General features: G+C 38.3%; 5 protein-coding genes across 9 annotated transcripts; 3 read left to right on the forward strand and 2 right to left on the reverse strand.

Moving 5' to 3' along the window:
• Window positions 1-6,060: 6,060 nt before the first annotated feature.
• Window positions 6,061-12,317, forward strand: LOC102708493 (WD repeat-containing protein 26 homolog). Of its 2 annotated transcripts, none has more exons than XM_006647124.3 (5): window positions 6,061-6,360; window positions 7,132-8,029; window positions 9,122-9,223; window positions 10,342-10,965; window positions 11,819-12,317. In XM_006647124.3, the coding sequence occupies exons 2-5, from the start codon at window positions 7,238-7,240 to the stop codon at window positions 12,077-12,079; spliced, it is 1,779 nt and encodes a 592-aa protein (XP_006647187.1). In that variant the 5' UTR covers window positions 6,061-6,360; window positions 7,132-7,237; the 3' UTR covers window positions 12,080-12,317. The 2 variants fall into 2 exon arrangements, with proteins under 2 accessions (XP_006647187.1, XP_015689419.1); XM_015833933.2 differs by having other exon boundaries at window positions 7,135-8,029.
• A 2,652-nt stretch (window positions 12,318-14,969) lies between these two features.
• On the reverse strand, window positions 14,970-23,053 carry LOC102708771 (protein PAT1 homolog). The gene is made up of 5 exons (XM_006647125.3): window positions 22,937-23,053; window positions 22,450-22,610; window positions 18,315-18,371; window positions 18,013-18,082; window positions 14,970-17,771 (listed from the first exon to the last, which is right to left on the reverse strand). Exons 1-5 carry the CDS (start codon window positions 22,968-22,970, stop codon window positions 15,610-15,612), a joined length of 2,484 nt encoding a protein of 827 aa, XP_006647188.1. The 5' UTR covers window positions 22,971-23,053; the 3' UTR covers window positions 14,970-15,609.
• Window positions 23,054-29,030: 5,977 nt separating this feature from the next.
• LOC102719273 (cell differentiation protein rcd1-like) lies at window positions 29,031-35,575 on the reverse strand. The gene is made up of 9 exons (XM_006648497.2): window positions 35,444-35,575; window positions 33,660-33,731; window positions 33,239-33,328; window positions 32,890-32,932; window positions 32,448-32,554; window positions 31,104-31,199; window positions 29,908-30,101; window positions 29,726-29,795; window positions 29,031-29,364 (listed from the first exon to the last, which is right to left on the reverse strand). The coding sequence occupies exons 1-9, from the start codon at window positions 35,552-35,554 to the stop codon at window positions 29,257-29,259; spliced, it is 891 nt and encodes a 296-aa protein (XP_006648560.1). The 5' UTR covers window positions 35,555-35,575; the 3' UTR covers window positions 29,031-29,256.
• Window positions 35,576-39,725: 4,150 nt separating this feature from the next.
• LOC102709053 (sirohydrochlorin ferrochelatase, chloroplastic) lies at window positions 39,726-45,146 on the forward strand. 3 transcript variants are annotated; one of them, XM_015833393.2, is made up of 7 exons: window positions 39,726-40,036; window positions 40,142-40,341; window positions 40,425-40,486; window positions 42,599-42,709; window positions 42,889-42,981; window positions 43,622-43,762; window positions 44,929-45,146. In XM_015833393.2, exons 1-6 carry the CDS (start codon window positions 39,966-39,968, stop codon window positions 43,724-43,726), a joined length of 642 nt encoding a protein of 213 aa, XP_015688879.1. In that variant the 5' UTR covers window positions 39,726-39,965; the 3' UTR covers window positions 43,727-43,762; window positions 44,929-45,146. The 3 variants fall into 3 exon arrangements, with proteins under 3 accessions (XP_015688879.1, XP_006647189.2, XP_015688880.1); XM_006647126.3 differs by lacking the exon at window positions 44,929-45,146 and having other exon boundaries at window positions 43,622-44,015; XM_015833394.2 differs by lacking the exon at window positions 44,929-45,146 and having other exon boundaries at window positions 40,148-40,341; window positions 43,622-44,010.
• Window positions 45,147-53,722: 8,576 nt separating this feature from the next.
• On the forward strand, window positions 53,723-58,262 carry LOC102709338. 2 transcript variants are annotated; one of them, XM_006647127.3, is made up of 15 exons: window positions 53,723-54,012; window positions 54,397-54,500; window positions 54,673-54,778; window positions 54,874-55,017; window positions 55,415-55,519; window positions 55,629-55,712; window positions 55,877-55,992; window positions 56,098-56,199; window positions 56,279-56,392; window positions 56,481-56,537; window positions 56,621-56,687; window positions 56,757-56,810; window positions 57,437-57,511; window positions 57,601-57,636; window positions 57,784-58,262. In XM_006647127.3, exons 2-15 carry the CDS (start codon window positions 54,469-54,471, stop codon window positions 57,895-57,897), a joined length of 1,206 nt encoding a protein of 401 aa, XP_006647190.1. In that variant the 5' UTR covers window positions 53,723-54,012; window positions 54,397-54,468; the 3' UTR covers window positions 57,898-58,262. The 2 variants fall into 2 exon arrangements, with proteins under 2 accessions (XP_006647190.1, XP_015689574.1); XM_015834088.1 differs by lacking the exon at window positions 53,723-54,012 and adding an exon at window positions 54,251-54,292.
• The last annotated feature ends 11,555 nt before the right edge of the window (window positions 58,263-69,817 follow it).

Genomic DNA, 69,817 nt, shown 5'->3' on the forward strand with positions numbered 1-69,817 from the left:
TTTATATTGTAAGAATTTTAGTTATGTCTAGATTTATTTATTGATGATGTATATTTTGTGTGTTTATATATAGTAGCAATGTGCACGTGCTAACGCTACGGTATCAACTATATCAATTGTTAAATTTATTTTTATATAAAATGCAATCAAGCTTAAAATTGATCAAAATTATATATTAAATATTATAGTCGTAAAGTGCAAATAGTATGATCTACATATATATGTTGAACATGGTCCATCAAATATAATATTTTTATATTGTGAACAAATATATACATATAGGAAAATAATATAATGTTGTAACATTAAATATCATGTTGCTGGCATAAAGAAGATCAACACGATGGCTAATACAATATAACAAATTAATTGAATCTATCATTTAGGATTAGCAATACACTTAACGTTATCTCGTGGGCCAACATGTACGTTGTTTTCACACTCATTCTCTTGGTATGCAAGTAGGTGTATCAATGAATGTCTCCTTAGCTCATAGCCATCCTACAAATACATTTATTTATAAATTAAAATATTATGGACTATTATAAATAATCAAAGGAAATGTTCTGATGCTAACCTTGAAAGTATGCAATTATACTTCATCATTTCTCCATGCATGCATGAAAAGAAGAACAAGACAACCAGATAGTTCACTGACAAGATTTAATAGTTAGTTACCTTTTGTTTATAAAAAATAAATTGGATGGTTCACTGACGAAATTTTGGAATAAAACATACCTGTTGTGAATTGGCACATTCAGAACATTTATTTAACTCCAAAGGTTTATATCTTCAATTCACGTAGATCTAGGACATTTATGTGCATGGCTTTTCTGAAGTGCTTGGCAAGGCATAACAACTTCATGAAATATCTTACATTCATGTTATTTTCGTAAATGAGATTAAGAGAATTAGGATCTAGTACGTAGAGTTTTCTTGTATTTTGACCTAATATAACTGGAATAAAGGTTCCACATTGTTCTATTGATATGAGAATCTGCAAAAGGTTATCCATTAAAATTAAAATAGATCAAAACATACATAAATACAAGAAAAGGTATATCAATTTTACCGATTTGCATCTTGCAATGTTGTAGTCAGTTTTGGATTAGCTACAAACTATCTTTGCCAGTTGTGCAGTATCAAGATTTTGATGATATTTTGGGTGTCAACTAAATACAGTACTATTAATACTATTATGTAGGATATAAACAACAATGGTTTTAAAAACATATGCAAAAGGGTGAATATAAGCTATTATAAAAATGTTACCCAAAATTGAACTATAGACAATGCTTTGATATTACTCCATTGGTTTTTTTATCATCTCGATGTCATCGTACATAAACTTTCATACGACCATGTTGAAGCAATCATGATCCATTGGTTTATTCTCGTTTAATACTGATTGAAGCTTGCTAGACTCAAGCTAATAAAATAAGGACTCGAACTTTGCACCCATACTTTTCTAGGAATCAATAAGAAAATATTAAAATAATCAGTGCAGACTCATGTAGACCCATATTTTAAAATGCTGACTTACTCCAATGATTTAACACAACTGTCCTTTGATGTAGTTGGAAATATCGCCTATCAACTCATATAAACACATCATAGAGATAACAGACAAAAGTGAATCATATTTATCTTTAGTAGATACGTTCTATCCTATAGTGCACAAACTTGGTTTACTCATTGGACAAATCTAACGACTCAAATATTCTACACCAACTTGATCAGTCCGCGTTCCATCAACACTCCTTCCCTTTACCTGTTCCCCAAATCCACGCGCGTTCCAGTAAACCCTCTTCTCATTCCTCCTCTCTAGATGACTTGTCGTTGCTGCCACCGCCATTCCCATTTGCCCACTCCCCTCACCTAGGCCATTGAACCTTCAATCCCCTTACCAACACCTGATTCGCAGCCCTAGTCGAGGTAGGGTTCACAGATTTCGGTGCTGAGCCTGCCGAGGCTCTCTGTTTTCGTTGTGTTTTTCAGTTTTTCGGGGGATTTTGATTTTTTTCTCTCTCCCACGGTGGGTATGGGGAATCGCGGAGCCGGAGGGAGGAGGAGAGGAACAAGAAGATCATCCGCGGGCTAATGAAGCTGCCGCCCAATCGCAAGTGCATTAATTGTAACAAATCTCTTCCGTTGCGTGCTTGAGTTGTTACTTAGCTTGATTGGCAGATCATTTCGTTCATGGATCGTTGCATGGGAGCGCATGAGATTTCTCTGCTGGGCTGTAGTGCTTGGCAGGCAGCACACATTTATGAAATCTATCGCCTCAGGTCATTATAGTGTTTAAGCTTCAACTTTTGGTTGGATGATGAATTGATGATAGGACTGGTAATTTGTTTCGATTAAGTTATTATATCAAAATAGTGAATCGGTCATTATTACGTGTGGTCATTTTGCTTCTGTATGTTATATACTTATATGGTTGATCAATACGGAGGTTAATTTGTCTAGCAGTTTTGTTAGGTCGTGAATTTTCATTACTTTGTCCGCAGTTGTTTGTATTTGATATCAAAGTTTCTAGGTTTGCTAAAATCTGAACTGTGGTACATTTAGTAATCTAAATGTTAGTAAGTGCAAATTGCTTTTCTCTTATGCAGTTTATTCACACAATAGAGATGTGTGATTAAATGAAGAATCGGCATTCTAATTAACGTTTTTATTCCCTTCTCTTGCAATGGTTCACAAAATATGGCCAGAAGTTCAGCACCATGTTTTTTTTAGTTTCACGTATATTGACCTTGTAATCATAGCCTTTATAAACAAAGAATATTGTGTATAAAGATATTCTCAACAAGAAAATATGAGAATGATTTTTAATTATTTATATGCAATGTAGAATACAAAGTCCATTGAAAGCACAAGAGTTTAAATTTTGTAATGCAAAAACTATTTGTTTATCAATTTAGATCCGAGCCAACATTGGATAATGTGTGATGATTGTTGACGTGTCGAATATGGTGCAAGGGCATTAGTTGTTGCATACCTAATTCTGGTGCCTCTTAGCATATCTTGTTTTGTAGCAAATAAACAATAGCTATCGTATTTTTCATTATCACGTTTAGATGGTTCTTTGTGTTACTCTTGCTAATAATCACTAATGTCCTACTTTGTAAGTTACTCGTGCTAAATTATATTTTATAACTGAGCACTTCATATTTGAAAATGATACTTTTAACGTTGTTATTCTATAATGTATTATCAGGTTATGGTTATGAGGACTTGATGTTGATACACAATAGGGTTATATAACACACACACACACACACATATATATATATATATATATATATATATATATATATCTGTGTGTGTGTATTTATAGATTGATTAGCATTCATATGAATCTAAATAATTGCTAGAAAGTCTTACATCGTCATACAGAGCTAGTAGCACTTTTTTTTTTTGAAAAATCTATAAAGACACACCTAAACAAGCAAGTACACACTTTCCTCATACCACATGTTAAAATACACATCCGCCTGATAATCACTACATTCTTTGAACTAATCGATGTTACTAAAAAAATTGGGAATACCTCATATCAACCATGTATCACCATTGAAATATGTTTTCTATTATTCAACAAAAGATTATCAACTTAAAATCGTTAAGAAGACAATGCGGAAAATCACCCTTCCGCAAAATTGCTTTATCAACGAAAGAGTCACATCATACAGCTCACATTATTTTCCTTTTGTGTGGTGCGAATGAGATCCATATTCTAATAACCATCTCTAACCAAATATTTAGTTAGTAACAGATGTGAGTATGCCTCTATTTCGAACACCGAAAGTTATGCCTATGCACACCTCGTGGTTTACATGAAAAGAAGAATACTGAGGCTTAATATAAGAATCAGTGGTCGTTATCCCTAAGCAATCTTACACACATTGCCATGAAAACTACATAAGAACATAAATTATAGCATAAAGCAAGTAGTAGTTAGATTAACACTAAGGTAAAACCAAATATTTGCCATAACTTTTTACATGGTTTGACCTTGGGATCCAACACACACCAAATGTTTGGCAAAATAACATATAGAATTAATTTGTTTGGAACAAAATAAATGGCCAAATTTAAAATTGTAGATTTTTTTTTGTCAAAGTTTGCAACCAAATAATTTGTTGCTACATTAGGGGAAGAAGTCGTCATCCATGCATGTGATATTTTTTTAATAGAGTATCATACGATATTTTGAGTCTACATTATATACAACAAATTGTAAAATATGTTATCTATATAATTATCATTCAATTGTATAGTCCATCTATACTTCTATATTTGAAACTCACTAGTAATTAATACTCTAAAGCTCAACATGCAAAGTTGTCAATTCATCTCCCGGTAGTAATTATTGTTCGAGGGTATTTTAAAACTCATGCAAGCATATCATCATTTAAAATTTATTTTATCATAGAGCTTCAATCTCTCTCTCTCTCACACACACAAGCATGTGAAATCATAAACCAACATTATTTTCAACATATTTCACAATATATTCTCCATCATTTATTCAATATTTAACATATATTCATTCGTATATTCTACCGTAAAGCATGGAATATCATGTAATGTTACATAATTTTAACCAATATATTAGACTGACTAGTGACTACCAATCAACATGATACTCTTTCTTGCACACCACCAACGGTCCTACTTGACATCTCATTTCAGACAATAGCACAATGCCTCAGGCCATTCACAGTGTGACGACGTGGTGAATGGTCTCACCACGTCACGTCCGTTGCCAGTTGTCCTGGCGGAGAGAGTGGGGGGACCGCGTAGCCTTTACCAAGCCGCTCGAGTCCTCACGAGGGCCTCAGCAAATGTTGGCACAGGGACAGGGGGGCATAATGCTATGGAGGTTACATCTCCGCCTTCGCTCGCCTCGGCATGGGCACTACCTTCTATGAGCAGAGAAAGGAGAGAGAAGGGCGGCGGCCAGAGAAGGAGCAGCACGCGGAGTTGGCGAGGCAAAGGATGAGCGCCTTGGAGCTCACCTGATCGGTGTCGTTGGAATCGTGTCGTGCCATTGAGATGCGTCGTGTTGCCCGAGCTCATCCCAACATTCGCGCCGTTAATGAAGCCTTGCCACCAGAGCTCTGCCTGGGCTGTGTTGCTGCCCCGAGCTCCTCCTGGCATCCGCACGGCCAAAGTTGCACCACCGGAGCTCCACCTTGGCTGCTCCACCTCCCCGAGCTCTGTGCCAAGAGAGAGGGAAGGGAAGAGAGGTGATGAGATTGGGTGGGATTTATTTTTTCTGGTTGGAAGGGTGTTAGTGTAAAACACTAAACTACTTCGTAAATTAAAAAACTATGAGGACTAAAGTATAATATGCTAGGGGTTGACATGAAAATTTGGAAACACTTTTAGAGCCACTTGCATTGTCAACAAACCAAATTTTGGTTTTGTGTTATTAGTTGACATGACACTCTAAGGTCATGTTTCTTTCAGTCTAAGATTATTATAATCTAGATTATTGAGTTAGTAGTCGAATAAATTGTGTGTTGTTTCTTTCCTAGATTATTAGAACATATACTATTGAGTTTGCAAGTCTAAAGAGGGAGTGGGATGTCACGGTTGATAATTTTTCATTCAATAATCCAGAAAAAGCTCACCTAAATGAGCTTACCAGATTATAATAAGCTAGACTTCAGATTATTATAAACTTCTTCAATAAGTTATTTATTTTTTTAATTTATTTCAAATAATTTGGATTATAATAATCCTAGCCTGAAACCAGTTTCAGACCACTCACGTAAGAGTCCTGCATTATGATTGCCGTCGGTGCTCATTCTTGTGTTATGACACCTATACGAGAAGTGACGCTACTTCATTCAACACAGGCCAATTTTAGGCCCATATCTAAGATTGCTTAGCCACAGCAGCTTCTGGTCCAATTCGAGAAATAACAGTAGTTTACTAGGGTTAGTAGAATTTATTCATTCTTTGCCCTTTATTTTATTTTTCCTTTTTTCCCATATTCTTTTCTCTCTTTTTTTTTTTCTCTCTTCTTCCAGTATCTCTCTCTTCCGAACTACCCCCAAGCCACTGCCTCGTTTGCCTTGCGCCCTTCTCTTTCCTCTTGCGTTTGCGTGAGGAAGGAAAGCATCATCCGCCTCGCCTCGCCGGAGCAGCCTCCGCCTCCCGCCCGCCCGCCGGCGGCAGCATCCGCTCCCCGCATAGCCATCTGACGCCGCTCCCCCTCCCCCTCCCCGCATCGAATCGATCGCTGTCGGTGCGCGAGCCGCCGCCGAGTTCGTTGGACGAGCGCGCGGAGGGAGGGAGGGAGGGAGGTGGGTGTGGGGGTGGAGAAGGGCGAGCGCGGCCGTGGAGGTGAGGATGGGGGTCGAAGCCCCTCGAGCCTCCTCGCTTTGTGTTGTGTGTGTGCGTGCGCCGTGAGTAGGAGAGAGGGGAGCCGATTTGGGGGGGAGAGGGGGCGATTGCTGCGCACACGGGGGACGCGCGATTCTGGGTGGATTGGTGTCGGCGTTGCTGGAATTTGTCACGGCGCGGTGGGATTTGGGATCAATCCGAGTTTCTTGCGTAGCACCAATCCTTTTTTGGTGTAAGGTTTGATAGGGATTGTTTGGGGGCCAAATTCCCCCAAATCTTCTGGGACTAGCGCTGCCGACAGTTGCTTCAGGGGTTCATCTGCACCGCAAGGATCCACCGCCACCGCTATCCGTGGCCAAGATCCGCTGCTGTCGCCGTAGATTCCATGCCAACAGCAGCCAAACTTCTTTTCCATGAGACCATGGATGCAGGGATCCATGCTCACCACACTTCATCGGTTCATCCAAACTTTGCCAAGGCGGCGATGATTGGTTTACCGGTTATTTAATGTGCTGTTGTGATGTGCAGTTTCTTTGCTAATGATATTCTTGCGCAGTTTTTGCCAACAAAGACTGATCAAATCATGTCCGGACTGCAGTTGTATTTCACACATTACGCACCTCGCTGGTTTTATTTGTTGTTTGTAACTTGCTATGCAAATTTGCCTGGTGGCACGCCCTGCAAATTGAACATAGGTTGATTACTTTGAGAAACACTTCTCTGCATTTGATCATCTAGAACTGACACTTTCCAACTGCTATTTCACTGCAGCAGCATCCTTTCATTATACAGCACTCATTGGAAGCACTCTACTCGGAGTTGCCTAACATCATCTCCCTAGAAGTCAAAAATATATATGGGCTGATTTTAACATTTCATGGGAGGTTTTGAAGACGATGAACCACCCTCAAAACGCGCAAGAGCATCCACAGTAGAACCAGCAAGTTTGTTAGATAGGTTTTCTTGCTTGAAATCTACCCCTCCTTTGGGAAGTACAATGGCTAGACCTTTGCCTTCCCAGGGGAAAGAAGTTATGGTTGGTTCTAAAGGTGTTATTAAGAGGGATGAATTTGTAAGGATAATCACCAAGGCTCTTTACAGTCTTGGATACGAAAAAAGTGGAGCAGTTCTGGAGGAAGAATCAGGAATAACTTTGCATTCCCCAACAGTGAATCTTTTCAGAAAGCAGGTGCTTGATGGGAATTGGGATAGTGCAGTGGTTACCTTGAACAAGGTTGGTCTTTTGGACGAAAGCATTGTGAAGTCTGCAACATTTCTGATACTGGAACAGAAATTTCTTGAACTTTTGAGAAATGACAATGTCATGGGTGCTATAAGGACTTTGCAAAGTGAAATTACACCCCTTGGTGTCAACAAAAAAAGAGTTCATGAACTGTCAGGGTGCATAATTTCTTCTCCACAGCATGTCTTACTTGGTTTTTCGAAGCTTGACATTGAATCTTCAAATTCTCGGCTGAAGCTCCTAGAGGAATTGCAAAAGGTGCTTCCCCCAACTGTTATGGTACCAGAGAAGAGGTTAGAGAATTTAGTTGAGCAAGCACTTACTGTTCAACGCGAAGCTTGTTATTTCCACAATTCTATTGATGGCTTGTCACTCTACACTGATCATCATTGTGGGAAGGATCAGATACCATCTTGCACGCTGCAGGTATAAACTGATATAGGTGCTTATTTCAGTTTATAGTGTTCTAAATGAAGATTGTATACCCACATGTGTGATCTGTTGGCCTAGTGCATTGTGAACCCACATATGTGTGATCTGTTGCCCTAGTGCTCTGCTGTGCTATTTAATCACTTAAACTTAATATCACCAGTGGTAATTCTTTAAAACATTCCTGAACAGAACTTTTTGTGCCTCCGACAACCATGAGGGCACTCTTGTAAGCAGTCCAATGGTCTGTTACTGTATCTTGTCGCCATAGGGACATACAATAGTATAGCTTGAATATTCTATTTATCACTCCTAATGGACCCTGTAATATAATACTTTATATAATAGTAAAGCTTGTCCATAGCTTGTTAATTCTGTCTTGGGAACTAGCGCTAGCTTTTACTCATGCAAGTGACAATTTCTTCCCCCTGTAACTCTCTTCCACCTAAACAGGTAAAATGCACTATTGTGAATGCCTTAAGTGTTCTGTGTTTTTTGTGGATAATTAAACAGAACAATTCTAATAGAAGCAAGAAAACTTGACCTTTCAAAAAATTCAACCTGCAGTCGTGTAAGATGTGGCCCAAATTTTCTTGCATATTCCTTTATATATTTAGGCAAAAAGTAACAATAGTTTGATGCAAAATGTTGATTTAATTCAGATTTGGTTTAATAGAAAGTAATGATTTGGCTTAAAATTTCTATATGAGATAGATAGATCAAACGAGAAATGTGTGCTACTCATCTTTATCTAATGTGCGCCACTTTTCTTAATCTTGTTACAAACAACATTTATATGAGCTTATGTTTCAGTATTAGTATGATTAAACTATTTAGAAACCTAGCTCGTTGTTGTGGGAAATTTACATGACTAAACAGTAAACAGAAGTGCAAAATGGATTCATATTGTAGCTAGGTGGCTTAACTTTGTGGCTTTGATGTGTCTATGGGAAATTTGCATGAAGAAATGCTAAATATGAGGTGCAAGGTGGATTTGCTTTGTGGTTTTCCAGAACTACGCTCTTGTCATATATTCATTGTCTTGCTCGTTGGGGGATTAATTACTTTTTCTTTTAATTCTTGTTGCAGGTTCTGCGTGCACACCATGATGAAGTATGGTTTCTTCAATTTTCAAACAGTGGAAAGTATTTAGCCTCAGCATCAAATGATAAATCTGCAATCATATGGAAGGTAAAATTACAAATCTATGCATACATAGCTGTTTGGCAACTTGTGTCAAGACATGATATTGCAAAAGTTCATTCAAGCTTGTTTGGATGGGAGAATTTTTGCCCTATCCTTGATCTAAATCCTAAACATTCTTAGAGCAATCCTTTTGCAATTTTTTTTATTTTTTAAACCTTTTTAATAAATACTTTTATTACAAACTTTGAACGAAACTATTTTCACCGTATGGACCTTTCGCCCACACCAGTTTAAGTTTTGGTGGCGTGGTAAGACAATGTTGCCACGCAGAGTGTTTCGCGTGACACGCTTGCCATGCCAGTGTCGGTGGCATGGCAAAAAGGTTCATATGGTGAAAAATATTTTTTTTCGATGTTTAGTAATAAAATTATTTATTAAAAAGGTTTAAAAAAAAACAAATCTCCTTTTGCATACACCCTCATGTTTTGAATCCTCTGCTGTTACTTCTGTCTGCAATGTGTATTCTGAAAACATAACGTCTGAAGTTTAAGATAAAACATTGCTGTTTATCTTATCATTTCACCCGTCTACTTGAGATCTGTCTCTATTAAGCTTTAGCAGCAAGGAATCTAATATAAGATGTTTGCCAATTATGCTCTATTAGCTTGTATGGTACCTTTTAAATTTTAATTAGCTTGTAGCTATTGATATGGAAGTGTATATTTCCTCATCCAGTCACAGTAGTCTGCCTTACAATTCTGCCATCTGTAAGTTGGTCTTTTATGCATGCCATTTGCAGTTTTATTGTTATCAGTCTGGTATATCTATGGCTGAGGAACATTCATGTTTTTTTGTCCTTTTTTTTAAAAAAAAAAATCATGTCTTCTTTAAAACCTGAATCCACATCATATCTCTTTCCATTGTCTTAGCTTAAATTATATTTTGAATTTCTTAATTTCATAGTTTCTCCCCTACACCAATGCCTTATTTTAAGTGACTGAATGGGGAAGGCGTATTGCCGTTGTCTTTCATACGGATATTTGTATATTGTATATATTCTTACATTATGAAATGGAGGTAGTATTTCATAGTATTTTTATTGTTGTTGATCATGATGTAAAAGGTATTTTCTTGACGCAAAGCAAACCTTTTCTTTCCCTAAGGTTGATGAAGATGGAGAACTATTACTGAAGCACACATTGACTGGTCATGATAAGCCAGTCATGATGGTTGCATGGAGTCCTGATGATTGCCAGCTTCTCACTTGTGGAATGGAAGAAGTCATTCGGCGTTGGGATGCTGAATCAGGCAATTGTCTTCAAGTTTATGAAAAGTCTGGCGTGATCTCATGTGGTTGGTTTCCAGATGGAAAGCATATATTGTCTGGTCTAATTGATCATAAGTTTTGCTTGTGGGATTTAGACGGTAAAGAAGTAGATTCATGGAAAGGCCAGAGATCATCCAAAACATCTGATTTTGCTGTATCAAAAGATGGCAAGCTTATAATAAGCATGAATAGAGAGTCCACAATTCGTTTATATGATAGAGAAACAAAACAAGAGAGGCTCATTGAGGAGGAGAGTACAATCACATCATTTTCTCTTTCAGAAGATGGTGATTTCTTGCTTGTAAACCTTACAAGTGAGGCGATTCATTTGTGGAATATAAGGAGTTGTCCCCTTCGAGTTAGCCGGTACTCTGGTCATAAGCGCAGCCGGTTTGTGATAAGGTCTTGTTTTGGTGGATCTGAACAGGCCTTTATTGCTAGTGGTAGTGAAGATTCACAGGTATGGTGATTTTGCTCGATGACCATCTAGTACTATAGAATAATATATGGATGTCGTTAATTTCATTGTTATAGTGCACCTCTTCTGTTAGTTGTGCTAATAGGCATTCTGCATTATAAATTTCTATTGGGATGTAGGAAACTATAGAAGACCAAATTACCATTTGAAACATGCTCAATACATTGCATTATTATACTGTATATAAAAACCTCACGGTATAAGCTACTTTTGGAACCTTGCACAATGCTGCGAAGGTACTAATCTCTAGGTCTGTTGTTCAAATTTACATTGTTACCCTTTTATCTAAGCATTTACCACCTCATTTACTTCAAAAGGTTCTTTATGCATCGATATTGCTAAGTTACCATGTTTAATGAGTTGATTTATTTTTAGAATCTAGATGACTAGTGAATATTAGTGTCCGATCTGAGTAAATAGTCGTCATTATCTTGTGATAATGCGTTTGAATTTGCTGTCTTTATACTGATAACCTGTTAATCTATTACTTGGACGTGATGGAATCATTTGGGATTCCAGTAATGGCACCCAAATCTGATATACAAAAATAATATGGAAAATATTACTAGAGGGATACTTTGATCTCTCTTTTGTGAATATTTCTCTTCCTCTTAATGAAATGAAGTGTGCAGACCTTGTGTGTTTTCAAAAAATAAAAAATAAAGGCTATAAATTACTAGTATTTTGGATGAATAGGTAGTCTCAAAATTGTTATGGAAAAGAGGTGTGGAGTTATGTGCTGTCTGGTGGGGTTGGTCTAACCACTAGATTGCAATTGTTTTCCTGTCTTCATCTGCTCTTAAAGTAATATCGTGGAACAATTTTCTTGTTTCAGATCTATATATGGCATAGAGCTACTGGAGATCTTATAGAAACCCTGTCTGGTCACACCGGCACGGTCAACTGTGTAAGCTGGAATCCTGTGAACCCCCACATGCTTGCATCTGCAAGCGATGATCACACAATTCGTATATGGGGTTTGAAGAAGGCCAGCCTGAAGCGCAAGGATGTTGGCAGCAGCAATGGGATATATGCAAATGGTAATACCCCCAGCAATGGTGTGGTACACCAGTGCAACGGGAACAGCAGCAAATGAACAAGGTTGCTAACCTATGGATGGATAACTGGCATTTGTAAATCCCCTTTTCCTTCCCTTTCCTTTCGTTTCCTATCCCCATCAGGAAGGGCGCCGCCATAGTAAAACAAAGCTCTGCAGCACTAAGTGTGGAGAAACCTTCTGGGTTTCATGCACGATCTCTCATGTATTACATCTACTGTTTGTCACATTTATTTCTTAATTCATGCTGGCAAAAGATATTTCGATACTATATTGCGTCGTAAAGGTTTTTCTGTTCTCTTCATTTTTTTAGTGCTGATGATAACAAGGGTTGTGATTCTTAAATGCTGATTGAGCAAGTACAGAACAAATTGTAACTCTCTAACCTTGGGAGAAAAGTTCACCTTTAATGTAGCATCCATGATCGTCATCGCCACTATCCAAATCCAAATAACATTAGTTAAGTTTGTTTCATTTGAAATATTTAGGACATTTGTGCCCACCTTTATTAGTTTAAACAGTACAAAGTTCTCTGGTATTCTCCAAATTGTGTATATAACAAACACATGGCTTAGTGTGTCATCACATGCTGAGTAATTTTTTTTTTAGCTGTCAGATCCTTCGTAGGACCGGTTTTTTTTGGCTGTCAGCTGTATTCGATTCTAGCATTGTAGATTCCACCAAATTTATAAATGAATACATATGTTCACTTAATTACATTATAATTTTCGGCGGATATGCCTGACCTACCTTCATATATTTGCAATGCCAAGGGAGTGAGATTTGTTGAGAACCGATAAGTCATACCAGTGTACCACCCTAGATATGCCCAAGCTTATTCTCTTGTTTGGTGTTATGGGTGTTTGAAATAGGTAAGATTGAATAATTATGATTTTTATTTGAGGACAGACAAGGTTGAATCAATTACTACAAAAGAAAAATTATTGCTTTAAAAAGTTCAGATAATGAACTATTTATATGGAAAATTTGACAGCACACCATTTCGGAGTTTGAGAAAAGTGTTCGCAAAAATCCAAAACCCTCGTAGGATACGAATGTAGCCCAAGTCACAGAACCAAAGCAATCAGATTCTCTTTTTAATTTTAAAACCTTATGGATGACCGACGTGACCATTGTGCCACGCCGTGAGGTTGGCCTTATAGCAATTAGACTAGTGTAGCTAAAAGATTAATATTTGAAAATAAAGTCTGATAGTTTAATTTTAAAATAAAAAAATATAAAGCACACATCAAGGATACCCACCACCTTCACACAATCATTAGCTATTCGTCCTAGATGGACTCGCTCCTTAAACCTGCTCATGCCAACAAACTTGTACCTTAAACCAAACACTAATCAGCCTCATTTTTCACTTGTAATAAGCTAATTGGCATCATGGTTTCACTTATAATAAGCACGAGCGACAAGTCATATTAATAAAAAATAATTTATATGTAAAACTTTTACATACATGCAGTTAGAACAAATGTTGTAAAATAAACTATAACAATATCATATTAACAAAATCAGCTACTACTTAAAGTATCCCAAAATCAACTGCTACCTCGGTCACATAAAGTGTATTTTTTGCATGTTTATGTTGAACGTCCGATTGTCCATCTTATTTAAAAAATCAAAATCATGGTTAGTATTTTTATTGCTATCATGGTTGGTATTTTTATTGCTATCTAAAGTATCCCAAAATCAACTGCTACCTCCTTCGTATAAAGAGTATTTTTTATGTTTATGTTCAACGTTCGATGATCCGTCTTATTTAAAACATCATTGTTCGTATTTTTATTGATATTAGATGATCAAACGTAAATATTACTTTGTGTGACTACTTGTTTAAAACAAATTATAAAGTGTTCCGACAAGACAATCGGACAAACGTTAGACATAAGAATCTATAAATGCACTTAAGTTGAGATGGGGGAGTATAAGATTAAGTTACAAATTCAAATTTTGATATATGCTTTGCCAGATCAATGAGGGCCAAAATTAAACATGATGCACTCTCTAGGAAATAAATGGTGAAAGCAGATCGAGAGCCACAATTACTATAGCTGTGAAAATTGTACAATCACTGATAGATAGCCACAATTATGAAACCGGATGGTAATTATATCCAAGTTGAATTTATAAGGCATTCTATAAACTGAAACGTAGTATATCACTCCTTCACAAATGGACATCAGCAAGAGAGTCACTAACTCACTATTTTCACATTACAAGATATTCTCTCCCTATATTCATATATGGATCTCACATTATAAGATGTTCTCCCTCTCCCTATATTTATATGGAATTATAGATGCTAATAAATATAGATATATGTTTCATATTATGAGATGTTCTGACTCTTCCTATATTCATTCCTGGATACTAATGAATCTAGACACATATATAAACATATAAATTGATTCATAGATAAATATAGAAACGACCAAAGCAAAATCTTATGGTTAATTACATCCATGCCATTATAAATTTACTAGTTTTGAAATATGCCATTATTATTCGACTAATTAGAAGGATGTCATTATAATTTCAGCACTATTCGAAATATGCCACTTCATAACCCTTCAGTATATTATTATTAAAAAAATTGACCATATTGCCCCTATGTTGTTTACTGTGCCCTTATATGTGCAAATGGCAATATGGTCCAATAATGACATATCTAAAATAGTTCTAAAATCATAATGGCATCTTTACAACTAGTCAAATATTAATGGTATATTTCAAAACTAGTAAATTTACAGTGGCATGAATCTAACATATAACAACTGGGCCTAAAAAATTGCATGCCTATAGCCTATCGAACACAACCACCAGACATCTGATGGTCAGCTGATCATCCTGACTTGCTGCGTTTACTTGCAGAAATAATTACAGCCATCCAGGTTTTTACTAAAATTCATCGATCTCTACTCGGCTAAATTCACAAATTATAGCTCCCGCTAAAATAGGAAAAAAACTGGAACGAGATAAATTAATTATGATCAAAACATAGTACCATATAACAATGATCAACATTCTGTCCAGCTAGGATTCCAGTACAAGGGCATGACCAACAGTAACATTCCAACCCTTCAACAAAACAAAATGGGAAAAGAAGGCAGCCACTGATTGAAATACCACCTTGATGGCTCCAGGACACTTAAGCCCATGAAGAACCACCAAACAGCATCCTCAAGTAGCACCTTCTACAGCCAGAGGTATATACCAGGCGGGTTTCATGAGCAACAAAACTCAGGAAGAAACTTCCCAGTAAATGAACACATCCATCTGCATAATGCATGCAAAACAGACTGCATCCCTACAAACATAATGAAAACAGACTGCATCCCTACAAACATAATAGAAACAGACATGTCGCAGTGGTAGTTAACTTGATGGCTTATATTACCAGCTGTATACTGATGCTCCAGCCCTCTCGATCTTGTTTCCTGTGTATCACCATTGGACTTTTCTTTACTGGGAAGTTGGGGGAAGAGACACCATCTTAAAGAGCCATGTACCAAGTATACTGATTACCCAAGGAAGCAAAAACATTATGCTTAAACTTATATGTTCCGGCCAACTGATCTTTGGGTAGATTCTGATGTAATGGGTCTGCTATCAGACCCATGAGAACTATGGTTGTTAACAGGCACGGTGCGCTGGGCAAAACTGAGTAACTGTTTCCGTTGACGCTCATTTGTGTGAGGAAGGCTAGCACGCAACAGCTCAACTGGCATTTCCCTGCTTATAACTGCTGCTGCAGCAGGTTGTGTTTGCAATGCATGAATCGCACTATCAAATTTACTCATGCAATACTCTGTAAGCAGGCCAAAGAAGGCATCAAATGATGCTTGCCATAAAGCTCGGTTTTGCATGCTGTAGGTAGATGCCACATGCTGATCAGTGAGAAGCTCGGTTGCTCGGTCCAGTACAGACTTTATGATGACAGAAGCCCCATCACCTGCAGCCTGTCCAAGGGGTCGAAGAGGTGGTTGCAATGACGAACACACAATAGCTGCAAGACAAGCACTTAGTCCACTCAACTCCAACCGAACAACACAGGTTGATACAGCCGTAGCAAGTTTTGTTGTTGTCTCAGCAGCACTTCTATCAGATGGCAAATTTCCAAATATGAATCTTAGATGCCGGAATACTGCCATGCAAGCGATCCTAGCAAGCTCACTGCCAGAACTCACAAGTTCAAGGTAACGTGAAAGTAGTTTGCGGCCCTTTGGAAGAGAGACTATTCGGAGAAACACCAGATCATCGTTTGGTGACAGAGGTGCATTCTTACCAGGTGTAAGCGGATCAACTAGTTGCAGCGATTCTGCCAGCTGCTCGAGGAGAGCCTGTCTTCTGTTTCTCAGTTGCAAGCCACCATCTTGCTGCTGGCTAAATTGCAGCAAACGATCAATATCATCTACATCAAGCAGCAGGCAAAGGCCGTCTTCAATTGTTATCCTAGCAGCCAGCATTGGTTCTTGGTCAAGAGTTTTTGAAGTAGATTTTTCAGTAATGTCATCACTTGATTCAGAGGTTTGTTCAACATCAAGGAGCGGGCGAGGCCTACGGATGGAAGAAAATGGGAGCCTTCCAAGAGCATCAACCTGGAGATATGCATGTGGTTCATCCTTGCTCCGTGCACGTGAGGATGGATCTCTAATCAAGGTTGGACAGAAGTGGTGCTTGAGTTGAGCTCCTGCTGATTTTCTAGCCAAACAGGCTTGATGATAGTAGTCATCAATGTATGGATCATTGATGTGAGTAGCAGCTTGCTGCATCCTTGCAATGTTCTCAATTTCAGAAGTGGACATGTACTTGGATCTGAACCGTGGCCACCCATTATCCATCCTCTGCTCAAAACCTTGGGGAAGATAATGCTGGCCATGCACTCCATGGTGCAACATTGCTCTTGCTCTCGGATCACTCAAGTCAGGCATTGCCAAATTTGCATCAAATCCACTCATCAGTTGTGATGGACGTGGAGGATTGTACATCTGAAGGCTTTGTGGTGGAGAATGCCTAGGACCAAGCATCTGAGCATGGAACTGTGAGAATTGTGGTGGAGAGTGTTGAACTGGAGCCACTCCATGTGGTTGACGGCGAGACAGAATTTGAGGTGGCATCAATCCATTTGGACGCTGCAGATTGTGCTGCATCAAACCTGGTGTAAGCATGGCACCGTTTGCACGAATTGGCCCACTATTTAGAGCATGGTTCTGTTGCAAATTATTAGTCGATAAGCCTGCTGAATCTAGATCAGCCATGTTCCTACCAAAAAGTGGCCCTGGAGGCATACCACCACGAGGAAACTGAGGATTATGTAACTCATTTTGTGCAGACACGGCCATTTGGAATGCAGGAGATGGCACATTCATGTGATGTGGTTGACCTGGTGAAACTGAGGATACTGTACCAGATGGAGGGTACGAAATGAATGATGATTTAGGAACTGGAATTGGTTCTGTGTGATTGTATTGAGGCTCTTGTTGGGGGTATGATGAAGTTCTGTGCAACGGAGATGGCTTTGCTCCAAGAACAGGTTCATTAGGATTGTATTGACCATCTTGCTGCGGCGATGAGGATGTTCTGTGCAGCCTAGAATCAGCAAAGCGGGCTAAATGGGGTGGTTGAGACCACTGACTTTCGTTATTTAGCCCTTGTTCAGCTCCAAATATAGGCTGTGTAGGCCAATATGAATCTTGTGCCCAGTCTGGAGTAGAACCTACAAAAATTGTAACATTGGAATACAATGTTAATATACTAAAGAAAAAAGCATATATACACAAAAGATTAATGGATATGATCATCCCATTGACCAGATGTAACAAAGCAACTTAAATATGTGAACCTTACATATCCTTGAAAAATAAACAAATCAAGAAATCAAGCACTTGGATTGAAGAGACATATAAGAAGTAGAAAAGGGTTCCAATTGCAATAGAGCAAACCAGAACATTACTCACTTTGTCTAGAAATTGAACCCCCACGACTAACTATTCCTGATTGTGTTGGTTCATTGACACTTCTGGTCAGCTGAAAGTGGAAAATCAACAAATCAGTTTTCACAGTTCAGGAAGAACAGAATACAAAGATACAAATTAGGTATACAAGACCAAAATGCAACTTTATTTAGCTATAATCTACATTCTGCATTTTTTACAAAAAAACATAAGTATGCATTGTTTCTCTTAAATTAAATGACAATAATTACACATTTGTGTATATTATGTGGCTACAAAGTTTTATACATTTCAAAGAACCAAACCTTTGAGAATGCTCCAGCAAAATCATCAACATCAGCAAATGAACCTCCACCCTCATCCTGCAAAGGCAAAGCTTGATCCGTGTGAGCACCTGAAGCTGATACCTTACTTTGCAACATAAATAAGTGATAGTGTAATGATGCAATCAAGGTAATCAGAATTCAGAAGTACCCGACACTAACTGAATAAAACTACAAAGCTTTCAACAGTAGCCGGTCTAATAAACAATTCTTATGGGCATGGGCATAGGCCACAGGATGCTTGACTACCACATGCCCTCCAGAGCCAACTCCTAGATCCTTTTGGCCCACACTTGGGCAAATACAAGGAATGGGCAATCCTGCTTATTGCTGTATAATTGCCTGTTACGAAATATAATCATTACCTGTAACACCAACACAGGATACCAGTAAAGCAATTCTGTGATTGCAGTTTCCACAGAAAGGATACAATGATATCTTAGGATTATATATCATTCTCAGCTACTTAATAGAATAGCATGCATACTACCGAGGACGCCAAAATTGTATACATAAAAGTCCTACATGCATGCACACAACTACATAAGGTCTCACTGCTTCCTGCTAGCTGTAGGACAGACAGCAAACCATTAATATTGAAATAGTAAAAGGTGGAGGGTTCAATCAATAAAATAGCATATATTAACTATACACTTGGTGAGACATGAAGTCTCCTCCATGGGTACATCCAGGAAGGCACCACATGACAGCAGTTGCCAGATGCTTCAAGGTGGACTCTACTACCATGTCTCCTTCCTACTTCACCCCGTCCTCTCCCCCACCATTACATGCCAAAGTCTGCTGCTGTTTCCCCTCCAATTCCCCAAGTCCTCGTCTTTGCTATCAACCTGCTTTGTTTTCTTCTTCCCCAGATCATCGTCCTTACCATGAGGTGATGGCAGGGGAAAGGTGCAGCAGCGATGACAGGTATTTAGAACAGCAGCAGCACCTTTGGCCTCTGGATATTTGGGCCTGCTGTATCTTTGTATATTGTTCCACTCCCATGCCGATGCAGTATTGCATCTGTTTTCTTGTAATTCTAAATAAAAATGCTTTGGTGTGGTACTTCTGATACGTTGTATGATGTGCATAATGTATGGGAACATGAACATCAGTGTGGCTTTGTGCCGCATCACATGACTACTAAATGGGTGAGCTGTGCACAGCATACCCTTCAAAAAAAACTTTAACCTTGATTTTTGTACATAAAGAATGCTCTTGGTTTATATAGCCATATATTTACCTATTAGCAACACAACATCCCTAAAAAAACCTTTAACCTTGATTTTCTATAGAGAAAGAATGCTGTTGGTTTATATAGCCATGTATATGCCGTTTTGTTAAGTCAAGTTCCCTAAAATGGTTAATATACTAATAGTCATGGGCACATGGTGATAGAGTCATGGAATGGAGTCACAGGGAGAAAAGCTCGATGTTCGAGGGATGGTGGATATAGACCTGTCTTCAGCTCAGCTAAAGATCCACTTGAAAAGAAATGAGCCAAATCTGAGCGCATTTCCGCTGCTCAGGTGTACAACATGTCGAGTTTGAGCTGAAGCGCTTGTCCTGATATAGCTAGAGTTCTAGTATATCTGCTGTTAATTCCAGTAGATGCAAGTGAATGAATTTTCAAATAATTTATGGTGGTTGAGAGCCTGTTCCAATCAAATATTGCCATTTTGTTTGACAGTGTGAAGTCAGAGGGCCTCATCTTTTCACGTCCACTTATGCTTACAAGCCCAAAATTTGAATTCTCAACCTTAAATTTGGAGTTGATTTTGGGGGTTTTCCATGATAGTTTATTGTTCAGCCTTTGCAAATATGACGCTTTGCTTTTTCCTTGAAAAAGCCAAATGATGACCCTGATTGCAAGTGACACTTAGAATAGCTGGCATTTGATACCCTTTTTCATGAAACTTTTGGTAGTTGCTTCGTTACCTGATTGCTGTTGCATAATTGATCTGTTTTTTGGCTCGAAACTTGCTTGATATCAACTCGAGATCAGCATGAACCAGTTCCCTAGTTCGGCAAGCTTAGCTCAAATTGAGCTCATTCGAAGTTTAATTTGAATACACCAGAGTTTAGTCTAGGTCACACAAACTCTACTTGTTGCAGCAATATTTGGGGTGGCTAACGATGTGGGCAGCGTGACTAACATACTAGTTTAAGGTGCTAGTTTGAGATGTGAAACTAAAATACTAATAAATCCAGTCGATGAATTCATGTTGATGATTCAATTTATAAAGCAGGGAAATTCTGACAATCCAATTGACTGATTACTGCCGGCGTTTCCCTAGCCAACACTTCAAACCAACTCTACCCAATTATTTTTTTGGTTCACCCCAGCATTATCCATTTGTCCAACTGATGCTAAGCAGCTTTGCGATACCAAATGAGGTAATCTCAAAATGGCCAATGTGCCTCTTTGCATTCAGTTTCACTAGAGAACCTGATTCTCTAGCTAATTGCTAACCCCATCCATGTTTGATTTCTACATTATGTAAAGCCATGCCTAAGAACATATAGGTTGGAGTAGGTTCCTCTTTTCTCTTACTCTCACAAAATGTATAAGCTTCTTTGCTTTGACTCTCCATTTCACTTCCATTCCTTTCCACACACACAGTAATTTCATTAAATTTCATGTGGTAAATAAGGTTTTGTCTATCTGGTAAATACGTTATTTTTTAAAAAATACAGATCGCTATCATGCTATTGGTAGATAAAATTAATTTTGGTTCTACATTGGTGAATACCATATTTACCAAAGTTTATGCAAACTGTAAAGCTAATCATCAACTCTTTAGCACAATTACAAACCAACGATGACAGCCAGCAGTAAACAAATAATTATAAAATCATTAGCAATATCTGCAAGAGAAATAAATCCATGCACACACACACACATGGATGATGCTTGTATAAGTAGGCATCTCATAAAACAGTGACAATCAGTCAATTAGCTTACTGATGAGCATGAGCAAGCAATATTAGGTTCTTATGTTGGTATCAACCTGTGGCCAGTATTGGCCAGTCCAAACAAGTGGCATCTGACTGTTGGAAAGTGGGCCAACTGGGCCATTGTCAATTGAGCCAAGCAGACTAAGGCCGCGTTCCTTTCCCCGGTAAGTAACCCAATATTCTATCGTTTTCCGCGCACACATTTCCCGAACTGCTAAACGGTGCGTTTTTTGTGAAAATTTTCTACAGAAATGTTGCTTTAAAATTTCAAATTAATCATTTTTCTATTTTTTATAATTAGTAATTACTTAATCGTGTACTAATCCATTACCGTGTTTTCCGTGCCAGTTAACAACTACCACGCTGAATGCAGCCTAAAGATCATGTTATTCGGTACTATTGATATATTCAGTTTCCAGCCAGTTTTGACCTAAAAAGCAAATAACCAAAATATATTTTCTCAAACCAGACTGAACAACAAATACTGATCAAACCAAGTAGACCGTTGTGGTTCTGGATAGTTATGAACACCACTACACACTCTGTTGCTACTTTCTTAATCCATCCCAAATTTACCCTTTCGTTCATTGGCTGCTCCTCTCTTCTGGATGCTACAGCAGTCAATGCCTGACAAAGGTGCTATCCAATTCTAACCAGAAGTGACTCTAGAAAAGGATTTGCAGGGACGAGCAAAAACCATGTAGTGACAGCACCAGATAAGTTCCAGCAACAACAGTGTCTAAACTACCATAGCACCAGTGCTTACTATCTACTCTTGATTCAAGATACATCTGTAGTGTTCAGGTGCACCCTGCTACCTCTTATTGAACCATGATAAACTAGTGTTAATTCCTGGTGGAATGAACAACAAGGGAATGAACAACAAGGAGAACAAACAAGAAGTAGAACGGAATGATTAAAATAACCCCTATGAGCACTCCCCACCTCTCTCTCATGTTCTGAACTCTGAAGGGCGTTTACTACCCTTATGGTATAAAAGAAATTCATAAATGATGTTGAAATTTAAAAATTACATATTTGATACACTGTGCCATAAAAATCAATTTCTTCTGAAAACCATCTTCATGGAAAGAAAGAAATAAATAATGGATGGCAATTCTTACATCAAACATAAATGAATTAGTATCATCCATATTACCTCAAACATATCCCTTCCATAAGCAGAAGGGTATTCTTCATCACCCGGGCCAACAAAAGCAGCATCAACAGCATCATCATCTTCCAATCCACCCAGCTCAACCTCTTCCACCACGTTGTTGCCAAAGAAAGCATACTGCGAAGCATCAAACTTGGTGTCGCCTGCGCAGAGCAGCGAAAATAAACGAGCCCAGAAATCAGCATCGAATGGTACAGTATCTTCACATCCCTTTATTAATAAAAAAAATCGAAGCCTTTTGAGATGGGATTATTGGTATGCTCGACGCCCAGCCCAACCCAACTCAAGCGGCAGCACATCTCGAGGCTAGATCTACGGAACATCTACCTAATCGGGGCCCTAAACCTAGAACACGCAGCAAAGGCGGAAGCATAAACCACCCCCAAACACTAACCCAGGAGGAAGACTTCTCCACGCCATGGGCAGGCAACCTAGGGAAGGAAGGAGAGGGCGGGGGGAGTCGCATTACCCGTCGACGCCGACGAAGAGGGCTGCGCCGCCATCCGCGGAGGCCAGCGCCGCGACCCCGCGGCTAGGGTTGCAGGTCGCGGCGGGAGCGACAGAAGCTGAGGGCAGGGCACGGAGGAACGGAGCGCGTTGGCAGGCGGCGGCGGCGGCGAAGCGGATCGGGGAGCGGGGTGGCGGTGGAGATGAGATGGTGGGGGGTGGGGGGAGGAGGCGGCGCGCCGACGAGCCGGAGCCGGAGGAGCGCCCGCTCTCGCTCGAGGTCGCCCAGGATAGAATCAGGGTTAGGGGAGAGTTTTTTTTTTTACTCCATGTGGTATATGATGATGATGCGGGGGACGGCAGGCGATTTCGTCAGAGCTGCGTGCAAAAGGTGAGATTTTTTTTTTTGCATATATCACCCTCCAAAAGAAGAGAAAAAAAAATCTGATGCTGCCGCAAAAGAATTTTAATGTGGCTTTAATCGGGCAAAACAAACTGCACAAGGCAAATAACACAGGATGAATATGTAATAACACTGTATAATGGTGTACCGTTCTGGAACGTGATAGGTTAATGAGATATGTAATCAGTTAATTTATGCCGAGCGATAGCCCAATGTGTTGTCGATGCTATATTTAAATAAGCAAATATATTTGATAAAGGTTGCGTCAGGTTGTCGATGCTACACAGTGGCATGAACCAAAAAATTATCATCTTAATTTAGCTTTTTCACTCCATATATTTGATGATTTTGTTTTCTTTTTTTTGAAATGGATAATGGATTGTTCGAAAGATGGGTTGTTATTAAGGATGTAAGTGGATCGGCCTACCAATCCGCTTAATTAGCTTATAGGTGGGTTGGTGGGTCGGCCCACTTACACCCATAGTTGTTATATCTATGTTGCTTAGGGATAGGGATGCACTGATGAAACTTATGTACGAGTTGTGGCTCCTATGTGTACCAAAGAGGTACATGAGAGTACCACATCGGATACTTAGGTATCAGGTCTGACATATATAACGGTTAGACATGATACCTCAAGTTTCACAATTAGTACATATAATTATTAATTATTAATTAATTTACATATTATTAATTATTTTGTTATGTTTTTTTATCACCAAAACTACTTTAAGCATAATGAATAAGTTTATGGCTTGGAATTTAATTTGGTGAATGGACATGGCTAAATTTGAGCTTAGAGGGCCAATCAACTCAAATCTTGAACATTTTCCTCCCATTTATCACAAGCTCTGCATTGTGGTCCACTCTGCATGCATTCTTGCACTAGAATTAGCAATCGGACACTCCTTTGCTATTGAGCTCCTAGCTAGGAAGAGTGACAAACAACTTACATTCTCGCGAGGAGATGATCGATTCTGGGCTGTTTTCTCATCCATGCAAAGGCTTAGCATATGGCAGCGTAGGATCGTCGACAATGGCAACGAGAGCAACTGGTTGCTTGTGAATGAAGTTCATGTGTGTGACCACTAGTAGTTGGTTCTAAGGATAATACTGAGTTTGTATTTATGAGGGTTAGGGTAAGTATAAGGGTGATTATTAGCTGACTCTTCGTTACCATGTGAGCAAATATAATGACATGAAAAAAAGAGAAAAGTGGTTGTTATGTATGGCAACTGCCTAGCGTTGACTCTTAGCATTTATTTAAAAAAACTTTGTTGTATGTGGTAGATAAAAAAGAAAAGAAGAATAATAAAAATATGTTTTGTTGTACTAACGAAGAAACAATAAACTGACTCTTTTTATATGTATATATGCTTATAAAATAAGTTGCTAGTATTTTATAGGAGGCTATGTCGTGTCCATAGATACATACTCCATAGCTGAAAATGATGCAAAGAGTAGACCCCCAGCATTTGTTATTTAAAAATGTTTCGTTCATGTGTATTTTACTTTTTTTTTTCTATGAATGCATGGCCCATTTTTACACAGAGATGTTTGGCGCACACACATATATGTTAGTGTTTGGCATATAAAAACACATACATTCACCTGGTCGATTGATGAATTTCTCTAGTTAACAGAGGCTTCACTATCATTATCGTTATTTTATAATATCAAAATTAGAAATTAATAATGTTAAGTGTATTCCCTCCGTTTCACATTATAATATTTTCTGGTCTTATCTAGATTTGTATGTGTGTTAATAAATCTAGACATATATATAAAACATATCTATACTATTATAAAAAGCGGTAATGATCTGCCAAGATTTTTTGTCCGTCAGCGCTATGGACCCACTTCTGCGCTAGGCCATCGGCCTGCGCTCGCGGCCCAGTCACTGGCCTGCCCGTGGCCTCGCGGCCCACTCACGCTCGCCAGCCTATCCGACGTGCGAAGCGTGTGGCCTAGCACGGCCCATGTGCGTGAGGTGGCCTCGCGGCCCACTTGCGCGTAGCGCTCGCTTGCTGGCCTGTCCGCAGCCCTCCAGCAAAATATTGAGAAAAAGTGTGTGGAGGGGAGGATTCGATCCTTGATCTGATCTATGCCTTGACAGTCCTGGACTCTAGCTATACAACCGCATGTAGTTGGTTTGCTTAAAGGCAAACATATACCCCCTCCACATTTTTTTATATGACGTCGTTGACTATTGGGTCCATGTTTGATCATTCGTCTTATTAAAAAAATTATATAATTATTAATTATTTTGTTATAATATGATTTATTATTATAGGAACTTTAAATATGTATTATAATTTTGCATATTTGGATATAAATTTTGAATAAGATGAATGGTCAAACGTAATCCTAAAAGTCAACGGTGTCATACATAAAAATATGGAGGGAGTATGTCATATGAACATAATGCACCGGCGGTCGTAAACTAGCCCATCATGGATGTAGATTGTATCATCCATTTATTATTAGATATATTGTTTGTGATTTTTTGTTTTTTGATTTTTTTGGATGGTTAATGCTCCATTGTATTTTAATAGGTCGTTGACTTTTTGATGTGAGTTTAATCATCCAAAATTTTTGTGTAAATATGAAAAAATATTAGTTATAATTAATATATATTTAGTAATAAATCTATTAAAAAATAAATGATAGTTATATAAGTTTTTTAATAAAATGAATGGTTAAACGTCTGTCAAAAAGTTAATAATATTATTTATTAAAATAGATGGAGAGTATATGTTTTTAAAAAACTCAACTGTCTATAACTATAATATATATATATATATATATCGTGTATTTTAATAAAATTCTAAATAAAATGGTTACTTTTATCCCTGTTGCGAAGCACGGGCACTATGCTAGTGTGTGTATGTGTATATATATATATATATATATATATATATATATATATATATATATATAGATACATGTATTTGGTTTGTAGTCTTAGTTATAGAGTTTCCATTATCTATTTGATAATTCAAAGTTATTAGCCTTGTATTATTAATAATAAGCATGGGACTATTCATCATATATTGGTCCATATATGTGCTAGCATGCATTGTTTATTGGTAAATATATGTGCTAGCGTGTTTTGTTTGATTAGGATTCAATTGACATTTACATCTCCTAGAGTCATAGTCCTTCTGGGAAAAAAAAAAGGGAAAAAGGTGCAGGACTACTATATGCAACGTACCTCTACCTAATTTTATATTGGATCTATCTCTAAAACAAATATGTAGCACGTATGATTGCTTTATTCCTGATCGAACTTGTTTGTTTAAAGAGTTTCCAGCTCCTACGTACTACACATTTTAACCACATATTTAAGGATTAAATCTATCCCATGACATATCTAATCAATAATTAGATCTTTTTGTTAACGCGTGAGTTCTTCGAAACAGTAAAATTCCGTTAATTGTTGATGAAAAGAAACCTGCAAGTCCTACGTCTGCAAAAGTCCATGTGAATCCAAGCTGATGCAACCAGCGATAATCCTGCAAGAGTCGGACGTGGGAGCATTTGTTGATTGATTACCTGCAATTTTTTCCAGTTAATTCGTGATCTCTAATCGGTTTTCCATAGGGATTACCGGATTATACCTAGATGAATGGCATCCATGCGAATTCATATGATCATGCCGTCTTAATCCTCTTGTTGTGATAAATTAAGCTGGACTCATTGCATCTATGGAAAGATTATCGAGATCTCTTCTAAAAAGCTTTAATAGTATTATTATATATCATTATCTCTACTATATAAAAAAACAAAAGGTGTTTTCGTAGTCCGTCATCGCTCCACGATTATATATTTGGTTCTCTCGCGATGCTCACATTTTTTTTGTCAGTCTGCCCGTACTCTTGGAATCGGATCGTTAATTTGTTACCGACCATGTTTGCATGAGAAACCATACCATATCATGTTCACATAGCTATATGTACAAATTCTAATTTTTTCCTTCCTCCCTTCCTTTTGTCATTTTAGAGCATTCCTAACGCAAGGTGATACACCGGATCATGACAATCCCAACAATACTTGACTGGATTTGAGTAGTAGCGGGCTTGGTTGGCTAAATGATGCCAAAAATACTTTTCTATAGGCTCTGTGTTGGGGTCAATATTATCAGTCAGAAAAAAGAAATATGTCAGTCGATCATGTGAACCGTCTAATAAACACCCAATCGACACAACCATAAAATGCATAAATTACAGTGTTGGGCATGGGAACCGCAAAGAAGATTTGGAATCATGCCATTGTGGGCCCACATAGCAGAATCTAGCTAGCTCGTTTTGCCCTACTGTCGCGCGCCGCTGACTTGTTCATGCACCACTACCTCAACAGCCCCGTCGCTGAGCACGATGACTTCTCCCGTGTGTCAATGATGGCAGGCAGCGCTGGGGGCAGTATCGCGCACTACGTGGCCGCGCGCGGCGGCGAGCATGGCAGTCTCGACCCACTCTCCAACCCCTTCTCGGCTCGGGGATGTGGGGAAGGCCAAGGCCGACGAGTTCTGGCTGTTTATCTACCCAGGGGCTCGCCGGGGCTGGACGACCCGCTCTCCAACCCCCTTCTCGGCAACCACCGCCAGCGATGTCGCCTGCGTCAAGAGTTGGGGATGTATTTGGGTGCGACATGGCTAGAGGAGCTGGGGAATGGTGCCAACTGCGCTGCGGCTAGGCCATGTTCGCTCCGCTTGACGCATGCATGCATGTCGGTTAGGCGGGGAGAAGAGCTGGCTGTTCACGACCACACTGCTCGTGCTGCAACGCGACGAGAACGATGACGGCGGCGGCCTGATCGATGCTGGAATTCAAGGACTTCGTGCAGATCGAGGAGCGAAAGGGCGGGGAGGACCTGCAGCGCGCGTTCGGGGCGTTGAAGGGGTCTGGGAGGATCACACTGCACAGAGCTGTTATCGTGTGCTCAGCTAGCTCATGCGCCGCCAAGACAGCCCCCCATCACCGATTCCATTGTCGCCGCTGGTGTTTGAGCAGGGCTAGGCAGGCGCAAAGTTGTCCATACAAATACGGTACAGGAAAAACAAGATGGATTCTTATTTGGGCGTGCATAATGACATGATTTCAATTATAATAGTATTTTCAAATATGTTTGGGACAAGGGACTTATTTTTTAGTCCCTTGTCCCATATCGAATGTTTATACGCTTATTATAAATAGTAAACATAGTCTCCAAATAAAACTCATGCATAATCTTGGACTAATTTGCGAGACGAATCTAATGAGCCTAATTAATCCATGATTAGCCTATGTAATGCTACAGTAAACATGCTCTAATTATGGACTAATTAGGCTTAAAAAATTCGTGTAGCGGATTAGCACTCATTTATGAAATTAGTTTTTTTATTAGTCTATGTTTAATACTTCAAATTAGTGTCTAAACATCCGATATGACATGGGACTAAAAAGTTTAGCCTCATCTAAACAACCCCTAAAGTTACAATGGCATGGACCCAATTTACCTTTTTTTCTATGCCTTGTCAACTTGCTTGGGAAACAACATACTCTTCCTTTCCAAAAATGTCTATGTCCTAAAAAGTAACATTTTACCTTGTGCACTCTGATGTGCGGGGCCCAACATCTTTGCAAGCAGCTCTTGCAATAAAATAACTAGAATATGTGCATATACAGAAGTATTTAAACTGACGGGTAACACATCAAAATAGTTGCATCACATATATATATATAAGAGTATACTTCCCCACCAGTTCATTTGCATATATGCGCTGTGAGTGTTTCAGTCTCCGGTGCTTATTAATACAAAACCAAAAATTTAATTTCACTGCAGTCTAACACTTTATTCCAGACATAAACATAGTGTTTTCCTTCATGCTTATGGCTGCGATTCATAGCGACATAATTCATCACTGGATCGAGTGATGTGCAGCCACCAGGTTAATTGGTTTATCCCCAAGACATGCGAGTAGCACTGTTATGAGCTTGTCCTACATTCCTTCCACTTATCACCTTGTTCAGCAGTTGTTGGAGCAAATGTCGCCCTGAAGGGTCATCCTGCATTTGCAGTAAACAAAAAAAAAAAAACAAGAACTCTTGTCAGCAGTTGGTAGCAATTTCAGTCTAGTCTAACATTTTGTTCAGGGGAGCAACATTGGCATCCCCATCTTTTCACTTCTGCTTATCATTATAAGTTAAGATTTAAATTTTCAATCTTAAATTTAGATTTGATTTTATGGATCTTTTTACCAAAGTTTATTTTTTTAGCCTTAGATTTTAGATCACTAAGAATACGCATATAAAACTTTTATTCACAATTTTTTTATTTATAAATATGCCGTTGGTTGAAAAAAAACCAAACAATCACCCCCTCAATCATTAGCAAAAAGGTAAAAACTGAGACTGATGCACCGCTCACCCTAAGACAGCTGTTGAATGTGCCATCTTTCAGCTTGGGAGGAAGGCAAGTCTGTAGTGCAGCATAACCCCTGAATTGAATACATAGGAAATTAAAAGAAATGTCATCAGCGCTTCCAAAGAATTAAGTACGAAGAAACAAAACCATAATTCTTCAAACATGGAAGAGTGAGAGTAGAAAACCTAGGATTATCTGCCATCCTGAGGTAGCAGCGGATGATGTGCTTCAGCAACCTCTTGGAAGGCTGCTGATCAACCAGGGAAGTAACTGTGGTTGCCAAAGCAGATCCCACAGCGTAGAACCGATCAGCATTAGCACATATGTACCGCAGCCCGGCATCATCTTGGACAATTTTTTCAGTGATAAAAGTTGCCACCTGTATATATATGTTTCACCAAATCAGTTAATGAGGGTAACCGGTATAAAAGTTAGATAAAGCATTGCTTAATTGTTTTTGGGGAGGGGTAATCAACAAGTGATAAATGACCAACCTTGAGGCTTAAATTATGAGGATGGGAAAAATCACTGATAGGGTAACCTGGCTTGGCCTTAGCCCTCAGGCTACATGGGCTAGCTAATTTATAGTTGTACTAATATTCTTACACTAAATTATTTAGAAGCTATTACTAGTCAGTTTTAAAAGTTTAACGACACTGTTGCTCAAAACAACAAGAATTATGGAATTGAACGACGCACTATTCTATGTTGTTGGAACAAACTAAAGCTCAAGATGCATTCAGCACATCATATACAAACTAATAGTATTTGGATCACTCTCATGATTTGATCACAAACATCTATATTCCACTTGTATTTATAACCCATTTAGGCCAAGTTGATAGTTGAGGTTGGAAAAAGATTCCCCCGGAACGTAAAATATAGCAATGGATTAATATATGATTAATTAATTATTAGCTATAAAAACTTAAAAAATGAATTACTATGATTTTTCAAAGTAACTTTCCTATAGAATTTCTTCTTTTTTTGCAAAAAAGAAATCGTTTAACAGTTTGAGAAACATGCGTATGAAAAATGAAATGCAAACTGCTGCTGCCAAACATGGCCTTACTGCACTTACCATGAAGCTCAACATTCATTGAGCCACATTACCTAGAAAATATCCCTAATGTTTGATCATAACCATGCATCATGTAAATAACTAAAGAAAATCCAACAGATTGCCCACTATTTTGAAGCATTCAATGAATGTGTTGATGTAAAGCATGCCAAATATGCCAGGCCTGCCGTAACCGAACAGTTTGAACTAGGTGAAAAGAAGGTGTTCCTGTGAAACTTCTAGCATGAAAGACTAGAGAAGGGCACAAAAGGTTAAAGGCAGTGATGTTCTGGGTGTGGACTGATGTGTCCGGTAACATACAGTTTTTGATAGTTCACTGCCGATCGTCATATTATGAAGGCATAGAGGAACAAATTCATTTTCCAGCAGAAAATTGATAATTTTTGGATCATCAGCCTGCATGTAGGACAAGTAAAATAAGTTTCATTCTAAATTCTTGAGAGGTATGAGTGTGAACCCCCCCCCCCCCCCCCGAAAAAAAAGGAAAATTCATATGCTAATGTGCTTAAATAAAATGGAGGGCCGCGATGGTCTATAATGGTGGGAGTGAAGAATTCATATGCTAATGTGCATAAAAAAAGAAAATTCATATCCTAATGTGCTTAATTCATATGTAAAGTAACATCAATCCACAAGTATGTTAAAGCTAATTTGTAAATCGTAGTTAAGAGATAATCAATAAACTTGAGTTCCCCCTAGATCGTATTATGTAAGGGGCTACTGAAACAAAAAAAAAAAGAAGTGTACTCTTTTGATGGTTCGTTGTTTTACCAATAATATACATGTACATTACGACAGATTTGTATAACTTATGTTTGGGCCATACAGGCTTAGAGTAAAGAAATATTTTATTTTAACAACCCACCTGACTTGTTTGTTTTTAGGGGAGCGATGGTTTTTGCAGGATGTACAGATGACTCAGCCCCTTTTAAATAGTAGAGATATAGCTCTTAAATTTGTTTCAAATACAAATACTATATAACATTGAGTAATTCAAGTTTCTACTTCTCATCCAAGTTATTGGGATATCCACTTTCACTAGCATTGAAAGAATTATAGTGAAATTAGGCTCTACGAAATGAGCTAATTGCTGGTCTTTATTAGAAACTATAATAATTGTGTCACGCTGTTAGAAAACTGAGATCACAGCTATATGTTTCAGCTATCGAGTGTAAACTATAAGAGTTCACTGCGTTGTGCTACACGCAAAACAGTTGGTTAGGAAATCGAAGGGAAGAAACACAAGTGAACATTGCTCTGAATATGAAGAGTTAACTGATCTTACAAATCAAAGTAAAACAAGTTTCTTGCCCATCTAATGAAGTTGGAGAATAAGAACATTACCATTTTGTTGCCAAATGCAGGCGTGTTTATCACCTCATCTTTTCGCTTCTGTTTATGCTTATAAGCCAAAATTTAAATTTTTAAATTTATATTTGGAGTTGATTTTAGTGTTTTTTTACCGAAGTTTATTTTTCATCCTTGCTTTTTAAATCGCTAAGAATATACACATACACATATACAAAAGTTTTATTCACGAATTATTTTTTATAAGCAAATATGTCGTTTTACAATCCCCCTATTTTCATACGTAAAGAGGTATAATGAATCTCTGCTTTTCGTAAACTTCTAGGTATGAATCACCTTAACAAGAGCACCAATGACACCTAAGCTTGTCAGCCGCATGTATTCAAATTGCCTGGTCTTGCTGTCTGTTTCCAAAAATGCACACAGGTACAACGGAATGCGAGCTGAAAATAAAGAGCATGGAAATAGAGGAAATTGCAAGTCACTAACAACAACCAAATAAAGGATCTTATTACTATAATACTCCTTCCGTTCCATTTGGTATTATCTATATTCATTCAATTCATAGTTTAATATATATGTTTTACATATTTCTCTAAATTCATTAGCATATAGATAAATATAGAGACAGTGAAAACTATTTTGTAATATAAAACATTGGTAATATTTGAAACTGTAGCTAGGCATACACTGCGTGACAACATTGAGGTTGGAAGGGAGATAATTAAGAGTACACACCATCAGCATATTTTAACTCTGACGTAGCCATGCTCTTTACCTTCTATGAATCGGCTCCTAGTCCCAGGATGAGATGCAACACACTGAGGTAATGAAAATAAATAAACTGTGATTAACAACAAATTTGATAAATGGGAAAAAGTAGCAGTAAAATGTACTGGTGTTTCCTTTTCCTTAGACTAAGGCCGTGTTCCACGGTTAGATTGTTTACCGGCACGAAAAACGTAGTAACAAATTAATATGTGATTAATTAATTAATTATAAACATTAGGAAAATGAGTTAATCTAAAGCAACTTTTATATACCGTTTATTAGTTTAGGAAACACGCGTATGAAAAAAAAAGAAACATGGTTAGTAATAGGCATTGGGAAGGCGGCCAAAGGTCTACCTGAAGAAGTGCTAGCGCATTGCAGACTTGGTTTGAAGAGGTCAACGACAATGTTGGGGGTGAAAGTGCAGGGTACACTACTATAATCTCCTGTTCGTTGCATCAATAGGAAAAGAAAGATAGTGCTTGTTATACCAAATATAAATAAAAGTAAGCTCGGACCTCACTAGGTTGAATTAGCACAATAATTGATACTACCATCATCAAGTCAACTTTTGTCTAATGTTGAATTACTAAGAGCGGCTGACATCAAAACCACTCTTAAAACGATTAATTATGTAACATATATACAACACGAGAAATATTACTCTCTTCTATTTTATTTGTTTGGCATTGGTTAGTTCAAAATCGAACTAACCAACGTCATGTATTTGCATAAGGAGGGAGTACTAATTACTTGTGGGCTCAAGCATGCTCATACCTGGAGCAGTGAAGTAATTGTGCCAAAAGAATCCCATAACAGCAGAGCTAGGTCCTGAAACATCTCCCTTTTCTGGAAAATAGTTTCCAGAAACTGCATTAAACTTAGGTTTTTCTTTTCATGACGCCTTAACATGTCAATTACAGGGTGTGCAATTTACCACAGTTTCTTAAGAACAATTACAAAAATGATCAAGATCAACCGCACAATAAAATTAATTAATATCTTAGGGTGAGTATTCACCAACACTTTGAGATTCTGAGTGTTTTCTCCCATAAATTAGGATCAGAAAGGTTGAGGACTAGACAAGCGAAGGCAACTACCGTGCTTCCAGCCACAAAGTGGGATTAATGTGCGACCAGGAGAAATGAGTGTGCTGAGGTGAAAAATGAAGTGGTTTTCTGTTTCATACATATGCATAGTTTTTTTTTAATATTTAGGTATTAGTATGCTGCTCTTTGTTCCTAGCGCACTTGGTGGGAGATGTGGTGTACACCCTGAGCATTCAAGATCTAAGTTCTGTTGTGCTCAACTTATTTGCCTAGCTCTTCTCTATTGATTTGATATTAAGATCATCCTCCTTATGTTTCATGCTTTTTGGCTCTTCCCAGGAGGAAGTTCCCCTATATGCCTTTTTAATTAATTTGCTTCTCCTCTATATTATCTGTTGTTTTAGCTTTTAGAAATAGTATGTGTGCAATCTGCATGCTTTGTTTATTATACTAGCTAAATACCCGTACTTTGCAATGGATAAATATGACTTATACGCACATTATTATTGTCTGACACAAATCACTTGTGAGGTTTCCAAAACAATTTGACACGTAGTGTAGATGTGTAATGTGTTTGCATAATAAACTTGTATTTTATTGATGAAATAGAGATAATATGCAGTACTATTTTGTAATATTAAAGTACATGAAGTAGTTGGTAAAAAAAATATAACAGGGCTGGTGGGTGGCAGATTCACTGCCACCACCATTGCCTACTTTTAGAAGAGTATAGATATATCTTTGTCTTTATGTAAGAAAAAGGACTTTGTCATGCGAATAGACTATTCCATTACGATTTGAATGCATTTAGAATAGTTGTCTATATGCAATATTACGTGTATTTCACTTATGTCTTCTGTGTTATGTCTATTTTGTTTTAACTTAGCCTTTTCTTTTACAAATTCAATGCCAAAACCCAAGCAAACAACTTTTGCTTCCACCTCTAGTAGCATCTAGAAGCCAAAGGAGTACTTCCCCTACCCCTTTCCCTATCATTGTTTTGGTTTAAACAGCCAGTGAAAATACAGAACATGTCACATCCTAACTCCGGTGATCCCTCCCGTTCATCCCTCTATTCTTGTAGCCAAATGGCCTAACTCTATAGTGTCTTCTTATTTAGGAAAATTTACAACCTAAGCAAATGAGACGCTAGTATTGTATCAGTTAGGTTAGTAGACATTTGTGGTACAATGTCACATCAATGCAAGCCACATTGTATTTTGTCCACTTACTTAAATTTTGCATATGGTCAACAAATTTAATTTACCTACTACATATTCATTTGAAAAACCATGTAAATCCTAATAGATATAACATGTTTACAGTAACATTTCATAGAATATTGTATTGAATGACCATTTATTCATGTTTATAAGTTACAAATACCATCTATGTTTAGTTAAAGAAAACATTGTCATCTAAGTAAATAAAGTTTGAAGATGTTCAGACTACTCTTCAAATAGAAGGAACGATGCAATAGACAACTCAACCAAAAAAAGAAATACAAGTTACCTTGCGTAGCTCAGAAAGAGCATGCCCCTTTAGCTCTGGATCTAGCAGATCAAGAACAAGACGCTCGACAAGTTCAGGGTCACTAGGGTTAGGAACATCACTAGTCAACATTGCAAAAATGTGAAAATTAGATTAAAAGAAGGGATATAAACTTCAAGTGGAACACCAAGATTCAAACAATCCCCAATGCTTCAACAGAGATTAAATAGAACTATGCACCATATGAAGCACATAGTCACTGTGGTCTTTAAATAATGCAGATAAAGCTGATGTGCATTAACTTGTATCCTAAGAAATCAGTAGAAACAGCTCCAAATAAATGCACATTATCATGTCTGTTTCTCTGTAATCTGTGGGCACATATTGCTTTTCCTCTAAAAAGAGTGCAAAGATAAAAACTGCACTTTGGCATTATGTGGTGAGTCATGCAAAAGATAAGTACAAGCAGTTCATTCCTTTGTTGTGTTATCCCTATCATGCGAAGCCCATGACAAATATGTTTGGTCCCCATATTGTTTTTAATACTAGATCGATCAACCATATTTCATGAGAGTGAGAAGCTCACATGAAAAATAAGGTTTCTCATCAGGAATTTTCCTAATAGTTTCCCCATCAGAATGAAACCGTTAGGCGCACCCGCTGGTGTGAGTGTGGTGTATATGTGTTTATGTGTCCACATGTGTATTTATCATGCAATGAAAACGAAGAATGATACCCTCAAGATAATTTTGGCTGGAAGAAAAATTATTGTATAGGGCACCAAAGGAATGTGATTGTGTGAGTGTGGCTAGGGACTCGAGAGAAACAGAAGAAGTTAGGATTTAGTTCACTGCTATATATGCCACATAGTTCTTTTTTTGGCTGACGAGATAAAATTACTACTCCAAATGCTTATAGTTGTGAACGATGGGAGTATACTCCTTTCACATTAGAGAAACAAGCATAAAACAAATAATTCTTCCATAGGTTTTAGTAAAATCAACACAATAATATTGTTTTCAGGTGGACTACTGCGAGCACAACTATCCGAATAGTTTAGTTTTACTCACATTGCAATGGATGTATGTTTGACTTGCAATTTGTGACGTGCACGTATGTTTGACCTATAATACGCGACCATGCACAACACATGTGCCTATCCTGACCTAGTTTTTTTAGATCCCCTGGTGTTATGGCACCTGCTCTAGAGACTATGGGCCCCCAAGCAAAACCATGTTTTACCAACATGTAATTGTATCAGAATCGGCCATCCTGGGGTGCCACTGAGCCACTCTACTAGGGTCACTTTATCCCCTAGGTCTATGCCAATGCAAGAATTGTGGTCGTACTAGGCTTGTTTTCTGCCTGTTTTCTACACACGGTCCTTAATTGACTAGGGTCGGTGCTAACCTTTCCCAAGAACCACTTCCAACCATGTGCCCAATTCTAAATCAGTGATTTTATTAACATTAGGGTTTTTGCAAACAATGTTGCATACCATCTGCCTGTGGCACATAATGTCACCACCCACTCAATGACAACTACTTCATGCTTGGCAATTTAAGAGTAATAACATATGTATGTAGCATGGTATGGTATAACTAACATGCAAAACTAAGTAGTGCTACATAATCAACAACAACAATAATAATATTGCACATATGGCACCAAGGTAAACATGGCATTAATACGAAGGCGTGCATATCGAGTAGTAGTTGTCATTTTAATATAGCATGCAATTTATTTGTACACAAAATATTTCACAATAAGTACAACATGTTCAACCAGGGGGCACAGTGACCTGTCATGTTCATATGTAGGAACCTATGTATCGGCAGCGACAGGTTTGTCCTCATAAATGTAACCTAATAGGTGAAGTACGACGATCATTGCACGTGTCGAAAGGGAAAAACAACTAACGTAAAAAGAATAATATAAAATAAAATGTGAAAAATCCAAACCAAAATAAAAAATCAGAATTGATTTTAGAAATGACCTTTTGAAAGTTTCGTCCGAATCGGATTTCGGATCAAAAAGATATAATCCTTTAAAGATTTGAATTTGAATTAAATCAAATAAATCTGAAAACCTATTGTTACATTTTTCTTTCTTTTCGAAACTATTTTTTCTATCAAAATGTTTTCTTTGACTGACATGTGGGGGCCAGGCTGTTTAGCTGCCAAGTGAGGCCCATCTGCTAACCAAACTAAAAGGGGATCCTCCTCTCTCTCTAGAGTCTGGACGAAGGATGGAGGCAGCACGATGAGTGTGGGAGAGGCCAAGGCGCGACGTCGGCTACCGACGCGATGGGTGGGAATGGGGTGGGAACCCCAGCAGGTGGCATGGGTGAGGCGGGAGGATGGCGTCCGGGTGGTGGCACATATCGGGGGGCGAAGTGTCACTGGTGGCACAAGCGTCATCCCCCTCTTATCTAGATCATCAGCCGCCGAGAGGAGGCGAGCGGAACGGGATTGATAGCGATGGAGAAAAGGGTGGCATGTGCGTTGCGACCCCGTAAGAAGGGCACACGCGAGGGCGCGATGGCGGGGAGGACGGATAGACGAGGGAGGGATAGACGCGGGAATTTTTTATTTTATTTAATAAATAATTTGGAAAACTATATTTTTATTTTAAAATTTTACAAATCTAACCTCCTAGCGTCCTTTTAGAGGGCGAAATATATAAAACACCCTCTAGAAGGGTACGTGAGCTGACATGGCATACGACTGCCACAGGGGACGGCCGACGATGGCGCGGTGGCAGTTTTGTAGTTTGCCCTAACCCCAAGTACAACAAGGGGGCAAACTGCAAAACTACGGTTAAAGAGGTTGAACCCTCGTAGAAGCATATTTCCTTTGATCTTGAAATGTCTCTGGTCTATAGGATAGAAGAGAGTAACGGTGACCACTGAGCCATCCAAGAACTTATGATTAAACAATTACATATGTTATACATATATGTATTAAACCGCGGTTCAACCATCAGATTCACGGTCTGACCGTTCCCAGGCGCTCGCGGCAGTTTTGCGTTTTCCCTCGGCAAGGTGCTAAACTGCCACTACCAATAACGACGGTCCCTCGCGACCGCCCCGCCGTCTGCCACGTCACGTCAGCTCCCACGTCCTTCTAGAAGGCGTTTTATATATTGGGCGGGATGAGATTAAATTTGTAATTTTTGAAATGAAAATGTATTTCCGTAAACTATTTATTAAACAAAATAAAAAATAAAAAATCTCAGAGATTTTTTTGAATTTTATTTATTAAATAATTTAAATTTTTAATTTTTCATTTCAAAAAATCACAAAACTAACCTCCTGCCGCCCTCTGGAAGGGTGGAAACGTGGCAAACGTTTCCTCGGTTCCGAATGACAGACGAAAATGACAGCATGGAAAATTTTGCATTTAGACCCTTGCCGCCCTTTGGCGGCAAGGGCCTAATTGCAAAATTGGCCATGCCACTTGGAATTTGTACGATTTAACTTGTGTTTGATAAGTATATGTATAATGTATGGAATTGTTTAATCAATATTATTACTTGGCTTAGTGGTCATCTTCTAGATGGGAGATTAGAGGTTGAATCCTAGTTAGAGCATATTTTCTTCTTATTTTTGCCGGTCGAAGAAAAAAATCAAGAAAAATATGCTCTTAAGGGGATTCGATCTTCTGTCTCCTAGGCAAAAGCAAGGTATGATAACCACTAACACAAGAGAGTACTTATGACTAAATAATTACGTGGGTTATACATATATGTACCAAACCGTGGGTCAATCAAAAAAAATTCCCCGTTCAATCGAAAATTTCCCAGGCAGCACGGCGAAATTTGCATTTAGACCCTTGCCGCCCGGTAAGGGCCTAAATGCAAATTTCGCTTTGTGCCGTTTCCTGCCGTCCCTCGCGACCGAGTGACCGTTTTCCATGTCACCTTTTCACCCTCCCAGAGGGCGGCAGGAGGTTAATTTTGTAATTTTTTGAAATACAAAATTAAATTTGTAAATTATTTAATAAATAAAATTCAAAATTCAAAAAATTCCACAGATGGCAGGGCGGACGACTACGACGGGTTGGGTGGGTCGCATGGGGGTGTGCGCGGGGAAAGGAGGGAGCAAAATGGAGGGACGCGAGGGGAGCTGCGTCACGCCATGGTTGGTTGGTTGGCAAGGTTATTGGGCCGGCCTGGTGGGCCGAGGGAAAGAGAGATCGATGGGACGGATCCGGAGCCATCCCGATCTATCCGGACGACACGAGTCAGCCTCGACGGCGCAGCAAGGCCAGGCTCCCCGCCCTTGCCCTCCCCTCCCCCCTCCCCCACCGCCATCGACGCTTCCGTTTCTCCTCTTCCTCATCTCCAGCACGCTCTCCTCCTCTCCCGCGGCCAAGGCAGCGCCACCGCCCACCGCCGGGCTTGCACCTCCCTACGGAGGCCCTCCCTTAGACCGGTGAGTCCCCCCGCCACCCTGCCCTCCACCCGGTTCCCTAATCATCGTGCATCCGCCACTGTCCTGTCGTCTCCTCTCTGGCACACGAATCGCTCGCTGGAGGGGTCTATGCACACTACCATCTCAACCCCCCACCAACCCTTAGCTGCTGCGACGCATACAAGCAGACCGACATCATGGTAAGCACAACCTTCTCTCCATGGCGTGTATTCTGCTTCTTTCGCGCTAGTTAACCTCTGCGTGTTATTTCCGTAATGTACAGCCTCTTTGTTTGTTGGAATTAGGAACAGTGATGTCGGCAATTCCATCAGCTTTATCAAGTTGCCGAGAACCGGACCCAGCATTAGAAACTTGGCCATGAGCGCCACGCCCAATTCGGGTTCCAGCTCAGGAACGGCGGGTGAGAGTTATACCGTTGGCGAGAAGGATGGTGTGATAATTGTTGACCATGGGTCACGGCGTCAAGAGTCCAATCTAATGCTAAGTAATTGAATGGCTCCTGGTTGTAATTCGTTTCATGACGTCTTCAAGATATGTTACGTTGTTTATTGCTCTGTGAAATTGCAGATGATTTTGTTGCCATGTTCAGGACGAGGACTGGTTACAAGATTGTTGAGCCTGCTCATATGGTACTCTTCATTGCTCTTGCTTTTATGTGCAAATGTATTTTGTGGAAATTCAGTACATCTTATGTAGTCTTGTTAGAGATCATCTCCATAGAGCATCAATCCAACTGTCCTCCTGTCTGTAGGAGTCTAGTTGACTAGCACAATTAACTGAATGAATACTGGAAATCAATCAATTGATTTTAGAAGTTGGCTTTTGGGTGACCTATACTGTGTTTGGACTCAGAAACTCTGGCTGATCACTAAACATGTTTAATATGTAGACTGAGTAATAGTTTTCTTTTCTTACTCCTGACTTCCAATTTCTGCCAGTTTTGTTCAGTACCTAAGTTGCTGCCTTTCCATTACAGTTTATGGGTATTTAACCCTGAAATGTCAAAAGTTTGTACATACCATTGCACACTTTCACTCACATGCCAATATGATTAGCTATTGGGTTCTCCTTTTCCTTTTGTACTGCAAAACTTCCTACCTCAGCTAGGTAGAACTGTGTATGGTGTTTTTCTGTTCTGTAACTCCAGGATTACTTGTGCAATGTCCACCCCTGTTAGATTGTGCCATCATTCATTTTGCCATTTTGCCATTTAACTTTGCTAAATGGCTTAGTTTTAGATCTGGAAATAGCATCAGCCTTCACCAATTTATTGCACAAAGCCTAACATGGAAAATAATTGAAAAGATATATTCGTTTTACCTATAAAATGAATTATCTTTCCTCTATGCTATTTATCTGTAACTGGGGGACCTTAACAGCCAAGCAGCAGTAGTACATGAGAGATTTTTTTAAATATAATCCTTTTTTTTTTAAAAAAAGGTCTTCACTTTTCTTTTCAGTTAAAAAGATCTTGTAATCTAAAATAAGACACCACGAAGCACAAATCCGATATTTGATTTTGACAGTATTAAATGTAAATGTAACATATTTGCTTTTCTATTCAAGTGAAACAAATTCAAAGCAGCGCAAGCAGTCCGCTGTCTTCGTAATTATTTATTCTTTTGTATCCTACATGTTCAATTGGCAGGTTTGTAGATTTTTCTTAGTTCAGTTTAAATGTTTAAAATGCAGGTGTTTGTTTCCCCTTTGAATCAATTTATTGCAGACACTCAGCTAGTCTTCAGGGTTGAGTAGCATAAAAACCATATAATTTGATCTTATTCTGATCTTTAGATTGCACACATGGTGATAATCAAGGAGGGAAGCCACCTCATATAGTTGCAGTTATATAGTATACTCAAACGATAGATGCAAGACTGCATATTTATCTCAGTTGTAGTATACTCAAACATTAGATTCAAGCCTCCATATTTATCTATTGGATGGATTCGTGCTGCCAAGAAAGAATCAGACAAATAAATCATCAAGTGATTTGATTCTACTCAAGTGACATGTGGCATGGCACATGTTAGAACCACAGTGCTATCATATTTTGTTATGTTAGGTCCCTGCGACAAGGAGCCTAACCAGAGGAAGGAGATGAGTGAATATAGGAGATTGGAAAATAGATACATTATTTCTGCTTAAACAAAACCAATCTGACACCCTAACTTTATATGGCTTGGCTGAACAGAGCTGGCAAGAACAAAATTTATTTACAATTTTATCTTTAATCCCTTAAAGCAATCAATAGTGGACTACTTTTACAGTAAATAATAAACCTATTTGAACTAGACCCTTGCACGACACTGGGGCAATGTTCCTGCACATTATTGATTTATTGGTATTGATAGCTACAACTGTCCCAAAATAGAAGGATTTTGGCTATGCTTTTGTATGGTCAAAAGCCCTTATATTTTGGGAACAGAGGTAGTATTATGAAAGTGGATGCACATTATCGTTCGTGGTGAGCAATATTTCAATGTTTCATGGACACAGGTGCTTGTCACTATACATAATAACGACTTGAGTGCTTTTAAATTTGTTGCATGAAAGGTATATTGTCAAATTTGTCTGTATCTACTGTTCACCTTCCAATTGCTTTCTCTTTTGTAATGTTGATCTTTATGGTTGGTTATTCTGGGGCAATGAATTATTATTGCATATGTTTTTTTATCTCTATTATCCTATTTGTCACTTTTACCTCCCATTACACTCTTAAAGTAGCAGAATGTGTGCAGGAGCTAGCTGAGCCTACTATTAAAGATGCATTTGGAAAATGTGTTCAACAAGGGGCGTCCCGTGTTATTGTCAGCCCTTATTTTCTTTCCCCTGGACGACACTGGAAACAAGTATGCCCTTGAATTGTTTAAGATTGGTAGTTCTCAGTCCTAAGGGCATTAAGTTAACAAGGTTATTCCCATTTATTGCAATATTTTCTTAATGATGGTAGATGGGTATTTGCCTTATGGGTATTTTCACAATTAAGATGATTATTTTCATTCAAGTAGGCACTATATCTTTTACCCAGGATATCCCTGCTCTAGCTGCGGAGGCCTCTAAGGAGCACTCAAACGTACCTTACATTGTCACTGCCCCTCTTGGATTGCATGAGCTTATGGTGGTATGTGCTCATTGATTTCCCTATGGATTCTTCTAGATTGTTTCTGTCACTGTTACATTGTGCACTTAGTACAGGATGCAAATGCTCCTGGTAGAAGCTGTCTGTAAGTACTGTTTTACTTATATGTTAATTAAAAAAAACATTATGCACTCTTTATAGATAAATAGAAAAATAACTATCCACTGAATATAAAGATAGTTTGAGTTTCCCTTGATAAATAGATCCACTACAGGTGCTTCAGTGATGTCCCTTTGATTGTCGTCACAACTGTCTTCACTTTCAGATGGTGTTGAAGATAATGTTATCTTGTGAAAAAGAGTCCAAAATCAGTGCACCACTTTATTTCCATAAAATTTAGGGGGTGTTCAGGTGAAAGATTCTATTTAGAAATTTTTTGGGAAATTCTAGCAAAATCGTAATGTAACTTTTGATTTCAAAGAGACTAATGTTCTTGACTTCCATAGCCATGACTCCATGAATTGGTCAGGCTCCTGGCCATCATTCCTGTTATCTAGAGCAATTTCCTCGTAATACAGGAGACGAGAACTGTATCAGTCATTCAGTCATTTATAGCAAACTGAGCAGGACTTGAATTTTTTTAACATATCATATTCACTAATGGCGTCCAAACATGTTTTAGGACATTATGAATGATCGCATCAAGTACTGCCTGAGGCATGTTTCTGGTGATGTTGATGAGTGTACAGTATGTGCTGGAACTGGAAAATGCCGCCTCTACTCTTGAACACGAATACCTGGGAGGTTACCTAATTCATTCTATGTATGTCAATGCCAATTTTTTGTCGTGCAATCAACTTAGCAAATAAAGTGTATGCTTATTAATTACTTATGGTTATGGGAAATACCTATCTGCTTGTTGTGATCATTTTTACTTGATTGCCAACTGCTTGTAACCTGGGTAATAATATAATTAGCTTGTATCACTCTTGTGATCTTGCTAGAAATATGACTTTACTTAGCCATGCTTAGTATAAGTGTATAACTTAAATCACTTATGATTAATTACTCATCTTATATCATCATTACTTGTAGAGCTGCGAGCCCAAGGTTTCCCTTAACCATAGTCTAATGTTCCTAATTACTAAATAAAATATGATTTAATGGTGGGATGTGAGTGTTTGGTTTTGTTGCTCACGCCCATGATGGTTAAGGATTTACATTGGCTTGTAAGTAGTACTCCCTTTGGTTTTTAACAAATAACTTTATTGTCTTTGTGTCAATATTAAACTATTTGTCCTATACAAAAAAAATATGCAAATATGCCAAATGTAAGCGATGACTAAAATATATTTAATAGTAAATCAAATTACAACAAATAAATGATAATTACTCAAGTTGTTGGAGCTATAGTACAATGGTCGAGGTTAGCCGACCCCGACAACCTTCGTGGTTAAATTGTTTAGGTAACGAAGATGACACACAAATTGAGCGATTTAATGTATTCTAAAAAAATAAAAATATCTGTGAGATAAATTTCTAGCTCCCATGGTTGAACCTATGCCTAAAGTAAAAGGTGTTAGGGCATATTCAAAGTAAAAGCCTAGGGTCGACTCTTTCTCTGATATACATCAGCAACCAGAAAGCATCTTATATGAACATCTACAACAGTAGAGCCAAGTATGACTTCTTAATCACCAAAAAAAAAATATATAATTCACTTCTTTCCTTTTTATCCATCCAACGCAACAAAATTTCCTCCTACGAATTGCATTGCATTTCTTTTCTTCATATTATCATACTTTTTATGTGGTAATTGAGTCACCTAATAAACACATTTATGTATGCCTTTATCTATTAAAAACCGGATGGATTATTACTTATGGGTTAACATTGGAAGAATGTTCGGATGGTCTTAATTCGAGTGAGACTTGCACTAAGATGCATTCCAGTTTGATGATCAAGAACGTAAAGTAAATTCATTGTCAGGGATTGACATGAAAGAGAGGTCCATCCAAGAAGACTGAGCAGGCTGCATCACAGAGGAAGGCAAGGGTGGCGCAATTAGCGCTTGATCGCATGATTAGCGCGTGATGTAATCAGTATCGTGTCACTGCTGATTGCCGATTAATTTGTTGTACCAGGCCTTTTAGTTTGTTAATTGCTACTACATTCGTTTTATATTTTAAAATTTTCTAGTACTATCTAAATTTATCCATATATATATATATCTAATTCATTATCTCTATATGATGAATCTAGTAACCATTGATCTGGTATTATATGAAGTGACTCAATAGAACAGGTAAAACAAACAGGAAAGCAAAGCTAAAAAGACAACATCATTATTAGTGCATTATAGCAAGGCAAATGATCCAACGAGACAACGACTTGCTGGTGAGCGCGAGCTCAGGTTACGCTCGTTTCACCCACGAGCCAAATGATCAAGCTCGAACTCGGCTGGGACGAGCCGAGCTGGCTTGAACGGTGAGCCGGAACCAAATTTCTGGCTTGTCTTCGAGAATATATAATGATTATGACTCTTGGGTTCTGAGAGCGGGACAATAGCAGATTATAAGCCAACTATAAACTTATTTTAAGAAGAATAGAGAGACGAGAGAAGAGTAGCGGGCTATAGATTTATAGCTAACTGCAGCACGAGCTCCGAGACACATGTATATATTATAGGTAACTATGGTATAAATTGACTATAAATAAATTAGAGCTATACTATTGAACTTGCTCTAAGGCAGTAGATAAAACAGTGATCAGTTTTGTCAGCTCACATTAGAATCCCACGGTCAACTCGGTTAAAGTGAGTGCCTCCGCGGGCGCATGCATACCACACGAGCCACGGCCTAGGGCTCTAAGCCTCTAACCTACTAGCGTCTCTAACCTACTAGCTCATGAACTATGTTGAACGTTGGCCGCGTTCGGCAGTAGGGGGAGGGGGAGGTACATGATTAATTAATTATTAAAAATATAAAATAGATTAATATGATTTTTAAAACAACTTTCCCGTAGAAAATTTTTGTAAAAATGCATAGCAGTTCGGGAAATATACACACGAAAAATAAGGAAATCTAGGATTAGAAATGGTGGAGCCAAATACGACCATTGTCTCACATGTTGCTGGTAAAGAAGGCGGAGAAGTTTGAGCTGGGCTGGGCTGGTGGCCCGACCATGTTAGCAACAATGACTAGTTGGAACCAGATTGAGAGTGGGGAGGGTAGAGGTTGAGGTGGTCACCGGCGTGAACTTGTTAACGCCGGATTTTGGTAAATAGCCGTTATAGGTTAATGTGCGATTAGAGACCGAATCGAACAGGAAAAAGGGGAATCGGACGGAAGAATAAACTGAAGTCAATACGAGTTTAGCCGATAGAGTCTGAATCAGATAAGGATTGGAACCCGATTAGGCCTATATGGTTAGAGATAGATTCAAAATTAATCACAATCTGTGTAATTTAATTATATTCATAGCTTAGAGTTTGTTTAGGATTTTATATCTAATTGAGTCCGTGTGTAATAGGTTAGTTGCTAATACGGATCCATATCTGGTTAGGTTAGTTAATTTCTAGGATATAAATAGAGTATCTCATAGCTTTGTAAAAACAACAATAGTTCAATCATATAACTTTCAGTGCATCGCCAACCTTTTCGATAGAGCAAACTCTCGGCACAAGGTTTGTCAGCTTCGCAATGTAATTCGTGTTCGTCAACCCGTCGATCGGCTAGAACAGGACTGTCTCGATTTGGCTCGATCTCCTGCCTAGCTGGTTGACGGTCTATCTGAGCCTTGTTGTTGCTTTAATCCGTTCTTGGTTTGAAGTAGTGATAGGTTCTCGATCAAGTTCTTGTGAGTTTTTTATTCGATCTGTCAATATGAATCTATTCAACTTGATTCTGTCTCGATTTAATCCGATCAATCTAGTTGGCTGGGTTTGTACTGTCAGATTTGATCAAGTACTCGTGGAGAGCTTATCGCTAAAGTTCTAGACAACATTATCTTAAGTAGTTCATTGGCTTATTTATTAGGCTTATAGATCCTCATGTTTTCTATAGTTATATCGAGCCCAACTGCATATTGTCTCGGCTTGGTACGATCTACCTCTAGAAGGTTGTTTGATCGGCTAAGTTTAGTAGGCGAGTCGATGGATTACGCTGGTTTGGTATTTACTCACTTATTGTTGACGTTAAAAATGTGATCTGACGTGTCACACATGAAGGCATGGGAGTCAATGTTAGACAGCTCCAGTGCAGGACTAGAATGCGCGGGCGTGCCAGTCAGTTTAATCCTGCAACTGACAAGATAAATAGTAAAATAAGTCGATTAGCTATCGAGCCGATAGGTGACTAATAATCCAGCCGATCGGATGTTGATGCAGCAACGGTTGGCGGATAGACCGAGCAATCGGTTGTAAAAAGCTCGGGTCATCTAGAAACTTGATATAAATATATTTAAATTAAATATTAGACAAACGCAATCCACCAAGTTACTTATTAATCTAAGTCGATTGGATGAGCCCCTATAACTAGATCGAACCAAACATATATGGATCGGACTTAACCAAGACAGTATGCAGTCGAGCACAATATAATTATAGGAAACACGAAGATCGGTAAGGCTAATAAATAAACTGATGAATTACTTGGAATAAACAATGAATCATGTGTTGCGATCGGCTAAAACCAATTTACATGTAATTCTCATAAGCCGATGCAACATAAATAACTGTTGATCTAACTATATCAAGCCGATTGATATAAAAATAATACAGTAAGGCAATCAGCTACTCTATTGATGTAAGTATGATAAGCATGTAGATTGACAAAATTCATCGGTTATAAACGGCGGACAATCAATCGAGATATATGAAATATCTAACTTAGCTTACTAGGAATAATCATAGAAGATTGGACCCAACCGACACAGTTTAAGATTACGCCTAGCAATGTCAAGCTAGATACTAAACAGATAATAGATCGCTATCAAACCAATGAGCGATGACCGATAACTTATTGGCTGGTACTCGATAAAACAATGAGCAAAATACATCAATCTGATATAAACCATCTGATAAATGCAATCTACTAGATCGGACCGAATCGAGACAGTACTAGATTGAATATGTCAAATAGCAAATATCGAACCAACGTAGATCGCCCAAAGTGGTCGACCAGATCAACTCAGATCACGAAAGTGATCTAAGTTAAAACTGATACGATAACTGGCAATCGCACAACCAAATTAGAAGATCGGACCTAACCGAGACATTTCTAATCTAGCCAACACGATTACCTTGGCCTGGCGGAACGTAGGACTTACCCCTTCGCCGGAGATCGGAGCGATGTAGCCCCGCGTCAGGTGCCAAGTTCCGCCGGAATTGAAACCTCGGTTAGGAGGGTGGCGATACGCCGAAAGTAGTTGACCTAATTGATGTACAGATAGATTACAATGACCCCGGACATACATATTTATACCCTCGAGTGGATGCTAGTCCGTGTTGAACACGACACATGACTCCTAGTAGATAGAAAGAAATAACAAACTCTATCTCTAACACACAAGTCATGATCGGAATCTAACAACCTTAGAGATAAAATAAAAATCCTAACTAACTCTAATTAATAGATAAATTTACGCCGCCATGCCTTGGTCTTCACGATTCCTGTTGAATTCAAACTCTTCGGGATAAAATTTCTATCAACGATTACACATTTCCTTATCTGAATCCAACACGGAAATTTACCAAATTTTGATGTTAACACTTATACATCGCAATATTATGCTGATTTCATGCATGATTATGTTTAGATCTGAACTGTCTTGGTTTAGTCCGATCTTCTAGGTCTAGCGTGAGTATGTATGTGTTCAGTTATTATTGTTTTATACTAGTAATTAGCATAGCAATCCAATTTATCTTTAATTCCAAGTTTAGTTTCCTATCGGCTGCTGACCCCATGTGCGATAAGCACCAGATCGGTCCGATCGGCAAATTAATCTTAAGGCTGTCTCGGTTAAGTCTGATCTTTTAAGATTAGTTAGTTGATTGAGCTATTTTGTTGTTATCCTACTCGTGATTCAGCCAATAGGACATATTTCTACATATTATCCTAAAATTCATGTAAAGCCGATCGTCTAGCTCATTGGCTAGGTTCCTAAAGCGGTATCGACTGTCCGACCGATAGCGCTTTAGGTTTAAGCGCTTTTCTATGTTTATATCTTGTCAGTTATAGGATCAAACTGACTAGCACGACCGGTTTCCTGAGAATTTAGGTCCTGCACTGAAATGTTCTGAGAAATGATTCCTAGGTCTTCGTGTGTGACACGTTGTTGATTATTTTCAACGTCAACAGAACTGCCATTGCTGATGTTTGTCGCCACCACAAAATGCTCACTACCACCATAGATCCAATGAGCTCGAGGTCAAATCCGATGAGCTTATGGCCGTATTCAATGAGCTAGATTCTAAAACCTGTGATGAAAGAGAGATTGCCCTTCTTGCCGATACTGGTGGCATCCTTCATTGTTGCCACCGCAGCCTTCTCAAATGAGCAATAGGGCACCAACTGAGCAGTCACTAGATCTTTTCCCACAACGATAATAGACTTCCACAACAGCCGTCGTGAGGGATGGTAAAGGAGGAGTGGCTGCCAAGCTGCTCCCCTCATCCATGAGTGCTCCCCTAGTATCTTCATTTGAATGATCAATTGGTCATCCAAAAAATGTCTCTCCTCTATATCTATTTGTACTCTAATCATGTATATTGCATTCTCCGTATATTCAACAACTATATTTTGTTAATATATATCAAATACCCATATATTTGCACACAAGTCCCTTTTATACATCCACACTCTCTCTGTACATATGTCACAGGGCTAGGAGGAGGACGAAGGCAGATAGCAGACAGCGCGCCACGGGCGGCAGTCAGTGCGGACCATGGCTAGTCAGCGTCGGCTGCTGGTGGAGGAAGGCCGAAGGCATGAGCGACAGTGGGGCACAGATAACCGCTAGGAGGCAATGTGCACGAGCAGCACCGGGCGCGGATGGCGACCATGCGAACGGAAGGCGGCAGCAGTGCAGGTGATGGTTATGGGCACGGACGACAAACGGTGGACGATGCTATCGAGATTGGGGCAGGAACTCACATCCAGACCAAGTGGTTGTAAGGGCATACCTACATTGAGTAGCCTAAATATGTCACGTAGAATGAAGCTACACATAAGATACTTCTTACATAGTGCATGGTGCCTCAAGTGGGTTCCACGAAAAAAGAATCTCATATTTTTTTAATCATACTTTCCCCTCTCTCTCCCCTCTTTCTCTCCTCTCCTCTCCGGCTCTCTCTCTCTCCCCTCTCCGGTCTTCACCGCGGTGGGCAACGCCGGCGGCGGGGCTAGCGGCGCTGGGCGGCTCTGGCGGCGACGCATTGGGGGCAATGGAGGTCGGCGGCGGCCACGTCCGAGCAGGGGCGGAGCAAGCGGCGGAGGTTGGCGCCGGCGCCGGCCGCATCGGGGGTGGCCGCCTCGGGCGCAGAGGTCGGCGGCCGGGCGACGAAGTTCGGCGACGGATCTCGGTGGTCGACGGCAGGCGACGAAGCTCGGCGGTGGATTTGAGCGCCGCGACTGGTGGATTGAGCCGGTGGCGGCAGCGGCGGACCGAGCTCGTCGGCAGCGGACCAAGCCCGAGCAGCGACTTTTTCTCTGGCGACCTTTTCTTCTCCCTCCATTTCCGGCAATTTTCCTTCTCCCTCTCACTTTTTTCGCTCAGTTCTGACAGAGCCTCTCGTGGCTTCTGCAGGGTGTGGGGTTCACGACAGGGGCACGGTCCATGGAAGTCCATGGCCATCTAACATGTGTGCTCCAATATGGTGGGTTGGAGCTCCAAGCCACGTTGGAGCACTGTGCATGGCCTAAGATGGCGTGAGAAGAGAGAATTGTCAAATTTGATATTTCTCTCTTCTAAAATATATGATAGCTAAAAATAGAGGATGAGTTGGAGGGACTGCTGGACAACCTGTTTTATGTTCGTCCTCTATTTTATTGGCTATTGGACATATCCTAGTGGGAGCTAAGAGCAAACCATTATAGTGGTTCGACCCAACTAGGTCTGCATCAAATAGTCCATCCAATTTCAATGCAATATTTGCTATCACTTCGTTTCATATCGTAAGATGTTTGTCTTTTTTGCTTGTAATTTTTAACAATTTGTATTATTTAAAAAATTATGGAAATATTATTTATTTTTCTTGTGACTTAGTTTATTATCAAAAGAACTTTAAGCACGACTTGTTATTTTTTATATTTGTACTAAATTTTTGAATAAGATAATGGTCAAATGTTACAGAAAAAATCAAACATCTTACATTATGAAACGAAGACATTATTTCATGTTTGTACACTCATTTTTTTAATATAAGTCATTCTAGAATGCTTGTGCATTTTTTAGTTTATTTTTGTGTTTAACAATGCCAAACACTAACGTTACTGCTTTTATTTCATCCTTTTCGACATAGTACAATTAATGCCAACAAGTCATTTAAGAAACTTTCTTAAAGCTTGCACACAAGGCTAAAGGAGTTACATTTCGTAGAGTACATATGAATTGTACCGTTGCCTTGTCATGCCGTTCGCCCGACGTTTAGCTTTACTACTCATTTTTTTTTGGTAATGACCAAAAGATATCCGATGTTTATGTTTCCTGCAATTTTTATTCCCTATATTTTTTTATAATTATTAATTATTTTATAATTTGATTTATTATGAAAAGCTTTTAAGAATATTTGTATTTCTTTTATATTTGCACAAACTTTTGAATAAGACAAATATCCAAACTTAGATTAAAAATTAACGATGTTAAAAATAATTAGAGGGAGTATATTTTCGAAAACAAATCATCATAAACTTAGTTCCTAATATACACCATTTAGCCATGCCATCATGTCGCGTGACGAGATAATATTGTCGCATATAATAATGGTATGGTCATATTTGGTGGTGTATGAGATGCTTGAGATTTTAAGATTAAAGAATTATATGATTTTTGTGATAGTTTATAAATGGGATAATTTCGTTCCTGCCTTGATTTTCAAGTCTAATATTGATTTTTCCCCTCCTTTTTATGGTTTTCGTTTTTGCCTCTCTTTTTTTAACCGAATGAACCGTCTGCCCCTATTTTGGATGGAAGTTATGTTGACTGTTAGTTGACCAATATATTTAGTTAAAAAAATAAAATATTTAATTTCCAAAATAATTAATGATGAAATTACCCCTGTTTAACAAATTATAAGTTTTTAAACATGTCATTTGAATTAATAATATATTGCTTTTGTATATTTCTATGAAACTTATAATTTTTTTAAAAAAATTTGACATAGTTTCAAATATTTTAAAAAAATTACAAGTTTTTAAACATGCCATTTGAATTAATAATATATTTCTTTTGTATATTTGTATGATTTAGAATAGATGGTAACAAGACTAAAAAAGATCAAAATGATATTCTCGTGCAAGGGTAAAATAGTCTTTTAACATGTCATTTAACACTGTTAGTCCTTCCATCCAAAAGAGTGGCAACTGGTTCGTTCAATTCAAAAAAGTAAGGGCAAAAACGAAACCCTAAAAAGAAGGGGCAAAATCAGTATTAAAGCCTGAAACAGGAGAAAAACGAAATAGCCCCTTTATAAATCGATAAATTAACTACTACAAAGTAAAAAACTTATTTTATGATGATAAAATGATGAACTTTATATATAACTTGTTTTTTTCCTAAAGGTCTAAAATCACAATTAGCACCGTTAAAAATGTCTAAAATCACAATTCACACGCTATTGTGACTAATGTGGCCGAACGGTGCAGTTTTTAGAACAAGTTCCTAAGATCTATTTCTAAAAATAAATACAAAAACGTGCTATCAAAAATTTACGGTACCGTATTTGTCCCGGAGTGAAAAATCATCTCATCATCGTGAGAATGTACTACTTTGAAAAGATCAATGCAGACCTGACTGACTGCACACGGTTTCAGAAAAAAAAAAAAACAACACATGTTCCGTTCCTTGGTTACCCAAAGGAGCATCCTACGCAGTACACATGTAGAAATCTGCCCACAGCACCCGGAACTTTCCTAAACCTAACCAGACACCAGTATTTTCTCCCCATGTATTCCCCTCCCCTTTTTTTTCTCTCCTGCGGTAAGCGAGGAGAGAGAGTCAAAGATCGTTTGTTTGTTTGTTTAATAAAAAACCATACAGTACATTTATAATTTATAAATTAAACTTCTATGTACATGCTCTTGGCAATCAAAAATCAAAAATAAAAAATATTTTCTCCGTTTCATAGCGTAACATGCTTGACTTTTTTTTTTGCTTTTGACCATTTGTTTTAATAAAAAATTATAGAAATATTATTTATTTTGTTTGTGACTTACTTTATTATAAAAAATTTAAGCAGCCTTATTATTTTTTATATTTATATCAATTTTTTAAATAAAATAAATGATCAAATGTTATAATTAAAAAAATCAAACATTTTACGTTATGAAATAACGGAGGTTGTAAGGTTAAATAAAAAAAATCTCAAAATCAATTTTTAAAACTCAGAAAAAAAAATTTAAATTTCGGCTTCTCCACGTCAGCGGAAGAGTGGGGGCGAGGGAGAGACAAACAGCACAGGACAGCGGGAACAGGCTAGACTAGGGGTGGACCCCACTCGCCAGTGAGCGCCGCCGACCTCACCTCTCCTCTCCCCTCCCCTTCTCTCCGATTTCATTTCAAGCTGCTGCTGCTGCGAGACGCAGAGAGAGGAGCATCTCGCTTACGAGAGAGAGAGAGAGAGGGGAGGTTGCGGCGGCGAATGATTGGGGCGCATGTGTGGGACAACCAGATCCTAGCTGCTCATCGCCATACAAATCCCTCCCCCTCCTCCTCCTCCCCCAATTCCATCGCTGTCTGTCCCCCCAATCATCCATCGCCGTCTCCCGATTCATCTGCTGCTTGCTGTTCGCTGCTGGTGGGGGAGAGATCCGTCTTCTCTTCGCCGCCCGGTTGATTTGTTCTTCTTTTTTTTTGGTAGGTTTGATCCATGAACTCTCAAGGCTTGTGGCGGGTTTGGGTTTGATTTGCTGTGTATGCTTTGGGGTGGGCTGTGACGACGCGGTCAAAATTCAAATCTCGCTCGCGGAGACCTCGTCCAGCTTCGTGCGGAGTGGGGAGGTGGTAGTTCACTGATTTTTGTAGCGGTTGCATTTCGATTTCTTGGGAATGGGTGGATGGATGGGCGGCAGTTGCTAACATTGGGGGAGTTCCATCCCTCTGCATCTCGATGAACTTTGTATTAGTTTGGGTATCGGTTAGTTCGAATTTTAGGGAGCTCTGATGCTTGGCCGACTCGTACTATTTGTGAAGCGCTGATTTGATTTGTCTGTTCTGCTGCTTCTCTTGTGCATCAAACAGCTGCGGCGCTGCGGGTTTCGTCAGCAGCAATTGAAGCAAAAAAGAAAGAAGGGGGGAAGATTCGCAGTTCATATGGCAAAGCTCCCAAATAGCATTGGCCGTAGGTAGGTTTGATACTGCAGCTACTGGTTTTTCTACTTTCTGTTGGTAGCTGACCGATAATTTATCTGTTGCCCACTTGTCTAGTTACACCAACTAAGTGCTTGTTTTTTTTTCCTTTTCACGGTGTTCATAGCTGCACATTTTAATTTAATTATGAACATTCATCATCAACAGCGCACCAAGATCAAATGAGGGAATGAGGCTCATATTTTCAGCAGTTGTTGGTGTTATGTTGGGATACTTGTTTGGCGTTTCTTTCCCCACGGTAAACATAACCAAGGTAAAGTAGATCATCTGCTTCTCTTGTTTTCTCTTCCGTCATGTTTTTTTGTTTAGAAAAATAATCTTTGCTTACGACCTTTCTGCATTTCACAGCTTCACTTCCCTTCTAGTATTATCTCCTATATAGAAGATAGAAACTCCGGCATCACAACCCAGACATTGTTAAATCATGCGTGGGCATCTGCAAATCGTCATAAGAAAAACAATTCTGATTCAAGCGCCGAAAAAATTCCTAAGGTATGTTCATATGAATACATCTAATACTTTTTAAGGTTGTTACATTAGTTGAGTTAGGCGAAGTTCTAGTTGGGTCTGGCACTACATTGTGGTGTAGTCCACACATGTGGGGTCTATTATACCAGTCTTGCGTTTCTCATGCATAATGTGAGTTCTAGGCCCAAAGATTACATGAAGTATGACATCAGGGTGTTCTGTCTGTATTGAATATTTTCTGATGCATCTTATAAATTGTGATGATTTATGGTTCAATTATGAATTGTCCATATTAGTATACTACAAGGGACTCTCATTCTCATCACTGATTAACTGAAAAGTAGTTGGGTACTAGTCATAAATTATGGCCCCTTTTAACCATTTACTATAGATTTAAAGTCACATGCAATTCTTTCTGTAGATTTATGTTCCTACAAACCCTAAAGGTGCTGAAAGGCTTCCACCAGGCATTGTTGTTTCCGAGACAGATCTTTATCCACGGAGATTGTGGGGTGATCCTAGTGAGGTTTGTGGTTATTTTGTTGAAATTTTCTTAGTTGAGTGTTGAATTAGATGGCCTTTATATCAATGTTCTTCCTTGAAATACAATCTGAAACATATGTTCGCACTGTCAGGACCTGAACAGCGAACCACGGTACCTTGTTACTTTTACTGTTGGAATTTCACAAAAGGCCAATATTGATGCTGCTGTCAAAAAGGTACTGAGATGGACGCCTTTACATTGCTTAAATTGGGTGCACCAATCAACTATACCCTGTCACTGATAAACATTTAAGCTTTCATTGTGGTGAACTGGTAGTCACTTTCTCTTAATGTTAATATTCAAATATTGCTTCTCAATTCATATAAGCTTTTGATATAGTTTTCAGATAAATTCACTATTATGCTATTCCACTATGATGGACGGACTACTGAATGGGATGAATTTGAGTGGTCTAAAAGAGCTATCCATATCAGTGTCAGGAAGCAGACTAAGTGGTAGGTAAAGGTTATTGTTATTATTAATAGGATATCTGTGATGAATCCATTTGATTTTTTGATGTGAAATCTTAATATTGTATGTACTTATCATTTTTACCTAAGGTGGTATGCAAAACGTTTTTTGCATCCTGATGTTGTTGCCCGATACGACTACATATTCATCTGGGATGAAGATCTAGGTGTTGAGCATTTCAATGCAGAGGCGTAAGAACTGCTCTTCTTTTCCTTTGTCTGTTGACCTGGTGTTCCACTTGGGTACGATTATGTCAGTCTATTCTTTCAGGTATATCGGACTTGTTAGGAAGCATGGGCTAGACATCTCGCAGCCTGGTTTGCAACCTGATAAAGGACTAACATGGCAAATGACAAAACGGCGAGGTGATCAAGAAGTTCACAAGTGAGCTGCTGAAACCATATGGTTTTATAAAATGATTAATCATTGGCCATTTATATAAGTTTCTGGACTAATCTTTTTTCTTCAACAGAGTAACTGAAGAGAGGCCAGGCTGGTGCACTGATCCCCATCTGCCACCATGTGCAGCGTAAGGGGCTAAGGCCCGGATTTTTATTGTGTATTTAACTTTCTTTGTCCAAATATCTGTATTCACATTATTTTGATGTGCAGATTTGTTGAAATCATGGCAACCGTGTTCTCTAGGGATGCATGGCGCTGCGTATGGCATATGATTCAGGTGGAGTGATGCTACATGTTTAACTTTAACATTGTTTACTGTGGTATGCTTACACATTGTCTTCTGCAGAATGACTTGGTCCATGGATGGGGTCTTGATTTTGCTCTAAGGAAATGCGTGGAGGTATTCTTTGTCTATTCTTTTCATATAAAGTGACCTAGGAAAGTTGATGCAGACTTCACGGGTTGATTATATTCTGGGGTGGTTGGAGTGGGCCATGAAAAGGGATGGGAGTTGGGAATAGGATACAGATGTTGGATTTATGTTTTTGTGGTGGATAGTGGGATACCACCTTTCCTAAATCCGGATAGCAATGAGAAAAGTTCAGATCTTATTCTTTGTCTGATTAGCAACATTAACCACTTGAGAAGTCTAGCATCACAAGTACTCCCTCAAGTTTGATAATTCCTATCGTTTTGGACAAGGATGTGGTCAAACTTTTAAAACTTTAACTATTTATAACTTTTAAAATATTTAGTTTGAAAATAATAGAATAACATGTATAGATGAGTCTTCAAAAATACTGAAATAAAAATAAACAATTATTTTGTCTTGTATATATTTTAATATAAAGTAAACAAGATTGGGTTACCTATCAAAGATAGGTTTTGAAGACCGTGTCGTCCAAAACGACAAGAACGATCAAACTGGAAGGAGTATGTTTGTGTGCCACTTTCATATCATTTTGCACATTGAATTTTATTCCAAATTATTCATCGATCACTGAGCTTAATCTCAAAATGAATCAGCCTGCACATGAGAAGATTGGAGTTGTTGATGCTCAATGGATTGTTCATCAAGCTGTGCCATCACTTGGAAACCAGGTTAGCCACTAACTAACTATTAAGAGCACTATCCTTCATTTTGCACAATAAAACTGTGTAACCTGATCTTGCACTACCATACCTTGCAGGGCAACGCAGAGAATGGAAAAGCTCCATGGGAAGGGGTAAGCACATAGATATCATTATGTAATCTGCACTTTTAATGCTGTAGATCATCCCCACATGAATTCTGCACTGAACATCCATCTACATCCATCGAGCTCGGTACAGCACATGGAATTGCTCTTACCATTTTATGTTTTGTGTCTCAGGTAAGAGCACGCTGTAGGAAAGAATGGGAAATCTTTCAAACGAGATTGGCCGATGCTGAGAAGGCATACTACATATCACAAGGAATCACACCCCCCAATTCCACCCTAGTTTAGAAGAATACACGCACCTCACTTGTGATGGCAAGGTTTCTGTTTGGGCAGCCTGGTCCTTGCGTATCATTCAGTATAGAGCTGCAGTTCCTTGACCAGATTTGTACATGGAAGCCCCGTGGACCACGAGTATTGCTCCAAGCCTTGCTTCAGTTGGTTCTAGTCTCATTTTATTTTTGGGTAGTGTGACTAGCTGCGATGTAAGTAGGCGCTGTAGCATGGATTCTGAGGTCGTCGAGCACTTTGTTTATACTATCTGTTGTATTGTTGACTGGATGCAACGTTGGCGTTGCATTGATTACCACTTCTCGTTTCATCATGTAAATTATTCAACTTGTCTTACTATTTTTTCGAGTTAAGGTCGAGCACTTTGTTTATACTCTGTTGCTGCCACGATCTCCTACAATGTCGAGGTACAGCAGATGGCCACAACTCCAACCTGCACGCATGTCTTACAACAAAATTGCAATGTCGACATAAGTTTTTTTCCCCCCCAAAAGATATAATACACTAAGCAGGAGTTAAGGGGTGATTGTTTGGGTTTTTTATGAAAAAATTAAACGGTATATTTGTAAATAAAAAATAACTTATTAATAAAACTTTTAACTAGCAATCTAAAAACCAATATTAGAAAATAAACTTCGATGAAAAAAAATCTTAAAATTAATTTTAAATTTAAGGTTGAAATTTTACTTATAAGTGTGAAAAGGGATGCAAGATTGGCCACATAGTGGACGCGTCGAAAAATTGTAAATTTTCCACCCCACATTTTCCTAATTCACACCAATCTGCTATATTTCAAACCAACCTAGTGAGCTTTTGGTTTGGAACTATGGCTACATGGCACATCGAGCAATAGAGGTGCGAATAAAAAACCGAAAAAAAAAAAATGAACTAACTGGAACCGAAACCGAACTAACCAAAACTAAAATTTTCGGTTATTAGTTAAGACTAACCAAAATAATTTTGGTTAATTTGGTCATGGTTGTCATTTAATAGAAAAACTGAACTAATATAAATAACAGTACAACAAAGCCTACTAGCCTTAAAAAACCATAAAATTATGCAACTAAGATGCTATATTTTAAGATATATTTATAATTTGGTGTCATCTTCGGTTATTGAACTATAATAAAATAAAGAGGAAAGGTATTGTTAATTTTTGTTCTTTCCTATTATTTTTATTGCAACTTCAATTTGTCAAATTTCGGTCATGAAAGAACCCAAACCAAATTGATCCGCCGTAATTTTCCCGAACTAATTGAACCAAAATAACCGAATGGCCATCCTGTCAAACAAAATGCTGAATCGAACAGGCCTGCATTTGTATTTGCAGATACATGACAATAAGCGTTAGATTGCTTGCGAAATGATATACATTGGTTAAGATCTTTGTGGTGGAACATAGCAGCTCAAGTTCAAATCGTGGACTTAACACAAATGCTCGCATTAACCTCTAAACATTATTTTAGTTTTTAGTGTAGACGTGATTTTTTTGGGGAGCGAGACGCCAATATTAACTTCATTCAAAATCAACGTATACGGACCTAATCGATATCGCTGTGCATGTGTTTAATGTTGGGTCATGCTGCATACCCCCCAAAAAAAAAGATTAACATATTTTATTAAAGAAAATCGAAATTTTTGACCGATTTCAGTTGGACTTCACCGTTGGATGGCCGATGAATAACCATAGCCGTTGGATTAGACTCCTACTGTGTCCATTCGTGGACGTTGTAGATGGGCCCTGTCCTTCCTAGAGCCATCGTGTAGCTCGGCCCAACAACGACGGAACACCAGTAAAATCAAATGCGATTTTTTTACTTTTAATTTTATTTAATAAATAATTTACAAAAACATATTTTGTTTCCAAAATTTACAAATCTAACCTCCTGCCGTCCTCCTAGAGGGGGGAAAGATGACATGCCAAACGGCGAGGAGGGAGTCAGGGACGGGCTACAACGGTGCGGGACAATTTTGCAATTTGACCCCTTGCCGCCCTTTGCGCTCTGTAAGGGCGGCAAGGGGAAAATTGCAAAATTGCCGCTCACGCCCAGAAATTTTTCGATTGAACCACAGTTTGATACATATATTTATAACATATGTAATTGTTTAATCATAAGTGCTACTAGCTCAGTGGTCACTGCCACTCTTTTAGGCTAGAGGTTAAATCCTCACAGACAGAAGAGGGGGTAGTACTTGTGATTAAACAAGTACATATGTTATGCATATATGTATCAAACCGTGGTTTAATCGAAAAGTTCTCAGGCGCGAGTGGCAATTTTCCATTTTTGTATAAAACCCCTTACCGCCCTCTGTACGAGTGACAAGGGGCCAAACGCAAAATTCTCTGAGCCACCATCATCACTTTCACTGCCATCCACCACGCCATATGCCACGTAGGCTTTCCGTCCTTCTAGAGGCAACAGGTGGTTAGATCTATGATTTCCCAAAATAAAAAAAATCAATTTTTATGAATTATTTAATAAAAAAAATTAAAAATCTAAAAAATTGTAAAAAATGCGATTGCTACCCACACCTTCTAGAACACACCACACGGCGTCACATGCAATGCATCCACCTCTACCCCGCGCAGGTGCGACCAAAACCTTCAAACCCCCTCCTCCTGCGAGCGCGTTTGTGCCACCGTGACCACCGGTGGTTAATTACGCGATATGAATTTAATTGAAATTATATTGGGATTAGTTTGTTAGTAGGATTCTTTTAGTCATTTTCTACTAGGAGTTGGATTAGTTTCCTCATAATATTCTCCCTGTATTTTCCTATTAGAACTATTTGATTTCTTCGTATATACACTTTTGTAAGCTGCACAGGAAGAGAAGACATTCTTATTGTTATTTCTTTGCATTTAGTACCAATTGCTCATAGTGATTTTTTGCTGGTCGGTGCCCGTGATTTTTTCCGGCAAGGTTTTTCACATTTAATCCATGTCTCCGTTATGCCTTTATTTTCATAATAAGTGGTATCAGAGCTTGTATACCAAGAAGATTTAGATCTACACTTTGTGCACCCAAGTGTAGTAGATTTTTCATGTCTTTGCTAGGGTTAATTCTAGCAAATTTAGGATTTATTTTTCATGATGAGTTTGAAGTATGATCTACCGCTACTGGACCGAGATACAATATTCTCTCTATGGCAAGTCAAGTTGCCAACCATTCTTGCACAAGACTTGGATGATGCGCTTAATGGATTCAACAACAAGAGGACAAGTGACGTGTGCAATCTTTGGGGAGAGGAGTAGCACCGTCAATTACGTGAAGCCTCTGATCTCCAACTTGTATTGCCAGAAATAATGGTGGTGACTGACCGGTCATAGAGATAGCTAGTCTAATCCTGTAAATAATCAATGTGAGCTCCACACTATTCCTCGTTTAAACTCAGACTTACTAGAATTGTTTCCTTCTTTCTTGCCAGCTCAAATTGGTTTCGAATTATTGGAGTGGTGATGATTATGTTGTCTTCATTTCTTCCAAGCACTTGCTTGCACTCAATCTTGTCAAAACTATTTTGTTAGTAAGAGCATCCCTAACAACTCATCTAAATTGGGATGATCATCTAAATAGTTTTATCCTTCATATCTCTTTGTACTCTAGCAGATCATCCATATACGACATCTTCCATATCTCTTTGGAGGATGGAGAGAGAACATATAAATATAGAGTTTCTTTCTTCTGACATAGATGACATTTAAAAATGAAGGATGTGATAGATGTTCTGTTGAAGCTCTACTTTTACCATTCATCCTCTGTTTTTAGGATAGATGATGGGATAGAAGAATTGTTGGGATGCTCTAACACCCAATATTTGGTTACCTTTGAGCATATAACATGTGATTGTTTCACAACTTTTCCACAATTTTCTCTCGTTTTAAACATTAATACAATCAAGTTAAATCATATAAACTCTAATATTGACATATTTATGTTACCATGGTAACTCAAACTTTCCTAGCCCAAACATACATTGTAGGACAACCATCATTTCAAAGACTTCCTGAGTTAGTTCTTTATCCTACAGAAAGACACAACAAAAGAAGTGACCTCTTCTCTCTTGATTATCCAGAAACTTTAGGATATCCATCAGATAATCTGAGAAGTCTCTAGCTTTGAAACATCAAAATTTATGATCAATGTTTGTCTAAGAAATGCAGCTTTATACTCTAGCTTTCTATTTTTTCTTCTTCACCCCAAGGTCTTTAGAATCTCAAATGTAAGAGGTAGTCTGTAAATTATCCCATTCATTGTCCTGTAATAATCTAATAAATGTTTTTTGGCCTTTAATTTTCAAAACAAATTTGTGATCATCAAGAAATCAAATTTGTGTTGCCTAATATGTCCAACATGTGAAGAAACTAGAGGCATGCCAATGATGTGACCCATATCCTCTGCAGTATTGCGGCGGTAGTGGTAGACATGGATAGGTGGGCCTAGTCCCACATGGAATATGTCACTATATGCGCAACACTACAGAGAATCCTTACCGCAATGGTGCACCCTAGACTAGAAAAAGAGATGGAGCCCAGACTAGAAAAGGAAATAGAAAGTAGGTGTTAACACCAAAATTTGATAAATTTCCGTATTGGATTCGAATAAGGAAAGGTGCAATTGCCGATAGATATTTTATCCGGAAGAGTTCGAATTCAATAAGGAATCGTGAAGACCAAGGCTTGGTGGCATGATTTTATCTAGTAGTTAGAGTTAGTTAAGATTTTATCTCTAAGAGATTAGAGTCCGATCCGGACTTGTTTGTTTTCTTTTATCTATTAGAAACAATGTCGTGTTAGAGATAGAGTTTGTTATTTCTTTTTATCTATTAGGAGTCGTGTCTGACACGGATTAGCATTCACCCGATTGTATAAATATGTATGCTCGGGGTCATTGTAAATCATCTACATCAATCGATAGATTATTTACTCTCGGTGCATCGCCACCCTCCTAACTGAGGTTTCAACTCTAGCGGAACTTGGCACCTGACGTGGGGCTGCATCGTCCCGATCTCTAACATAGGGGTAAGTTCTACGTTCCGCCGGACCACGGTAATCGTTCGGCTAGATTAGAACTGTCTCGGTTCGGTCTGATCTTCTAATCTAGTTGCGCGATTGCTAGTTATCGTATCAGTTTCAACTTAGACCACTTTCTTGTTTTGAGTTGATCTGGTCGACCACTTTGGACGATCTATGTTGGTTTGATATTCGCTATTTGACATATTTAATCTAGTACTGTCTCGGTTAGGTCCGATCTAGTAGATTGTGTTTGTGAGATGGCTTATATCAGATTGATATATTTTACTCAATATTGTTTTATCGGAGTACCAGCCGATAAGTTATCAGTCATCGGCTCATTGGCTTGATAGCAATCTAGATCTGTTTAGTACCTATCCTGACATTGCTAGGTTTAATCTTGAACTGTCTCGGTTGGGTCCGATCTTCTATGATTATTCTTAGCAATCTGGGCTAGGAATTTTATAGATCTTGGTTGTTTGTCCGCCGTCTATAGCCGATGATTTTTGCGGATCTACATGCTTATCATATTTACACCATAGAGTAGCCGATTGCTTTACTGCGTTATTTCTATACCAATCGGATTGATTTAGTTAGACCGGCAGTTATTTATGTTGCATTGGCTTATGAGAATTACATGCAAATTGGTTTTAGCCGATCATAACATATGATTCATTGTCTATTCCAAGTAATTCGTCAGTTTATTTATTAGCCTTAGCGATCTTCATGTTTCCTATAATCATATCGTGCTCGACTGCATACTGTCTTGGTTAAGTCCAATCTCTGTATGTCTAGCTCAACCTGGTTACAAGGGCTTGTCCGATCGACTAAGATTAATAAGTGACTTGGTGAGTTACGTTGGTCTAATATGTTCGTCGAGTTTATTTCGGTCAAGTTTCTAGCCGATCCAAGCTTTTTACAGCCGATCGTTTATCCTATCAGCTAACCGTTGTAGCATCAACATCTGATCGACGGATTATTAGTTACCTATCGGCTCAATAGTCGATCGGCTTTTTTTACCGTTCATCTTGTAAGTTGCAAGGTCAAACTGACTGGCACGCTCGTGCATCTTCTAAGATTTAGGTCCTGCACTGGAGCTGTCTTAGATGGACTCCCAGACCTTCGTGTGTGACACGTCAGATCATATTTTTGACATCAACAGTAGGGTCTAACAAATACTCTGTCTTGTAAGTATAGAATAAAGCTCTTCCAATAATATCTTTTCTCTTGGTAAATTCTTATCACTACCTCTTCGACCACCTTGCAAACCACTTATCTCATTTTTCATGCTTCATCCCTAGATTGTAAAGATTATTCAAGAGTTTTATTCTCCACACATTCATCAAGAGTTACTTTGGTCCTCTTGTACCTCAAATATAGTAGCAATATCCTTCTACTTCGTAAAAATAGCTTCATTATCACAAGTAAGTGTTGCGGGTCACCTTCCATTTGTGCTAGCCTCGATGTTAAGTCAGCGTTGATAACATAATACTTTTCTTTAGTCTCCGAGCTAATCAAAAATTTGTGTGTCCTCTTTTCAAGCTTCTTCATATGTTCCTCAAAATTACATTAGTGGGATCCTTATATATGTTTCACTCACACCGAGTGACTTGGAAGGGAGGTTCTTTTATGCTATCATTTTCCTACAAATTTACTGAGGTTTGTCTTTTGCATGTGCCGCTCATGAAATTTCCTACTCATTAACTAATATCTTCATTGATCTTATTGAAGAAATATCCCAAGATATATAGAACTTACTATTTAGTATGGCAACTGTTGTTCATGGTGCTAACCAACACCTATAGAAATTATTTTACACTTGACTATGGCTCACCCTATAGACATAAGTGATTTGTACAACTAAATTATGGAGTGCATGCAAACAATGTATTATATTGAGAAAATTCCTTATATGCCACTGAAAGTTCACCGGTTTCCTATATGCCATCGAAATTTTCCTATTTCCTTCTATGCCACTGCTTCAACTTTTTGTATACTCTTATGCCACTCCGGTCACTTTGCCATGAAACAAACGTTTACCCCACACCGGAAAAACCAGACTGCCTTTTGTTTGCTAACATTTGTGCAATGTGGTTGTTAATGGAATACTTATGCATTATTTGTACAATATATTAACTGCCAAAATACTAAATTAATATAAATTAACTAACAGATATATTAACTGAGCAATTTTACGGTCCTTGAGTAGATACTGAAAGGTACCAAACTTTTAGTGTAAAATTTGGTACCTCCTAATACCTAGGTACCAAGAGATACCAAAATTTTACACTAAAATTTTAGTACTCCTAGTATCTTCTCAAGGACCGTAAAATTGCTCATATTAACTGGTTCTAAATTGAATCCAAATTTAACATCCAGTGCAATATATACTATATTGTCACTGCCAAATAGCATCCAAACGCACCATCCACCATGTATCAAGGAATTACAGTACCATTTTAGTTCCAAAATACTAAATTGTGAACTAAATAATCTCTAAATTTAAACAATAAGCTTCTTTTTGCTTCTTGTCTCGATCGCTGGACTGTCTAGTGACACAGAGTATATGCCCTTTCCTTTGGTCTGAGCTTGAGGTGTGGGGCAAATGGTTGTTTCACGGCAAAGTGACGACAGTGGCATAAGAGTACATGAAAAGTTGAAGCAGTGGCATAGAAGGAAATAGAGAACTTTCAATGGCATATAAAGAAACCAGTGAACTTTGAGTGGCATATAAGGAATTTTCTCTATCATATTCATTCTGAAACCATGAATGCGGAGACGATTCAACATTATTAGTTTGCATTTGTAAGCAGGTACATACCATTTATTTTGTTCTTTTGGAGGAGCGGTAAGGGTGTTGTTTGGTTTGTTCGCCGAACCTCTAGGTGGCGCGCAAAGGCACGCGCTAGCATCCAGTTTTGATAATAGCGCTTAAAAAGACTGATTTGCAGACGTTTGTGAGGCTTTACAGAAGGAAGTGTTCTAAAAGCATTTAGCTTTGAGTAGGGATAAAAACGGTCAGAAGAGGTACTATATTTTAATTATTTTTGACGGAAATGGTTGGAAATTTTCATATTTTTAAATTTGATTATTTAATGGTTACTTCAATACAACACAAACAATTTTAAAAAGTAAAATTTTAAAAGTTGAAATGATTAAAAATATTATTGTTATATTGATTTTCAGATACGATGTCAATACGGTCACAAAATCTACGTTCACATCACTGCCTTTAAGAAGACCATTTTGTTTAGAACATGTAGGCCTCTGATTCCTTGCTCTCCTTCATAGATGGGTTTAGAAATATCTTTCTAGCTGGAATCTAAAATATGCGCTTTTCTTGCTACCATTATTTTGAACGCTTGGATGAAACAACAGGGCCAAATTAGTTTTTGATATTTCATAATATCCTTCGTGGATTTATTCTATGACATGTTTTGGTTTTAAGAAGTCAAATTGGTAGTTTTTCACCAAAACTTTTTTTTCAAACTATATGCAAATACGTGTATGAAAATTGTGACAATAGATCCATGTTTCAAATCAGTTTGACAAAATGTTGGTCTACATGTATTAAAAATATGTAACAGATTTCAATAGTCAATGTTCAATCTTGAAGATTTAGTCAAAACTAACCTATAAGACGTCTCTATGTGACTATAAATACATCCAACAAAGTGTTCAGGTGTCCTTAGACGGACGGAGTGATAACAACACCATGAGTGAAAGATACGTGGTACACCAAATATTACAGACATATAAATTATATGATGAGAGATTTGTACCATTGAATTTTTGGAGCTATCGACGTTACAATAATGACAGAACCCGTTAGTTTGTCTAACATTCATACCATATAATATGATATTAACTCTTCCTTTTGATCATTCATCAATATGGCAAGAGATATACTACAACACAATTGATTTTTCATGACGTCACCCTTTTCAAATATCTAGCGGGGCCATAGAATGACCCGCTAGGAATCGATGAGCTTATGGGGTATAGGCTATTACTCGCGAGCGAATAAGTGTTTTCACCGGTGATGCACTAGCATTTCCCACAAGTGAAAGGCATATATTTTCTCTAGTAGGCCTCTTAATGCACCACTAGCTAAAATACTTCTTTACTAGCGGTGCCTTAAGAGGCCCGCTAGAGAAAAGCTCACTATGAGGTAGCTTCCTCAACCTTTGTCTGTTTAGACCGTCAAAGTTTTTTTTCTCGAAAATCCAAAATATTAGCAGGAAGGTTTTCAACTCGAATCCTTGGTGGATTTTGTTGTCCAAGGTTGGATTATTGTCATCTTACCTTCTTGATTTAGTTTATTTGTAAATTAATTTATGCATCCGATTTGGTGGATTTTGCTATGCTAGCTACTTCATAGTATAGATCTAGAATATTTAGAAATAGGCAACATAGGAGCTCTATATTTAACCAAAAATGCCATGTAGTCTTTATGAAATGTGTTTACTCCTCTGGCAATCATGACCTTTTAGCTAGTTATGGTGGATTTGTTTTATATTAAGGAAGTTTTGCTTTGGATATATACAGTTTTGAAAAGAGAGAACCCTAACTACATCACTAGCAGGGTCAAGTCACATTAAAGCCGCCATGTTAAATGCTTTCCCCTAGTGATAATACATCCTGCCCGCTGTTTTATGTATGTAGCCCGCCAGAGAAGATGGATGGGGCATTTTCTCTGAACTTTGGTTGCTGGTGGCTGGGCAATTCGCTGATGCAAACCTATTCTAGCTGCAAGTGAAAATTGCACGACCCTTAAATAAAACGAGATATAAAACTCTATGCAACAGAGAGTGTCGGCCGACCGATTCACATTTCAACGACACAGTATCATAAAAGGTGTCGTTTTTTCAAATAATGGATTAGTATCCAACCTTGATTTTAAATAAGCTACAACTATTTATTACAAAGTTTAATAAAATTCGTCTATCCATAAAGCCATAAAACCCACTAAGCAAGAGAGAAACAACATGCATTATTCAATTCTATTACAAAATCTCCAACGAAAATGTCCAAACACTTACATAGTCAAAATCTTCAGCTTCCGACAGACAATAGAGATAGAAGGTATCGTTTATAAGTTGGTGTTCCAGTATGTGTCCGTTTACATAATACTGGCACTGCTGGCAAGTCACAGCTTTAACCTCTTGACATGCAAAAGATTAACCACATATATATTTCCATTCCAATAATTAACAATGATTGAAATTTTGTGGTGTGTAACAAGTCGTAAGTATAACCTGACATTTTCATTTGCGCGACGGTATGCTATTGATGAAAGGTTGAAATTCATTATCGTACGTAGCTTTCCTTGTATTAGATAAAATTAATTAGATTTGCTCCGGTCCAATAAAAAGTACCTTGAGATATCGGTACCTCGAGGTACCAACTCGTTTTTCATCATTGGATCTAACTGAGTAGGATGTGCACTATTAGATCCAATGATCATAAATGATTTGGTACCGCGAGATACCGGTACCTCAAGGTACTTTTTGTTATACTAAAGCAAATCTCAAAATCAATAATATAAACTTAATTTTTTTCAATTACATAAGAGAGACATAGGCTCATATATCAAACACATGCTTAAACAAACAAAAATAAGCCACAAAGTCACACTGACATCATTAAATACCTAAGCCACAAAATTGTCTAGCACTAGGATTTTGTACTGTACAGGCTGGAGTTATTTAAGTCATCAAATAGGAATAACATATTGACTTAATATTTCTTTAACTGGAGCCATGATTCAGCCTTGAACAGTTTAGGATAAGTAACTAACAAATATAGACGAAATAAACGCATAGAATAGATCCGGCTCAACAAGCAATTAAAAAAAAAAGGACGACCAGTTGTGAAGTCGATGCAGCTCAACTAGTTAGATTTCTTGTGGTGTAACTCATCTAGATTCCAATCCTATATTTGACATCGATACTTGTATTTACAGCTAGTTATTCTTTGAATGGTCGACAAAGTATCAAGTAAGACGCATACGGTGACTGTCTCAAGGTATGACTGGTCCATTTGTATTTATAGGGGTGAGTATGTGTGTATTAGGATACGAGTGGCTATGTTTTTTACATGCATATATGACTAAAATTACCACAATTAAAGTCAATAGTGGACCTTAATTAGAGATCTACTTGATCAATAACTAACTGGTTTTTCAGATTAGGGTTTATTGGATTATGAACAGGGAGGAGTTTGACTACGATATCAGTAACCGGTAGTATTCTACTACAAGTGTTATTATCAATATAAAAATCTTGACCGTAGTTTTAAAGTTCTATCCCAATAGTTGTTATGGTAGTGTAAATATATCTGATTGATTAGATTAGAAAAAATAAACCATCTAGATTAGTTCTACTATCGATAGAGAGCACCGTGGAACACTTGGAGCGGGGAGTATGGAAGACAAAAGAGATCGGACTTTCCCTTTATTACTATATTCCTTATAATTAGAAATTAGCAATTTTTCTATCGAACATTTTTTTTAAAAAAAATATAACCCTCCAAATTTGGATTCCGGCATCCACATATCACATCTCATAAATCTCTAATGCCATATCCACCAGGGCATGCACCAAGTATTTAGTTCAAAATGTCTTGGATTATTGGCGTAAGAGCTACTTCACTGTGCGACCATTGTGTCCACAGAAAAGTACGCCTTATACATGTCTGTCTGCATCCATTGCAAACCAAAACAAAGCTAGCTAGCTGAAGCTGACCTTGGCTTTACTGGCGCTGAATCATTGAAAGTAATTTGCCTGGGTTTCTTCACGAATTTCCCTTTCAGTTTTTTGTCGGCTGCTGCTACCGTGAAGATCAACACAAATTAAAGCCATTTCAGTAAAACTATAACTGGAAGCCTGGTCCAAGATGAAC

Source organism: Oryza brachyantha, chromosome 2 (assembly GCF_000231095.2).
Source record: "Oryza brachyantha chromosome 2, ObraRS2, whole genome shotgun sequence".
Taxonomy (NCBI): Eukaryota; Viridiplantae; Streptophyta; class Magnoliopsida; order Poales; family Poaceae; genus Oryza; species Oryza brachyantha.

Coding starts and splice junctions, on each gene's coding strand:
- LOC102708771 (XM_006647125.3), bottom strand. CDS start 22,970: ATGGCGGCGCAGCCCTCTTCGTCGGCGTCGACGG. Junction 18,372..22,449: donor ATGGAAGGGATATGTTTGAG/GTAATATGGATG, acceptor TTGCCTTTGCAG/GATGAGGGTGGAGGTTCATT. Junction 17,772..18,012: donor GGGTTCAATTTCTAGACAAA/GTGAGTAATGTT, acceptor CAATTTTTGTAG/GTTCTACTCCAGACTGGGCA.
- LOC102709338 (XM_015834088.1), top strand. CDS start 54,266: ATGAACTTTGTATTAGTTTGGGTATCG. Junction 54,293..54,396: donor TTGTATTAGTTTGGGTATCG/GTTAGTTCGAAT, acceptor TGCATCAAACAG/CTGCGGCGCTGCGGGTTTCG. Junction 57,637..57,783: donor GAAAAGCTCCATGGGAAGGG/GTAAGCACATAG, acceptor TTTGTGTCTCAG/GTAAGAGCACGCTGTAGGAA.
- LOC102719273 (XM_006648497.2), bottom strand. CDS start 35,554: ATGTTGACTAGTGATGTTCCTAACCCTAGTGACCCTGAACTTGTCGAG. Junction 32,555..32,889: donor TAGGAGCCGATTCATAGAAG/GTAAAGAGCATG, acceptor CTTTATTTTCAG/CTCGCATTCCGTTGTACCTG. Junction 29,365..29,725: donor CATTCAACAGCTGTCTTAGG/GTGAGCGGTGCA, acceptor CTGCAAATGCAG/GATGACCCTTCAGGGCGACA.
- LOC102709053 (XM_015833393.2), top strand. CDS start 39,966: ATGCACACTACCATCTCAACCCCCCACCAACCCTTAGCTGCTGCGACG. Junction 40,342..40,424: donor AGAGTCCAATCTAATGCTAA/GTAATTGAATGG, acceptor GTGAAATTGCAG/ATGATTTTGTTGCCATGTTC. Junction 42,710..42,888: donor CTGGACGACACTGGAAACAA/GTATGCCCTTGA, acceptor TCTTTTACCCAG/GATATCCCTGCTCTAGCTGC.
- LOC102708493 (XM_006647124.3), top strand. CDS start 7,238: ATGGGAGGTTTTGAAGACGATGAACCACCCTCAAAACGCGCAAGAGCA. Junction 8,030..9,121: donor TACCATCTTGCACGCTGCAG/GTATAAACTGAT, acceptor TTCTTGTTGCAG/GTTCTGCGTGCACACCATGA. Junction 9,224..10,341: donor AATCTGCAATCATATGGAAG/GTAAAATTACAA, acceptor TCTTTCCCTAAG/GTTGATGAAGATGGAGAACT.